Source organism: Cupressus sempervirens, chromosome 10 (assembly GCF_028749045.1).
Source record: "Cupressus sempervirens isolate cs-2001-9-10 chromosome 10, ASM2874904v1, whole genome shotgun sequence".
Classification (NCBI taxonomy): Eukaryota; Viridiplantae; Streptophyta; class Pinopsida; order Cupressales; family Cupressaceae; genus Cupressus; species Cupressus sempervirens.
Genome location: NC_143127.1, coordinates 56225996 through 56298084, shown reverse-complemented (window position 1 = coordinate 56298084; position 72089 = coordinate 56225996). Strand labels below are relative to the sequence as shown.

At 34.6% G+C, this 72089-nt stretch overlaps 1 protein-coding gene across 1 annotated transcript; it reads left to right on the top strand.

The window, feature by feature from the left end:
• Positions 1-15887: 15887 nt before the first annotated feature.
• Positions 15888-65155, top strand: LOC149532538 (oxysterol-binding protein-related protein 1C-like). Its single transcript, XM_089806459.1, has 10 exons — positions 15888-16566; positions 27604-27960; positions 41398-41497; positions 42392-42831; positions 43678-43833; positions 63464-63631; positions 63735-63875; positions 64016-64246; positions 64330-64443; positions 64640-65155. The coding sequence occupies exons 1-10, from the start codon at positions 16081-16083 to the stop codon at positions 64802-64804; spliced, it is 2358 nt and encodes a 785-aa protein (XP_089662585.1). The 5' UTR covers positions 15888-16080; the 3' UTR covers positions 64805-65155.
• Positions 65156-72089: the final 6934 nt, after the last annotated feature.

Here is a 72089-nt window from a genome sequence, read left to right as displayed (position 1 = left end):
CAATCCCTGGGCTACATCCACCAAATAGCAAGTCAGATATTATTATGATCTAGTGATTACAACTTGATTACAATCTGTAATCCCTTATAGCTCAATACTATCGCAATAACTAATTTTTGCATCACCACTATAAAGCAATCCCTTACCCTAAGCTCTTTTATACAAGTATTTTTACCACTTTAGGGTTATAATTAATAATTACATGTCGGCCCAAAATCTTGATAAAATAGGGCCCAAAAAATTATGAAGTATGTATAGTACTTTCCTGATCAGTCATCGCAATCTAACAATCTCCCACTTGGGGATTGATCAGGACCCACACTAAACAATACTCTCCCACTTGGAGGCTCATCCTGTAGCTATGCCACTACTCCATGAGGCTCCCATTGGATCAAACCACCCTGGACTCTATTGTTCTTTTATTCATGTTCAGTCTAGAAGACCAGCTGAAGTTGAAGAGGAGTTGAGCTTCTCCTTTGTTACTACCTTTGTAAACGTATCTACTGGATTGTCATTTGTATGTATCTTGTCCAATTTTAACTATCCATCCTCCAAAACTAACAGAATGAAATGGTATGTAACGCCCCGCCAAGGGATCCAAAAGAATTAACCTAAAGTTTCACTGAGTTTGCTAAACATTTTTTTTTTTTAAAGTAAGAAAGTATGACATACACATCAAACAAATAGTAGCGGAAGCAATAACATGTAATCATCGACAAACATACATTGCAAGTTACATTTCTTAAAGATCCCAAGACGTTGAGTCACGTTTAAATTTAATTAATTCTAAGTCTAACAACTAACACATACATATAAAAGAATAATCAGAAACTCCAATGTCCATAATATACATTTGTTCCGAATGCTCCTTGGCAAATTAATTCAGAATGCTCATTCATCCACTGTACATGTCACAGGGTATGAAAGGCTTAAAAGAATATACATATGTAAAGATCAAGATACAACATCCTCAAATCCATGATACAAGTACAGTAAAAATATATGAAACTATTCACCATACATGATACATCCATACATCCATAATGATAAAACATCTATCATAAAATCTAACCATCCATCATACTAATCCAAGAACATAGTGTAGGTAAATGTCAATCACGAAATCTTCAGCCACGGTGACCACAGAACGGATCTCAATGGTAAGAGTAAAAGCACTACCACCCGACCGCGTGGAACCTAAATGGTCCACTCCCACCGCGCTGAGGAGATAGTCTCAAGTCCCAAATAGGATAGCAAAACCTATAATCATAAATACTCTCTAAGTCCAGGAAATCCTATAAGTATGCTAACTCAAGGGTTCCTAAAAAGACCGACATCTAAATCCCAGAGGTACCACAAGACACGTAGGAAACCTAATATGCAAGCAGGCAAGTGTCATCGCAAAAGTCATGTAGAAGTTACCCGAGCAATCCCTTAGGAATCCCGGGTCCCTACTGATCCTGCGACCACTAGTATCCTCTCTTACTGACGAGGCATACTATGGAATGCAAGGTCGTAACCAAGCGTCCTCTCTACCCCATCCTAGTTTGTACTAGCACTCATGGCATGGGAGAGAACATACAATTATCTTGTTAGGTTCATTTTCTCTCATTTAGTGTAAATGTTTTCACTTATTAAGAACGACTTACAATGGGTTTCTCAAGGCAGCCACTTAGGGCTCCGACCCCCATTGCAAGCCACTTCCCGACTCTACACATAGATACCCTACCCTAGCTCATGAACTCATAAATCAAAGAATCATAATAAAACCATCTCAGTCCTATGCGAGCAACTGAAAATATCATAAAAAGATAATCCACAAAATATATCAGTTCTTCATGAGCAACAGATAACATCAAATAGTAATCAAGTAATCATGACAGTTCTCTATCAGCAACTGAAGGCATCAATGATAAGTCACAAAATCCAATGGTTCTCTAATGAGCAACCAGAAAGTAATACAAGTATAACTGATCGAGACTCAGAAATGGTTATCAAATATAACTGATCGAGACTCAAAAATGGTTAAGTTAGGTATTCTCAAATACATACATCTCAGCTTCACACAAGGAAACTGGAAAGCAATCACAAACAGTAAACACAATCATGTCATAGAGCACTTCATCACATTACCATGGTCAGGTTAAGAAAGATCGAGACCAAATCATCAAGACATCACATTCACAAACCCCGAGCCTCTGGTAACAACCTGAACTGGTCAACGCTAAACCAACCCCAAAACATTCAAAGTACAAAGTCAACATCAAAGTCTCAGAGATTGGATCTGAAAGTATATTATTTAAATTAAGGTAAGGTTTGTGTTTTAGTTCAATGTCGAATTCAAGTAACAAAGTTTTCACAACTACCCTTTTTCGAATAACCCAGTTCTATAATAATTTACATTAAATCAATATCCAAATTTATAATTTAGTCAAATAACATTCCTTATTAATTAACTTAATTAAACTAATTTTAATTAAATTAATCAATATTTATTAGATCTAATTAATTATTTTAATCCAACTAATAATTGTTAATTTGTTAATATTTAAACAAAATTATTAATAAATTACAATTTACAACTATAACAATGCAATTAATATTTATTTATTAAATATTTAAAAAAAAATTAATATATTATAAAAACTAAATATATTATAATTTTTATTATTTAAAATTTTTAATTAAATAAAATTCGTTTTTTTAATAATTAAAAAAATTTTTTAAAAAAAAACGAATTCCCAAACGTTTATAGCCCGTCGGCTTTGGCCGCAGGCCTGCGGTCGCAGGGCCTGCGGCGGTAGGTACTCTGTACCTGCCGTCGCAGTACCTGCGACGTAGGTACTGTCGACCTGCGCCGACAGTGGGGGCGGGTACGGGGTAATTCCCTCCCCCCCACTTTATAATTTAATCTTTTAATTTAATTCTTATATTTAACTCATGATTAGATCATGCGATCTAGAATTCTTAATAAATTTATATCTTTCAACTTTTTAATTTATTTTAGAACTTAATTGATAACATATTTAATTAATTTAAATAACAATAATATTTAGCATTTATTTAAAAATGAACTCCAAATATATTATTATTAAATTAAATAAATATTATCCTGTTCTAAATATATCTTAAACTTTAATTTCCAACTTTAATTCTTTTATTTAATTAATTAATTAATTAATTAAATATAAAGATATCATAATTAATTCCTTATTAAATTAAATCATTAATTAGTCTTTTTAATTAGACTTAATTAATAGAAAATACACCAAGGACTCATAAAGCAACATACGAAAACCCATCATAGAAAAATACATACCAAATCAAACACAAGGGTTATAATCACCAAATTACATCATTTGATGCATTCGGAGGGTACTTAACTCAGATACTTGTCCTAATTATCAATTAGGACAATTGGCTAAAGGGTTTAGGATTTGGACTTTAGAGTTTATCTCCCCTCTCTTACCATTGAGACAGTGCGATAGGGTACGCTCATCCTGACAATTCAGGGAAGTCGATACCCGGTACCTGCAACCTGCATAAAATCCACGCATGTACAAACACAATATTCTAAGCTAAACAGGCAATGGCAGAAGTGGTGCATCGTGTAGATCCCGACTAGCAGGTGACTACGACTCCCTTCCTTAACCATATCAGAAACACCATACATAATTAAAACAACACGCACACCATACACATGCAGTATGGGGTAAGTATCCATAAGAGGCACATGAAATAATAAGCCATCTAACTAATCATCATCGATAACTAAAACCATTGAATAATCATCATATAATAAACTGAGTGTAAACATCCTCTGATAATCTCTAAAATAATAATACTACTCATCAAACATAAATTGGCCTAAAAGAGTTTGGCAATCATATCATAAATGTAGCTCGAAAAAATGTAAACTAGGGGCAGGCACTACATGGTACCACAACTGTATGTGTTTGGTCTTTGAATGCAAAACTGAATTCTTTGCAAGATGAATGACACTCTGATTATCTCTAAACAAATAATTATCCTTCTGAGGGTGTACCAATTCTTTCAAGAAGCCATATCATCTCCTTGGCTGCCTCTGTAGTAGCTACATATCTTTCTCTATAGTGGATAAAGCATTAACCTTCTATAACCTAGAAACCCAGTTCATGGCTACCCCACAAACAGTAAAGACATAACCTGTAGTACTATACCTGGTATCAATATCCCTTGCTAAATCTAAGTCAACATAGCCCTATAAATTGGTAGTAGATCCCCCAAAGTGTAAACACTTATTGGATGTTCCTTTCAAATATTTAAGAATCCATTTGACCGTATTCCAATGCTCAATTCCTAGATGACTCATATACCTGCCAATGACTCCCATTGCATGTGCAATATCTGGCCTTGTACATACCATAGCATACATCAAGCTTCCTACAGTTGAAGCATAGGGTACCTTGAACATCTTATCCTCCTTTGCTTATGTCTTGGGACACATCTCCTTAGTCAACTTCAAATGATCAGGTAAAGGTGTGTTGACAACTTTAGCATTCTCCATAGAGAAATGTTGCAACACCTTCTCAACATAATTAGCCTGAGATGGCATTAATTTTCTATTATTCCTATCTCTACAAATCTTCATACCAAGGATTTGTTTTGCTGCCCCCAAATCCTTCATAGCAAATGCATGTGCAAATTGGCATTTCAGCCCCTTAATATGATCCATGTTAGACCCAGCTACAAGCATATCATCAACATATAAACATAAAATAATGTAATTGTCATCATTCAACCTCTTGAAATAAACACAATAATCTGAATGACACCTATTACATTCGTGCTCATGCATAAAATTGTCAAATTTTAGATACCATTATCGAGGTGCTTGCTTCGAGCCATATAAAATTTTCTTCAATTTGCACACTAAGTTCCCCTTGCCTTTGACCTCAAATCCCTATGGCTGAGACATATATATCTCTTCATCCAAATCACCATGAAGGAATCTTCTTTTAACACCAAGCTGCTCTAAATGCAAATCTTTAGTAGACACAATACTTAAAACAATACTGATAGAAGTCATTTTAACAATAGGAGAAAATATCTCATCAAAACCAATGCCCTTTTTCTGCGCAAGTCCTTTTACAACTATCCTAGCTTTAAATCTTTTCTTACCTCCATCCTCTTCTTTTAAACTATAAACCCACTTATTCTATAAAGCTCTTTTACTTACAGGCAACTTGCATAAATCCCATGTCTTATTCTTTATCAAAGAGTCCATTTCATCTTTCATTGTAGACTCCCACTGAGTCTTGGTATCCACCTACACAGCTTCATCATAACATTTAGGTTCACTAGCATCAGTAAGTAAAATTGAATACAAAGAGGGAGAAAATCTTTTTGGAGGTCTAATTTGCCTTGTTGACCATCTAACATTCACTAGTGTGTGTGGTATTTGTTGTTGCAGTTGTTGCACATTATGAGGAATGGCTGAAAATTTATCTTTTGGAATATCATCCAACACTATGTAATCATCTTCTTTCTTCTCATGTTGCTGTAATAGATCTTTGTACACCACTTTCTCATTGAATATGACATCCCCGCTTCTTACAATTTAATGATTTTCAAAATCTCAAAACCTATAACCAAATTGATTAATATCATATCCAACAATTACACATTTCTTTGACTTAGCTTCTAGCTTGGTTCTATTTTCAGAATCTATGTGAGCAAATGCTTCACAACTGAAAGTTTTGAGAAAAGAATAACTCACCTTCTTACTAGTCCATGCTTCCTCTAGAATACCCACAACCCAAAGGAGTAGAGGGACCTCTATTAATCAAATATACAATAGTACTGACAACCTCTGCCCACTTGTGTAAGGGCAACTCAACATGCAACCTCATGCTCCTTGCACGCTCCATTATAGTCCTGTTCACGCGTTCAACCACTCCATTTTCCTGTGGAGTCCTTGGAACATTTTTCTGTCTACAAATACCATTAGTGGAGCAATAATCTTCAAATTCATGACTGCAATACTCACCACCATTATTAGATCTAAGACATTTTAATTTCTTACCAGTCTCATTTTCAACCAAGCATTTCCATTCCTTAAAAGTTTTAAAATACATCAGATTTTTGTCTAGGGAAATAAACCCATAAAGTTCTAGTTGCATCATCAATGAATGTAACATAATAATAAGAACCACTAAGGGAAGAAATTTGAGTTGGTCCTCATTCATTGGTATGCACAAGCTCTAATTTTTTCTTTTTGTTTTCCTTCTCAGTCTTCACAAAACTCACTCTCTTTTGTTTTCCATAGACACAACTTTTACAGAAATCCATATTAACACATTTTAGACCTAGTAAAACATTCTTTGAATGAAGTACTCATATCTTTCTCACTCATATGCCCAAGTCTGTTGTGCCATAGCGTTGTATTAGAATTTACATCAGCTATTTGTTCTCCCTGCTCAACTGTAGCAATTGTTCCCAAACATTCATTTTTCTCTGAAACAATTAAAGTAGAAGGAACAATATGACATGTACAAAGATATAAGGTGTCTATTTTCACACCTTTTGCTAGTACAAGGGAACCTTTTGAAACCTTCCAATTTTTATCATTAAAAGTAATTATACAACTTTCGTCATTGAGTTGCCCTGCTAAAATTAAATTCCTACTCTGCCTTGGAACATGTCTTACCTCATGTAGTAGCCAATGATTCCCATTCTACAACTTAATCTTAACTTTTCCCTTTCCAACAATATGATAGGGTTCATTATCCCCCAAATAAATAAGTCCAAAATCCCCTTGGACATAATCAATGATATACCCTCTATGAGGTGTAGCATGAAATGAAGCACCAGAATCTAAAACCCATGAATCATCAACACTTTCTAAAGACAAAAGCAAGGCATCCTCTTTGGATTTGTTAATTTACTACATTTGCCTCTTTGTCTCTATCTAGTTTATTTCCTTCATTTTTCTTTCGATTCCAACAATCTTTCTTTTTATGCCCTGGTTTCCTACAGTACCAGCAGTTGTTCGGTCTTCTTAATTGAGACCTCCTTCCCTTTGACTTTCCTCTTCATTTTTCACAATTTCTAAAATTACCTCCTCTCTTAGTCATTCTGCCTCTTCTTTGTGCATTCAAAGCACTTCTTGATGTAGATCCACCTGTGGATTTCTTACGAGTTTTCTCACTCAAAATAACATTGATCACATCATCATATTTTAGGGTACTAGATCCAGGAGAAAAATTACTCACAACCATTACCAAGCCATTCCAGCTTTTAGGCAAAGAACACAAAATCAAGAGAGCCCTAATTTCTTCATCAAAATTGATACCCACAAAAGATAACTGACTAGTAATAGTATTAAATTCATTTAAATGATCTGCAACAGATCCACCTTTTGCCATTTTCATATTAAATAAACGCTTCATGAAAAATACCTTGTTTGAAGCGAAGGGCTTTTCATAGAGTTTCGTTGGGTTTTCCATCAACTCTTTTGTTGTCTTTGCTTTTGTAATATTAAATGTCGCCAATGGTGCCAGGCATAATTGAATGCTTCCAAGTGTCTTTCTGTCCAAAAGATCCCAATCTTCATTTGACATAGATTCCTAATTCTTGGTTTTGCCTTCCAACGACTTCCATAAATCCTTTTGATAAAGATAATCTTCCATTTGCATCTTCCATAACTGAAAGTTTTGCCCATTAAACTTGTCAACACTTGATTTACCCTTGTCTGCCATTGCTCTCACTCAACCATGAGACTTTCCTAAAGAGAATAATTGAAAAAATAACCTCGCTCTGATACCACTTGTTAGGATTAAATTACAGACAGAAATAATAATTACATGCAAATATAACCAATATAAGAAAATAATAGATCACACAAGAAAGAACACAAGACACCAAGATTTAACGTGGTTCACCCAATCCCTGAGCTACATCCACCAAACAACAAGTTTGATATTATTACGACCAGTGATTGCAACCTGATTACAATCCGTAATCCCTTACAGCTCAATATTGCCACAAGAACCAATTTTCACATCACCACTATAAAATAATCTCTAACCCTAAGCTCTTTTATACAAGTATTTTTACCGCTTTAGGGTTATAATTAATAATTACATGTCGGCCCAAAATTCTAATAACAAAGAATTTATCAAGTATGTACAGTACTTTCCTGATCAGTCACCACAATCTAACAATATTTTCAATTTCATATCCATTCACCAGTCAAAGGTAAAACCCAAATTCTTACCCCAACCCCTTCTAAAATCCTATAAATAGAAGGATAATTCAAGAGCAAAAGGACCCAAGTTTTAGGCATCTGCATTATAGGCATATTTAGAGTTGTCATATTGAGCATATTAGCATTGCTATTCTAGCAAGTTTATGTCATTTTGATAGCATCTTAGCTTTGTTTTCATGTTATTTAATATCATTTTAACACATGTTTAGCTCATTGCATGTCCATTTTGATAGTATCATAAGAGTTGTTACTCGCATATAGTTTGCATTTTCATCTTAGATCTTGTATACATACTGGTAGATCTGCATTTTAAGCATGCTCTCATTCTAGAACTTTCATTGAGATGCTAGTCTGAGAGCATTCTTAGCAGTTTTAGTTAGGGAAATATGAGATGTTCATAGAGTTTACATTTTGATAATGATTTCTTTGGTTTAGTCTAGTTCGTTGTCATTTTATTTGCACTCTGCATTTAATAGTAGTGAATATGCATTTGCTTTGCTCTTTACAATACATTGCCATATTCTTATTCTTTGCGTATAACTTAAATTCTGTACTATTTTAATTTTCTTATCGTAGATTAACTTTTTATTTACTACTATAGAAAATTATCCAATGCACACTTATTGTTAGTTTCTTCACCAATCATGACACCCATCTTTGATTTTCTCAACCTACCAAACTCCATTTGCAAGATTGTGTACTCTATGTTATTGGGTGTTGATAGGCTTTAGAAGGAACCCCCAATGCCTGAAAAGAGTTGTCCACTAAAAAAATCACTAAATTAAACCAAAAACATTCAAAATAATAATGAACAAATCTTCCCTTCCCTGTTATAGATCTAAGGAATGATATACCTACAACCAAAACCTTATAGAGAGAACAATTAGAGAATAGCTAAAAGTGGGGAAACGGGGAGAATGAACAATTAATTTGACCTAGATTAAATTTTTTTATTTCAAAAATTAAATAAATGTAATAGTCTAATTTTTTGAAGAGCCTTGCCACAACCTTCATCATTCTCACTTTTGACTGTCACCTTGGGTGGTGACTGTGAAATACCTGTGCACTTCCTCTTATCAATTAATCCCATTTTCCATTAACATACAAGTTTTTGCTACTTGGCCACAAATAACACTCCAATTACTTTTGTATTTACAATTAAAAATGTATTTCAAATGTTGTACACTTCAAAACAACACTTGAAATGGGATGTCAGACATTAAATAATATATTATAGTTGTACAATTTTGTAACCTCAAAATAAGCTTGTCATGTGTTTATACATCAATTCAATATATAGAATTGATTCTATAATATCAAAATTGCAATCCCTATTTTAATTAGCCGATAGGCTACTTATCTAGGGTTCCTTTGCCGAGAAGTGTCCTGCTCAGCTTGACAAATGGTTCAACCCATGAAATTTTTGGCTGAAAAAATAAATGGAGATTTCTATAGCACGACAAGGCTGTTTATCGGCCACGTAGCTGCTTGGAGGGAGCACAACCAGCTGCCTCACCAAGGTGCTGCTAGCAGAGACCACCCAACATGCAGAGGAGGGAGGCCATAGAGCAATGTTAGATACCACCATCAAGAGGAAGGAATTTGAGAGTGTTTTTATGGCAACTGTATTGTTCATGCCTTCTCCCTTCACTGTGCTGCTTGTAGATGACCACCCTGGTTGCAGAGGATAGAGGGCATAGAGTTTCTTAACAACATCACTTCAACTCAACAATGCGGGAGGGGATGGCAAATCCTAATATCGCTTATAAAATAATAATTTGGAGAAGAGAGCGAGACAACTAGAGTGTGCACCATTAATGGACTGTACCCTCGCCTTCAGTGTTCTACATGCGCGTCCAAGTGGCCTAGCTTCGTATTTACATTGCATTTTCCCCCATTTCATCGTCTTATATGAGTTTGAGGAGGCCTAATGACGAGCAGAGAGCACTGCAACAAGCACAAAATGTGAGGGACATTATATCTTGTATCATGTTTCGTTCTATTTTATTTTGCCATAATTTTTTATGCAAATCCTTTCTTTTTGACAGAATAGCTATTAACCCTCCATTGCTTTTAGGAATTTTTTGTTCTGACTATCGCTTTCTATGTTACATTTACACATTCTCATGCTTTAGGATTTATGTTTGAATTGCAATGCTTGTGCTAGAGACAGGGTTTACGGGGTCTCGTTAGTGTTTATTTTTATTTTCTAGTAGCAAATTTGAGATCGTATGCTCTAAGATATTATACTAAATTTGTGTATAATTTTTTATTTCTAATTTTTTTAATTTCTATTCCAATCTAGAAAGGTTTACAATTAGTTACAAATTTTATTTGGTGTTGTTAGTGTTATGACGCTGCTGCTAAGAACAGGGACTCTGAAAGAGCACGACTGGCACATGCATCTGAGGGACAAGTAAAGATTTTTAAAAATCTTTGCTTAGCCTATGCACTTTGGTAGTATCTAAGCAAATTCACTCGCATTTCCGTTCATCACTCTCAACATGCATTTGTCATAATTCATTTTCTCAATGTATTTTATGTCAATTGTATGCTTCTTATGAAGATTCAAATTTCTTGTAGTCTCTTATTTATTTGTCAAAAACACAACATTCTCACAAGTCTTAGGATTCTTGGCTACATGTTACAGTAAATTCCTAAATAAACTTTCTTGGTCGGGTGAAGATATCTTTTACAGGTTAGTAAGTTCTTGTTGGCTTTAATGATCAAGGTCATTGCCTTTGATAGCTAAATTTTACATATTCCTTGCACAAATTGAACTGATATTGTAGAACCAGAATCAGTGTGCAAAGAACATTAACAAATAAAGTAAACATTCACAAACCAAAAACTAAATTCACATATATGCTTAGACTAAGAAAGAAAATAAGAAGTGCAAACCTCACAAGAGAAAACACTCCATGCTTTCTTGATTCTGTAGATGTGTCCTTTTGCTGTGGATGTATGCTCAAGATGCTCAAAAGTTGCTTCAATGGAGATGGGTAATGGCAAATTGGTAGCTTTGTGAGCTCTCAATTTGGCATTATAAGGGTATGGTTGATGGCTTTGGTTCTCAAAATAGCATGGTAACTTTAGCTCAAAGATTGTTGATGAAATGGCTTGGGATGGGATTCAATTTATAGGCCAAGGGGTAGAGGGATGGAGGGCTTAGATGCAAGGATGGATGAAGGCTTAAGGAGGGCTAAGATGCACTCAAAGAGGAGCACATGGATTGTGCTTGTTTAGCACCAATGGGAAGGTGACACTTGTCACAAGGAGGATGAGTGTGAGAGGGTAGGGTAAAGGGTTGGTTAAAGTCATGATGAGTGGGGTTGAGTATGTAAGAGGGATGTAAGAGGAATGAGTGTGGAAGAGGGAAGAGTGTGGAAGATGGGTGTAAGAGTCATGAGTGGGCTTGTAGGAGTCTTTATGTTTTGTAAGAGCACTCATGACTTAGTGGTTGGGTTTTTTTGAGGGGAGACTTTGGTTTGGATTAGGAAAGTCTTAAACTTGTTTAAGGAATGTGACAACATTAGGGGGTGGATTAGGCTTGGGTTTAGGATTAGATTAGGGATGTTAGAGATGTGCAAGTGGATGGCATTAATGAGGGTGGGTGAGTTAGTGGCTAAGCTTGGTTAGTATGGGTGGATGGGGTGGATTAGGCTAAATGGAGGATTAGAGATAGGTTAGGGGTTTTTGAATTTGAGGATTTCATTTATCAAATAGATTTATTTAATAAATGGGGATTTTTGGAATTAGATAGAAGAATAGGATTTAATTGATAAATAATAGATTATTTGATTTATCAATTAGGACTATAGATGATTAATTAAATTAATCAACTAGGGGATGACAAAGGATTAATTAAATAGAAATTTAATTAATAATGCCTTTTTAGATAACTAAATAGGATTACTAAAATAGTGTAATCAAATTTAGGTGTCTACAGATATATTTCCATATTTGTTTGTTCATCACTTTTCTTGTAGAATTTTACACAATGAAATATGAGCAGAGGCTAAGAGCTATATGTCTTGCATAGAAAGCACCCACACATTTTTGAGAGTTGAAAATGAAGTGCTCATAAAGCATATGGAATTAGTAAAGGACCAGTTATCAAGAGGAAGAGGAAATACATTGAATTGGAAATGGGCAGCCAAAAGAGGGCTTCAAGTGTTTGATTGACATAAGCATTGCGACTGCTTGAAGATTTACCACCATCAGGGTAAAATGATTGCCAATAGAAAGTATTTCTGAAAAACATTCATCTTCTTATTTTGGTATTTAATGATTAATCAAAGAGCTTGAAATATATGAACTTTTTGTCTTTACTTCTGTTTGTTTTGTTTCCTTTTCTATTGCTTGATTGTTTCTGCATAAAAGATACATATATTAGGGTTCTGGAAGATAATGCTAGATTTAATTTCTTCCTCACAAAATATTGGTTTTAAATGATAAGTCAAATGGATGGAGATAATTTTTAACGAATTGAGTTTGCGAGGCAGAGGATTATGACTAGGATTTTCAGATAATTATAGACTTATTTACTCACTTATTTATAATCTTAATTTTGATATTCAAAATTGTGTTGGCATATTGATTAGAAAAGGGGATTACTCACCCTTCAAAAAAAGGGGCCCTTTTCTAAATTAGTACTTCAATTTGTAGTGATCAGAGTCTACGTTCTGAGTGTTGGTGGAGTAATGATATCAAAGAGAGATTGGGGGATTTTTTGATAAGAACTTATACTAATCTAGGAGCTTTGGATGCAAAGTTTTGATTTGGATTCGCAAGTGATTTAAATTGCAAAGGGTGAACTAGCTAATTAGTAATTCACTAACTTGCTTGTCTAATGCAAAATTCCCATTCACAGATTTTACAAGTCAAATAAATTACACAATTATGTTGTTTTGTTGGGAGATCAAACATTTTTTGTGTTTTTTTGCTGCAACTCCTCATTGATAGGTGTAAGTGGGATGTATTGGGCTTTCAGTTAAATAAATTATACAATTTTATTGTTTTGTTGGGAGATTAAACATTTTTTGTGTTTTCTTGGTTGCAGTTCCTCATTGATAGGTGTAAGTGCAATGTATTAGGCTTTCAAAAGCCCTAAATCTTGGCTTCAATATGTTTTCTTACATGTTTGTTTGAATTTCTTGGCATAATGTATTTTCACGATTGCATAAATTATTTATTGAAATAAAATTTATATAAATGAACTTATTATTGATTACTTGACTAATTCCTAATAAATTGAGTGTGTATTGCATTTGTGTGTTGTTTGTAACTGTGAAATATAATATAATATAAACAATAATTTCTCTAAAATATATATTATTAAAACTTTTCAAACATTGTATAATTACGTTATTATATTTTATTATTTTAGATTTTGGTTGCATAATATTGTTCATAAAAATAATATATTGTAATTTTTTTATTTTATTAGGAATTTTTTTTGTCGGTAACAATATTTTATATTTATTTATTAAAAACTTTCAAAGATACACATATAGGCTAGAAACAATGGCCTTCCCACAAACTTTTTTACAACTTATATCACCTTCATCTAAATATCTATCCTGTATACATATTCAACTATTGCCCATTTGATCGGGCTTACACATGCTAAACATTACTTTATCGAAATTTATAGGATTTTATATGAAACCCTAAAAAACTCCTGCATCTAGCCCTTCTTCGACTCTATCCAAAATCTGCAAACATTCTTCACTTTTGTCGCTCCTTTGCCCACTTTTGTGTTGGCAGATCTATCCTTTAATTATCCTTTGCTGACACGAATTCAAAGTTTCGTCGGCATGAACCTATCCTCATAGCTTTTTTGCTTTTCTTTTGCAAGCTCCCAACCCTCCATTATTTTCTTTGATTTCCTTCTTCATTCTTGACGAGAAGCTTGCCACCCCAAAATACAACTTCGAAACCCCAAAAATTTGGACCATGTTCCTCTAGTTTTCATTGATGAACAAGAAGCAAAAAGCAAAATGCAAAACTTTGGCCACCCTTTTTTTCCATCCCTTTCTTTGAAAATGTCAATCTCTTCCATCAACCCGAGCCACACTGCTCTTATTTTTTCCTTGTAAGCTTCCTTGTCCACCCTAGTTGGCCACCAAATAAAACCGAACTTTCCTCGTGCTTCCCCCTCATCTTCATTTGCATATCACTCTCTATAATTGAAGCCCTTCCCCGGCCATGCCCATTCCAACAAGAAATCAATCCCAACAATCAAATCTTTTGGGAATAGCGACTTCATCACCCATTCCACTTCTTCTTCCAAGAACACCAGTTCCAGTCCCCATGCTATCACCATTTCTATAATATCCACATTAATTTTCCAATGGTGGGTTGAATTTTGGAACAATTCTCCAACCATTCCCTTCACCACCTCCAAAACACCTTGTGATGGGCATTGAAGCAGTAGTCACAATCTCTGATTCTGGACCAAGTTGAAAAGCGCCTTCTACTATCTAGACGTTTGAAAGGTGAAGGTAGCTTCCATACCTGCTCTCTATATTTTCCTTGCCTATCACTTTCACCAGATTTGGACTTTACTATTCAAGTTTGTTAAAAGTTACCTTTTTGGTTACTTTGTTTTATAACATTTTGTTTAGCTTGCTTTTTGTACTCTATCTCATTCACCAACTAAGTCTAATTATTCTTTCCTTTTCTTTTTAGCCTGTCTTTTCATTATGTAGGCATTTATTTCAGATCGCCCAAATCTTTTCTCCTTACTCTAATTTGACAATCCTTTTGATCGTATTTTTATTAGGAATTCTTGAAGACATTATATCTCACATTTTTTATGAAACTAATATAGATCCACCAAAATGATACAAAATTAAGAATTATAATGTAAAATTTAATGTCAATTTTGAAGTGATAATTTATTTTACTTATACTCTTTTGTCCCCTTTATACAATCCAAGATGCATTAATTGTCAAAAATATTGTGAACAAAGCGAAAGGAGGTTAAAACCTCTTAAGTCATTAGAGCTATGTGTCTTTCTGAGTCTTTGGGAGTTTTTCTTTTGTTTAGCCTTTATCCCATTGTAAAAAGTTTATTCCATGATTACAAGCCAAATTTGGAGAGAAAATTCTTCATACATTTCTTAGATCAATCTCTCTACACTTTCGTGAGAGGAAAGGTATATTGTTTATAACGGTGCATAGACCTCCTTACCTTGGCAAAGAAGTGGATTGTTGATATTATAAACATGAGTAGAATATTTTACAATCGGCTAATCCTTGGTCCTGCTAGGTACAAGTGCTAGTTTTACATTTATTCAATTTTTAAAAAATAAAACCTCTCACATATCCCTTGCACCTCCTCGTGCAAGTACTAGTTATTTTACTTTATAAAATTAGAAACCCATTAGACACCCCTAATTATTATTTTTTATTACTAAACAAGTGGAAACCTATAAACACCCTCCCTTAAACGAATCTCGAGAGAACCAAAATATATTCTATCTTCCACGAAGCCTAACAAAGTTGAATTCATCATCGATGATATATTTATAAATTTGACCCCACGCGGAAACTATGGAATCTTACAAAGCCCAGAATATTCCATTTTTTAATAAACGTGTATTTTTGTACATTCTTCTTATTCCCATCGAATATGCAGACCCTTAATAATTTTATACGGCCATTTCAATTGGAAATACCAATCTTCCTACTGTGCGTCGTGAAATTCTTTTCTTGCCAATAAATCTTTTGAAAATCCTCTGAGAGGGTGCCTGGATTCGATCCAGAGACCAGTTTTCCATTAAGCAAACAGCAGAATGGACAATTAAAATGGTAATGCCTTGCAAATGCATCTGTTATCGTTCTGCTGTAGCGTCCCTTCGATTATTTTCAGACAGCAAACAGAAGCAGAAATAATGCCTGTCTGTCCGCAAACCAACTGTTTGTTACCGCCTCCGGCTGCAGTGCACAGAAAATCTTCGTCATTCGACGGCAATGCGTCGGTGCGTTCCGTTTCTTCCGTTTGCAGTCAAGAGCCGGCAGATATGAAGACGGTGAATACTATTGCCGGAGAAGGCGTTGCAGGGATTTTGTATAAGTGGGTTAATTATGGCAAGGGATGGAGGACGCGGTGGTTTATGCTTCAGGACGGTGTTCTGTCATATTATAAAATACACGGACCGCATAAGATTGCCGTCAATCGACGGACCGAGAAGGGCGTCAGAGTGATAGGCGATGAGTCGTTGAAGTTCATGAAGAAGCCTAAGAACGTGCATGGAGCCCGGATCGAGAATAAAGACCGCAGGCAACCTTTTGGCGAAGTGCATCTCAAGGTATGCTTAAAATTGTGATGATTTTATATGCAATTTTGATGTTGGATTTAGGCCAATTAAGTGATTTCCTGTGAGGTATTTCAATTTGATTTGCTCGATGAGTAATTGGTATTTGTTCTGTCCTTGCCGCTCCCGAGATCCAAACCCTAATCTCTCGGCTCAGAAGATTGAAAATACTAATACTCATGTTTCTAGATCGAAAATGTAAATTGTAATTGTGCTTTGGGTTCACGAAAATCTGCAATTTCTTGCTTGTAGTCAGAATTTTGATTGTGATTGAGGTTAGCGAGAGTGGGAGTCCGCTATTCATATGCTGGATGCATAGTCTACTTCAACTGTGTCTGGGAAGAATGGAAGTACGAGAGATATAATTCTGACCATAGTCGCGCTTTCAACTTTTAAAATTTGCGTAAATTTTTCTAGTTAGATAAATTTAACTTTAGCTGTGCATTGGAAGGCTTGGAATTTGAAATTTGACAAATTTATGATTCTCCCTTAAGAATCTCAATTAACTGAATGCGATTTTCCTTCATTGCTTAATCACTTGAAATCTCTTTGAAGTCACTGCCCTTGCAATGTGAGCTTTGATTTGACTTTAGAGAACCGAGTTATTTAATTGTCATCATATAGTGGACTATTGAAAACCTAAGATTTATTTTTCTGCATTGAGATTTTCAACTATAATTGTGCTTTGGAAGAGTGGAAGCCCACTATTCATATTTCTAGCCTTTTTTTTTCAACTGTTAATGTACTTCAAAGGAGGGAAGTAATATACTTTAGAAGAAATTTGTATTTGAAATTTGACAATGTAATTGTAATTGTGCTCGGGAAGAGTGAAAGTCTGCTATTCATATTCTAGCTTGAGATTATCAACTGTTCATGTACTTAAAAGGAAGAGGGAAGGAATATGCTTTAGAAGAGGAAAAGTGAAATTTGTATTTTAAATTTGACAAAGTAATTGTAGTTGTGCTCTGGAGGAAGAAAATTTTGAAAACCATATTTCAAGAGCCACATTTTGCTATAATTGTGCTTCTGCAATTGACATTTGTAGTTTGAAAATTTAACTTTGATCATGATTTGGAAGAATGAATTATGAGAATGTGGTATTCAACGGTGCTTTGGAAATTGAAAACCCAGTATTCATGTATCTGGTATTAGAATTTCAAATTTTATTGTGCTTTGGAAGATACAAAATCTGAGATCCACATTTCTAGCTCGAGAGCTTGGCTCTAATTGTGCTTGAGAAGATTGAATGTCCAATGTATATTTGAAAGATATAACTGTAGAGGTGCATTGGAAAGTGGAAACCTGATGTTTATTCACCTGGACCCTGGTTTGAGAATTTCAACTGTTATTTTGCTTTGGAAAATAGAAAATCTGATATTTGCATTTCTATCTCAATTTTTTTTACCATAATTGTACTTTGGAAGATTGAAAGCCCAATGTTTAAATTGTAGTTTGAAAACTTGACTTATTCCAGACCAAGAACTCAATGATAATTGTACTTTGGAAGTTTGAATTGTGATTCATATCTTAGAGAGAAAAATGTAATATTTGAAAAGAATGAATACAAAGATTCATATTTCTTTGTTGAGAGATTCAAAATTATAATAATAAGTGGTAACTACAACTTAAATCATTATTGTGTGGTATTGCTCATTAACTTGAATTTTGTCTTACCATGTTTATATTTGAGATTTGAATGCTGATATACCAGCTCAAAGAATTGAAAATCTAATAGTAATTGTGCTATCGGTTGATAGAGGACTGAATGTTCATGTTCATGTTTTAAGATTGAAAATTATGGCTAGAATTGTGCTTATTTTCTTATTCTAGATTGGAAATTTACTGTTATTTGTCTTTGGGAATTGTGAAAATTGACAATTATATTTTCAGACCAAGAATTTTAGCTCTGATCATGATTAGGACATTTGAAATCTGAAATTCATCTCTATCCCAAAAAATTAGACATGAACGCGTGTTGGAATGGTTAAAAATTTAGATTAATATTGCCAAATCAAGAATTTAGCTGTACTTATTCTTTTGAAGAGTGAATCTTAAATAAGACTGAGAATGTGAATTGTAATTGCACTTTGCAAGCTGAAAATCCAAGATTTAGATTGTCAAGATGCATAGCAGAACCATTCTACCACACACAAAAAATAGTACATGATCTTTCATACCATCCTAAGTACTTTTATAGAGTTAGTTTTATGTTTAGTTATTGAAACTTATATGTCACTGCCTATCAAGAATATATTTAAAGAAATATAATTACAACCCACAGGCTCTTAATGGACTTCTTTAGCTCCTTGTTGAATTCATATTCCACATGATAAGAAATTTGGAGACTCTACATAAAATGTAGAATACCACCATCTTATCACGTTTCACGTTCTAACATTCTTATCAATTTTTTTTTCGTCTGAAAATTTCTTGTTCCTCACACGAACATAAAACTAACTTAATATTGGAGGTATCTAGTGTCTAGGAGGATACAAATAAGGTGAGTTGTAAATGAAGACAATGTAGGATCTTTAATGTTTTTTAGTGCTTACGACAGATTTGTTTTGAATTGTTGACTTACATGTTAATTTTTTGAGATCTAGTGATAAACAGTTTCTGTATTTGATTGTGTGTAAACCTTTACATCAAAGTTTTTGAGATTTTTCTTAACACCTGCAAGAATTTAATGCTATTTAAGAAACTTATCATATCCCAGTCTGATGGAAGTTCAATTAAAATTGCTAAGCTTCTGTTGGAGGTTCATCTTTGTGGGAGTAATGATTGGAAAAATTGTATGCAGAAATAGTGCATGATACTCTATGTTTTGTTAACTTCCAACAAATCAAGTCTGTATTGTTATCGTTTTATTTGTTTACATGTTTGGTGAAAAATTACTTGTTTTTGGACCACTGCAGATTTTTCCAGCAAAAATAACATATTTCAAAAGTTGAATAGGGCTTTATTAAATATTCCTAGCATCTACATGATACCCACATCATGTTAACTTTACCACATATAATTTCTATATGGTTATGATTTGCCCACATCATGTTAACTTTACCACAAATAATTTCTATATGGTAATGATTTTCCTGGAATAACATTTCTATCTGGCTCCAAATCTGCAATAACATCTTCCAGGTGCACCCTGACAGTGCTGATCCTCCAACCATTCCATCCCTAGAATATTAACCTAACCACACCAAAAAGCAGGTAAGTGACTACCCACCCTTGAAGCAAACCAAAACAATCATCATACCGGTGCCAAACACCAGTGATAACCAAAGTACAAAATCACAATTTGCAACACAATTTATATTTTTGCATTCTCCATGCTCAATTGGAAATGCATGGTTATCATTCCCAACCCAGTCTAAAGAGCCCAAATAAGAAACACGTACACAAAAACTTCAAATCGGGAATGTGGAAAAACTTTGGATAAGAAGGAAGAAAAGGAGAGTACCATTGGAGATTGTCAACATCCATTAGTGTCAACCCTGCGCCACAACTTCATCAATTCATTCCCACTACAGTTATTTTTGCCTCTGGAAAGAACTCTTCACTTTTGCCAACCTCCTTCCTTTGTTTGAGTGTCTGCTTGAGTTGGGCTTTGTCATATTTCGTCCGCCCAACATTATGTTTCATTCTTTCAATACCTTCATTAAGGAAATGGATCATCACTACCACATTCAAAGCAAAGCAGCATTTCCTGGCCTCTCTAAACCTTCTATGTCTGAGCCTTTCATCAAAACACCACACAAAGGGCATGTACTTCGTGCCCTCAATTACTCTGTTTGTCTTCCAGATTAATTCCTAGTGCTAGAATAGATTTTGCGAAAATCTCCTCAAGACCTCCTAATGCCTCCCGGGGAACAATTGTTTCCATAATCAACTTGGTAATAGCTTTGTCTTTGCCAAGTTGCATTTCACAAGCCATTATCATGGAGTGGGTGTTTGTGTTAGTCCTGTGGCGGTTTTCCACTTGGTAGAACATTTGCCCCAGTAGAATCAAAATGCTCTCCGTGAGCATGCTATCCTCGAAATAAAACATTTTTATCACCCTTAGTTTCCTGCTATACCCATTTAATGAGTTCTGCTGCTTGGTGCAAGTAAGAGTGAATGAGGTTTCCATATCTTACACTTGGAGATAACTTCAATGAGGAAAATGAAATGCCGACAAAAAAATTCTCACCAAATTTGTTCTTACCGGCACACAAAACAAATTAATTTTCATCATAATTAGTCTGATCATCATTGATTACTTCTCAATCAAAACAATCATCACATTGTACTCCCATCATATTCCCGCTTTCATTTACATTCCACATTAAATGGTTGCAATTTCTTGTGCCAAAAAAGGAATTTTAGTTATTACATGGATTTCCCCCATCCAACCTTAGGTCATGGAAATGCCCATGTAGGATTTTGTTCATGTTGAGAGTTAAAGCCCACTTTGATAGTATGTCGGCTTCTTTATTGCCTTGCCTTTTTACATGTGTTGATTTGAAGACCTCCAATGAGGTCAATTCTGCATTGATTCTTCCTTTATCCAGTTTCCTTTATCCTTTATCCAAGTTTATAGCAGTGATAATCTACTGGTCTGAGAGTGCAGACCGCACCTAGTCTTCTTCCTTTCTAGTATCATTTAAGGCATTAAATATATATCTTACACCTCTTGTGATGGTCTGAGATATATTAATATTAACACCAACTTAACACATTATGTTAGTTCTTGTTTATGGTTAATCATCTTCATTAGTCGCTGATTTCCGGGAGAGGAGTTTGAGCCGACCTAGAGAGGGTCATATCCATTTGAGGGACATACCCTTTGGTCATGATATTAAAGGAGGGTGTTATTTTAGTTTGAGGACATAGAATAATCACAAGTCTGCTCCCTCAAGCAATAATACCAGTTCAAATTTATTGCAGAGAAAAATAATATTCAGATCAGAATTAAAGTTGACAACTCCTCCATACTTCAGATTATTAAGAAGATCATATTCAGCAACAAAGGATATTATACAAGTCTGAATTATTTAGTACAGAATTTGCAGAAACTTTATACGGTATCAGAGCTTTGTTAGTCGAACCTAGGCTCTGCAAATTGAGTAATCAAACCTTAAACATATCTAGCATCATTCTCTTATCTTCAATGGCATACACAATCAGACTCAAGGACAGGTTTGATGGGAAAGAACATTTTGATGTCTGGAAATTCAGAATCAGGATGATTCTTGAGGAAAATGATGTAAAACAATTTGTTGAATCAACATCCAGACAACCTACAGTTGAACCTCATAAATCCTTCTGGATCAAAGGAAATAGGAAAGCCATTCAAATCATATTAAATGGAGTGAAAAATGATATCGTACCCATGCTTACAAAACATCAAACAACATTTACTATGATGAATGCACTACCAAATGCATATGAGGTCAACAATGCAACTAGAGTTCTCGCACTGAAAAGGCAACTAAATCACATACAAATAAAGAAAGGAGAATCAATGAATTCTTACTTCCTAAGGGGTTACCAGCATAAGAGATGAACTTTCAAGTAGAGGAACCATCAGTAGTGACATGGAACTAACACTGATGGCTATAAATGGATTACCAGATTCATGGGAAATGTTTGCACAAGGGATAAGTGTTAGAGATAAACTTCCTAACTTCAATAGACTTAAGGGAGAAAGGGAGATTGTCTTCAAGAAGAATCCAGAAAACTAAAGAAAGGAGGGAAACTGAAAACAAAAGATGAAGAACTTCATGTTCTTAATACAAACTCCTATAAGGGCAAGAAGAAGCATTTCAAGAAGAAAAAGGGAAATCAAAAGAATGTCAAACCCAAAAAAGATCTATCCAAAATAAAATGTTTCCGATGTGAAAAGTTTGGACACTACAGATCTAATTGTCCAGAGAATTCTAAACAACAAGCGAACTGTACAAATGTTACTAGGGAAGAAGATAACTATGATCCCAGGAATCGTGTATTTATTCATCACTATCAAATGAAAGTTGAAGTAAAGCATGGGTAATTGATAGTGGATCTTCTAGACATATAACAAGATACAAAGAAGCACTAGACTCTATATCAAAAAAGGTTAATGGCGAAGTTACCATTGGTGATAATTCAGCACATTTCGTTGAAGGAATCAGAAACTGCATCTTCAAATTAAAATCAGGAAATTCTCTTTTCCTCAAAGGAGTATTCTATGTATTAGGAATAAAAAGAAATCAAATCTCGGTTACAACACTTGAAGATGATGGGCATAATGTTGCATTCATGGACGGTAAAGTAATAACCTGGGCAAAGAACTCCTCAATTAAGAAAGCGAAGTTGATTGGTCAAAGAAAAGGATATTTGTTTGAATTAAATTCAGAATCTAGTCGACCTATTCAATCCTTAATTCATGAAGCTATAGACAAATGAAATATGGCATAGAAGATTAGGACATCTAAATTTCAAAACCTTATCAACTATGGAGAAGATGGTTAATGGTTTACCTAAACTAAATAAAGACCACTCAAACATATGCAACGGGTGTTTTTTGGGTAAGAACACCAAAAGTCCATTTCATGATAGTACCAGAAAAACAAATAATGTTTTGGAATTAATTCATTCAAATTTATGTGAACCTATGTTTATTCCTTCTCTTGGAGGATTTTGGTACTTTATTTTGTTCATAGATGACTTCTCTAGGAAAACATGGATTTACTTCTTAAAGTCCAAAGAATCAAAAGAAATCTTAAAGTGATTTAAAGAATTCAAAACATTAATTGAAAACTTATTAGGACATAAAATTAACACTCTTAAAATTGATAATGGAGGGGAATACACCTCAGATTTGTTCAAAAGATTTTGTAAAGAAACACGAATTAAGAGGGAGTACATTGTCCCTTATAATCCAGAACAAAACGGGGTAGCAAAAAGAAAGAATAGAACAATTATAGAAGCTGCTAGAGCTATGATATTTGATCAAAGTCTAGAATATTATCTTTGGGCAGAAGCCTTTTGTACTGCTGTCTATATTTAAAACAAAAGCCTTCGTACCTTAGAGATAAAACTCCTGAAGAAGTCTTTACTAAGGTTAAATCCAATAAGTCATCTTAGGATTTTTGGGTGCCCCGTATATATCCATGTTCCAAAAGAAAGAGAACTAAGTTAGAACCCTCCGGGAGGAAAGGTATTTTTGTAAGGTATAGTGAAACATCTAAAGCAAATAGGATTTTCATACCTGGACAGAAAAGTATTGAACTTAGTAGGGATGTAATTTTTGAAGATCTAGCATTCAAAAGAGCCCTAAGTTCTGAAGAACTCTCTCCTTTACCTAGTTTATTGAGTTTGAGTCTCAGAGGGAGAACATGGAAGAAATTGAAGATGAAATTCAAAACCTAAATCTTGGAGAAACTCAAAATTCAAAGAAAAGACCACTTTGGGCCATCAAAACGGTCGAGGATGCACAAGACTTTGCTGCACCTTCTGGAACAGTAAGAGAAATTAAAAGACTCAAAAGATTTTTTAGTTATCTAGCAAACATGTAGTTTCCCAACACCTAGTTTTTGTTGTTGCTCGTATTGTTTATGCTTCAATAACATTGTTAATTCCATCCAATAAACATTTCCCACCACAAGCAACAAGATCACCATTTGAATCTTGAAAGATAAATCCAGCTCCTGAAGGTCTAGGGTTACCTTTTGAAGCACCATCAAAATTACATTTCCGCCACCGTTCAATTGGTTTTTCCGAAACAACATCAATAGGCACACCACTAGAAGGATTAACCTAGCCCTGCCCAATCACGAGCTAAAAGGGTTTGGGGTGACTAGGTAAGATTCAAATCGGAGTTGATGCGTAGCACAAGGATCATTAGCCTAAAACTATGCATCACTACTTACCTTCACACCAAGTCAGCTGCACATGCACCCTTCAAAGGGTTTGTGGTGACCTTGTGAGATTTGAACCGGAGTTGACGCATAGCACTGGGATCATTAGCCTAACAGTATGCCTCATGATTCGCCTTCACACCAACTTGGTTACACACACACCCTTCAAAAGGGTTTGTGGTGACCAGGGGAGATTCAAACTAGAGTTGATGCATAACATTGGGATCATTAGCCTAACACTATGCCTCACAACTTGCTTTCACACCAACTTGGCAACACACGCACCCTAATTGACCCCATGCTTTTGTTTGTAGGGAAAATGCCTATTATTCATTGCCACATGGTATCATCACTCCCGAGTGATTCAAAATGAGACTTCTTTGTAAAGCTGCTTAGCTCAATTTATACTCGTAGTTTGATTTTCACTTTTCTGATCTCAATTCAAACATTCTCTGCACATTCGGTTGTGGTTGTCTGGTCAGATGTTGGGATTTTATTCTGCTTCTTTAGGAGTTCAATGTCCGTTTTTGCTCCATTCTATGACAGTCAGAATAGATTATGTCATTGTCTTAAATAAAATATGTTTATGCCGAATCCTGATATTGTAATTGGTTCTTTAGGAGTTCAGTTAATGTGTTGGTCTATGATGTGACAGGCAGAATGCTTTATTAGATTTGCTCCTTTAGGAGTTCAATTTATGTTTTGGTTCTACACTATAACCAGCTGGAATGCATTATGTCACTGTCTTCAATAAATCACCTTTATGCAAAATACTGGTACTGAATTTTTTTGCATTAGAGGCATATTGTCAGGTGAGTGTCAAAACAATAGTGTAACTCGGGTATTAAATAAAATTATTTTAAAAAATAATCCAAATCTTAGTCTTTTTTTACATACATATGCCTTTTCGTTATTCACAACTTGAAATGAATAATGATGCAACTTCAAAGGCATAGAAAAAGACATTTCTTGCTCCAATATTGCAATTGCTTATCCCATATTCATACATGTGCTTAGAATAATGTCACACCTGTTAATATACTTACTATATGTTCACAGTTGGCACAAAACTTATTCTGCAAGTTCTCCCCTTTCTCATTGAAGATACTATAAGTATTTAGTGTTATTTTGTTCACTTTGTTCCTTGTTACTTTGACATGCACTGATTCTTAATGTTGTTAAATAGCATTTAATGAAGGATAAATTTGAGCTTATTGTGATGGATAATATCTCCTTATTTTTGTAGGATAATGAACATTGAAATTAGCACATATGACATTCCTGCAAGATCTAATTCCAATACTCATCTTGAGGATTTCTTCACATTAGATCTCCATTTAAGACAACTCCCTGATTAGCTCTAGAAACACTCACAATTAGAAATGAATGTATTGTTATACTATTACATTTATTCATATTGTCTTTGGGTTTATGTCCTCTAGCGTTACATTAATTCATTGTTTTACTTCTTTAGCTCAATTTCTTTTACACCTCCCAAGGTATTTGTTTACTTATAGTTATTACTTTTATGTTGTAACTAGATGTCCCTATTGTTTCGTTAACCTACTTAAGGTATTCACTGATATTGATACAGTTTATTTCCTTCGTTCTTATAATTAATTGTGTTTTAGTTATTTACCACTTCTTTTAAACAAGGTATTTTTAAAACATCGGCATCCCAACAAAAATTCAACCATCTTGATGCAGTGCAAGAGGGTTGGATACAGCTTTTCCTCAACCATACAACTGATTCTTCCATAATGCTCTCACTAAGCACCCCCATTTGGCACTTCAAGGCCATAAACTCCTCATGAGACAACAACACCATACTTCCCAACATAAACAGGCTCTCCACAAGGTTTATCTGACAAATCCAACCCCCTATACACTACCTATCCTGTAGTTCTACCCACAAACAAGATCCCTTCACAAACTTAGCCAACCCCTCAAGGCTACATAGGCTCATGACATGAAAGATGTGCATCCATCATTTACTAACTGTTCAGAGGCTCTTTTGTGTTCTAGGGTAACCCAAAATGCATGCCTAGATACTCCGCAACTACCCACAAGGAGTCTAGATCAGACTTCCTTCTCAAACTGCATTTGTGCTACTTCCCCTACCCAGGGCCAAATTGTGCCTAGTTTCTTCCAACCAACTCCAACTTGGAAACAAGTTTGCTCTTCATATACCTTTTGCCTCATTCACTACATACTTCAATTCCAATGGCACTTACTTTGTAACATACCCCTCAAAAGGTGTCTGGTAATCAGGGCTTATGTTATGCTATTTGATATTTGACCTTCATATGGTGGATTCCATGCCTTTTCTTAGAGGACTTGTGAACAAGACTATATTCATAAAATGAAATGCAGTTCTTAAGACTTAACTGGTATAATTTTTTCTTCCTTTTTATTGCACACCCTGACATGTTGTTTTTCAGTGTTTTTAGTCCAGCTGCAACCAGGGTCCAGAATAACACAAGAGAAATGAAATTCTTACTAATTGTTGACACCTGCCAAGGATATCTTGAGATCCATATAAATAAGAAAGATGTTAGATCTCATCAATTTATAATGCTCAGATTTTTCAATTGTTATCATTCCAGTTACAGGAACACCAAGAATTGTGTCTCTACTCTTGCAGTTTTAGCGTATTTGCTTTTTCCACAACTATTTTATTTGGCATTGGCTAGATATTTCATCTTGTGACCTCCATTTTAGTGCTATATTTAAGATTTGTCAATTGTGCGATGGTATATGCAGCACATGCCATAGGTCTGGATAAAGTCCCTAAATATGCTTTATATCCTGACCTGGTTTTAGTACTAGAAAATAAGTTTTCTGCAATGGAATTTGAAATCAAGATCCCTACCCAACTGTTTAAGGACTGAGCCTGATAAGAAATTCGTCTGTAGAACCTCTTCATGATTACATTGTCTTGCCTCTTCGTTCATGTAAACTGTGATATTTTGACATTTGATAAAATTGACTCTCCAATTCAAGAATAATAATGGCAGTGGAACCATTGCTTAAATTCATTGATTTGCGTGCACAAATTTCTTGTATTCGTTTTTTCATTCATTGAAGAAATATAATTTATGTTCATATCAAAATGTTTCAATTTTAATGATGTAATACCTTTTTTTAGGTTTCCTCCATTCGAGAAAGTAAGTCAGATGATAAAAGATTCTCAATATTCACTGGTACAAAAACACTTCATCTGCGAGCCGAATCCAGAGAAGACCGATCTGCTTGGATTGAAGCATTGCAGGCAGGAAAAGATCTGTTTCCTCGCATCTCAACAAGTGATCTTATGGTACCTGCAGAAAACATCACTATCTCAACAGATAAGCTTAAGAGGCGCTTGTTAGAGGAAGGCTTGAGTGAAGATGCAATCAAGGAAACTGAGCAAATTATGCTGACAGAGTTTTCTGACCTCCAGAACAAATTGAAGCTTCTTCAGCAAAAGCAGTTTCACTTGCTTGAAGCTTTGAGACAGCTAGAGGTATATTTGATTGCAATTATTAGTCAATTTTGGGATGATCTAATATGATGTACAACACCATACCTCTGGCCCCTTTTTTGCCTCACCAGATCCTTGACTGCAAATTGACTCTGAGCTTGAGAAAGGAGATAGGACCTGATATCCATTCAGTTTTTTCAGTTGCTTCATTTTCCAAGTATTAGCTGCCTCGTGAATGATCTCTCTTTGTAAAAGTCATCCCAGAAACTCCTTTGTTCTGACAGTGGCATTTTCAAACTGAATATGATGTTTTGTTTTATTGGAGGTCTGTTAGGCAACAAATTTCAAGAATATTGTTTCTGGTAAAAACATAAAACATATCCCTTGAATCTGAGTGTAGAAATTTTGTTTGTTTGGATATCTTTTGTAGAATTTGAGTGTACAATGTGAGTTGGCCAAGTGCTGGAGAACATGTACTCTTGAAGAGAGATCACAAGTTCAAATCCTGCAAAAGGTGCTAGGGTATGTACCCCTTGTTTGTACCACAGTTAGGTGTCTCCCTTAAGGAGTACGAGGTAGTCGCATATCACTGTCACCACATGTAGACCCAAAAACAAATGGCTGGCGTTTTGGACTATAAAAGGGCCTTTCCTTTCCTTTACTTCCCTTTAAGCTTAAACTACATGTTAGACTTCTATTTAATGGAGGGAAAATACTTAAAGCTCAACTCTAAAAACTACTGAAAGTTGCTTCCATTGCCTTCTCCGGTTGATTTTGCCTTGTTATGCTATGCTTCAATAATGCTCATCCATTTTTATTTTTACTTTTAGGTTTGACTCTGGCATGGATTTCACTTGTGGTTGTAAGGACGTGAGATGTGCTTGCAGGGAACTAAAATAGTATGTTATTCTTCTAAGAATCACAGGCTTAGTGAGATGGCTTGTCTCTCTTGAAATCAAAAAAGATTCAAGTATTGTAGCTTGGGACAAGGATAAGACGGCATCTTTGGTTTTAAATAGGAAGGAAGAGCATCCTCACCTTGCTTGAGCCAACAGTATCTCATCATACTCCTGAATTCAATTTTGAGCATTTGCAAACAGTGCTGGTGTAACCTTCATTAACTTCTGGGTTCATTTTCTGCTGCTATCTGAAGACAAGGTGGAGTACATCACATATGCAGAAAGAGCTGCTGATCTGATTGATTCACCACAATCTGCATTCTAACTCTGACCTTGCTGGCAGTTCTGTAACTTACACTGTGCTGCACAAAACCAACACCAACATCTCAGTAGGCTGACATTTCTTATGCAATGCTAAACTGATGCTACACTGAGGTGGCTGCCTTTCAGTTGGCATCTTGGACCTAGATCTTTCTCGCATGTTAGGTGCAGTGTCAAACCTTTCTACTTGGTATCACTCAAGACTATTCTTCAATCATTTGAGCCAAGTCAACAGACAGCATGCGCTATTAACACATGGAAAATGAACTGAGAAATTGGTGCAAAAGCAAACTGATGCTTGTAACCAAGCCCGAATTGCTCCAAATGCTTTTATTTCTAATTGTATTTCTTGTATATATAATGCAACGAGATACATTTTCAATGGCAGCAAGGGGTTCATAATAATGGAGTGAGCGTGTTAAAAATATCTTTGACGTTGATGCGATGGCCATTTATCTGTCATGAATATATAGTAATTAAATGTGTGTACATATAGTATTTATATTACACCTTTACAGTATAAATCTGTTTTAGAATTTCACAGATCAGATGATGCAGAAGATATAATTCAAATATTTAAATGCCTAAGTTAATAATAGTTATGCTGAGAGGTGTTATACAATGGTAGCAAGGGGGTGGATTGCAATGGTGTGAATGTGCTAAAAAACCCTTGAACATAAATTTGATTGCGATTTACATGTCTAATGAATTATTTATTAATTAGTAATTAAATATCTATCTATCTGATTAGATATCTAGTTTTTGAATATTTACATTATTTATTTTACGCTATGTTCTATATTAAAATTCTACAGACCACATAATGCAAAAGATAATAATTTAATATTTAAATGCCCGATGTAAATTAGATTAAATATATAGATAATGAAGGTTTAAATAGAACATAATCTAAACAATATACTTTAATTACTAAGTTGCTGGTTCGGATGCGGGTTCGACATTCAGGTTCGAAATTTGATCAATTTTTTTTGGGGCTGGGTTCGGGTTCGTTTTGGGTTCGTTCATACAAGAATTTATTTTTGTCTTTAATATATATATATATATATATGTAAAATTATGCTGCAGCAAATAAGTTAATACACCACTATATGAAGTGCGAGCATGTTTTAGTGTTGGGTTGGTTGGATAATAAATCAGATTATATTTAAACCAAAAAATGCCTTTTCAAAACAATAAAAACATTAAAAAGTCAAACTTTTTTGGTTGCACGCCCAAATACGCACCAAATTCCTCCTAGGGTCTTTCGTCAGCTACAAAATTTACTCGACATTCACCCAACTTCGTCCAGGGTCCGAAAAAGAGAATCCCCAGGGAATTCATCAGACAAATGATGAATTTGACAAGAACCGGAACCGACTTCGAATTAGCTATGAATTGAATGTCGAATTTACATGTTGAGAGGCGAATATGGTAACTTAGTTTAATTACTTAAATATGCTATATTGAAATATCGATTGATTAAGTCAAATAATCTATATTTAATTAATTATAATAATCTTACTAATGTCTGTTATATCTATATTGATATCTCTTGACCTCTTTTAGAGAGATGCGTTTTTTAAGATATTCAAACTAGTCTATGCTATATATATATATACTTACAGTTGTACTTGGTTCCCATTGTTGGTTGTTAGATATACATAAAATTTGTAATGAGGCAAATCAGAAAGGAAGAAATTTCCCAAATTTTTGTTCACAAGAAACTCTTTCTCAGCCTTTTTAACCAGTATGCATGTATGTACCAAACTTGTTTAGGTCCTTTGGATGGAAGAGCATCACTTTGCTTGCTCATTGTGTAAAAACTATACTGTTTGCTTTATTTTTCATTTTATTTTCCATAACTTAGTAATTTAATAGTTAGACTTTTAGATTGACATAAGAGCCACCATTTTGGGCACCACAATACAGATCAGGCATTGTTGAATGAATTAATATGGAAGTCAAAGAGCTCGAGGACTCTTAACAATTGAGCTCCCATACTATGATGTGCACTAAACTGTTGAGTGCAGGGTTCCATATGATGAGTGTGTGTATACATTTAGCTATATGTGTGTGTAGCTACTCTCTCTCTTTCTGTGTGTGTATGTACACACACACACACACACACAATATTGTAATTCAGCTTAATATAGCCACCAATTGACTTTTTTACCTCACCAATATGTGAAGGAGAGCCATAATTTTTAGCAGTCCATACACTGGCATCAAATTACAAATGCTTTCCCACACTTACTTGAAGCATGGTTCTCCAGCCCCTGGTAGCATAGACTTGAAAAGCTTCTGATTATCCTGGAGTAATCACAGCCTGCTACATTCATGCTGTTTACCAAGTTTTTTTAAAAATGGTTCCAATATTCTTTTGGGGCTCAGTTTTGCGCTCATAGGCCAAAATGTAGGGAGCATGGCTAGACGAAACAATTTTTCTAGGCATTACAGTATTAAAAATTTCTCCAGGTTATAGTTTGAATATATTTATTTACAAGTCTTAAGCCATAATGGGGGTTTTCTTTTAAATGTAGTTAAAAAACTTTTGCTGCCCCTTAATTCGGGGGGCATATTCTGTGCCATATTGCTCTACTATTTAGTAGCAGCCATTTATTTTACATAAACACTCTTAGATGTATAAAAATAATTTACTTAATCTGACACAATTGTTTTTACGATTAATGTTTCTAGAAGGTATTGTGTCTAATTATCACTATATGCTATATTTGACATGAAATAGAAATTGGGCTTTTATTGTTCTATGAGGATGCGTTCCAAGTGACACCCCCAACATTCTGAACATCTTGGGGACTCGGAGGGGACAGCCCCCTTATTCAAGATTTGAGAGCTTGCCAAAAGCCGCTGAAAAACATTGAGGAGAATTGTCATTGCAAATGCAACAACATTGTAGATAATTTTTAAAATTTCAGATGATTTAGTTCTTAATGTTATTTTAATAGCCATCCTCAAAGTTTGTCAAAATTTTCGCTGTCCTCTAAATCTTGTCCTTGTGTTTCACCATCCTCGGAAACTTGGAGAAACACAATTTTTTTCTATTTTTAATTATTTGCAACCAGGTTTTTTAAGTACCGGAGTTTCCCCCACGTGTTTCCTGTATTAAACCGAGAAATAGAATTCCATCAACACTTTTGTGTTGTTATTTTACTGACATTTAAATGGAATGCTATCATTTTCTAGACTAAAATGTAGGATGGTTTACTTATGGACTTCCTCACAGGCTATTAATGGAAACTCTTTGGAATCAGAAATAGTAGATGGCAATGCATTGACATTATTGAGATTTACCTCTAGGTCTCATCAATGCAGGCCACTTTCAACCTTGGTTCCACGGTATCACATTCCCCCCGACAAAGGCCACGTTTATGAAATGGGTATGTCTTAGAGAGGGGAAAACTCTAGGGGAACATCCCCTTGCGGACACTCCACCACCACGAGGCACTCTTTGATGTATTCAAGATGCTTCCTTCTGAGAGGGGAAGTCTTTGAGACATTTTGTGCATGAAACATTACAAGGGGATGCTGGGATGTCCGTGAGACATCAAGGCATCTCTCAACCTCGGACAAATTTTTCAAGTACTATATGTAATTAGCAAGGTTGCACAAAGATACATCTGCTGTGCTTGAGAAATGGTTAGGGAAGTCTATGCATGCAGGATATGCTCCACCATCTCTGAGCATCTCTCGATGCCCCTTGCTAAATGAAAAAACCCTAAGAAACATACAAAAAGCAAAAAACATTGACAGAAGAAACATTAGGCACAAGAAGGAAAGAAAATGCTGTCGAAGGGAAAAAGAATGTATAGGTTGGAAAGGACATGATGCGGGAAGGTAGAGTATGCTGTGACTAGGAAGTTCAATCTTGCAAGTAGGAAGAATAGCACAGTGAAATTCTCGCCAATAGCACTTGGATGTCCCTTCTAGGAGTTTTTGGGGTTTAAGTTTGCTGGCATAAAAAATATTAGAACATTGTCAACCAGTTTTAAGCCAGTTGCAAAGTTTAGAAGTGATAATTGATTGAGCTCTACTCATTCCCTTGTGAAGGTATCGATTTCTGAGGCATTGGCTTTGGAGTGATAGAGAGGTTTTTGGTTGCACAAGGATTGGAAAACAAGCTGGTGCGTATTGGGCAATTCTCAACCCGCTGGTGCTTGTGATCATCTTTGAAGTGGAGGAGAGTCCAATTAATTGTTCAATTAAGGTTAGTTATGCTGATTTGTTTCCCCCTAAGATACCATATCAGTAATTTATTTAGATGCAGATCCCTTCTGTGGAGGTAGAACTAAGAAGTTTGAAGCAATCTGATCCTCTTTCATTCTAATTAGCTGTAAATTTAAGCAAGTTAATGGATCGCCTAGAATTTTGCAGGCATATTACTTCTATTAAAGAATAACTTGCCTATCTGGGTTGCAGTTCTCGTTTTACATGCCTGCTCTAACATTATGTTAAGGCAGAGCCTTATATTGCAGGCCTATTTAAGATGTCTTATTTTTAAGTGACTGATAACGTGAAGGCATGTATAAATGCACCCAGCTAATGATAGTGCAGGTTCTCTCATTAAACGAATGCTCAAAAGCTCTCATTTGGACTCGCATTACAAGTTCCAACTGTTTTGGAAAAATGGCATAATTTTATGTCAAATATAATATTTTTTTCTCCATGTAGAATGTTGGGTGGAGAAAAGCAAGGCTTGTACTTACTGTGGAAGTATTGTGATTGTGGCACAGGGCTGAAGGGTACAAGTGGTACAACCATGATTAAATGTAAGCTTTTTCCAGTGGCATGGCAAGGTAATTATATGAGGGTGAAGGCTCATGTCCTTCACATACATGGAAAGGAGTTGATCCTTGTCCAAATGAGCGAGAATGATATGGTGCTGTGAGTGATCAAGAAAGGGCTGATTGGAACGTTGCTAATTTGAGCTCTCATTCTTCAATGATAGGGGCAAGTATTGCAACTCAAAGTAAAAACAGAGAGTTAGAGGTGGATGTATCTTATAGAGATACAGCAGAACATGACTGCAAGGGACAACACATTGGGAGTTCAAACCCTATTGGAAGATTGTTTGATGTACATGGTTGAAAAATGGTTGATGTAGTGATTGCACAATGCTTTAGTGCAAATTGAACATCTTTTCAATGTTTCTTGCTTTCCTTCCTTTAGAGAGATGGTCCAAGCTATCAGTAATGCACTGGCAGGTATAAACCACCTGTTTGGAGGATCAGACTGCATTAATGTAAAGAGTGTGGGCTACAAAAGGGTGCAATATTATGATGGATGGGTGGACAAATGCTAGAGTTGCAATACTTGCCCCTATCATTGAAGAATGAGAGCTAAAATTAGCAACATTCCCATCAGCCCTTTCTTGATCACTCACAGTACCATATGATTCTCCCTCATTTGGACAAGGATCAACTCCTTTCCATGTATGTGAAGGACATGAGCCTTCACCCTCATATAATTACCTTGCCATGTCACTGGAAAAAAGCTTACATTTAATCATGGTTGTACCGCTTGTACCTTTCAGCCCTGTGCCACAATCACAAGACTTCCACAGTAGGTACAGGCCTTGCTTTTCTCCACCATGTGGCAACATGTGGCAGTAGGCACCATTTTTTGAAGGCAATAGATAGCTCAACATTGCAGAGTTTCTCCACAACCAGCTATGTGACAAAATTGAGGTGGGGACATCACATGCCCAAATTGTTTACTGATGTTGTACCTATTTGTAAAGCCAGAGGCATGTTGGTGTAAGAAAGGTACACACATATTTTGGACACAATGTTGTGTGCATTCATTGAATAATGCACTCAAAGATATTTACAAGTTCCAATGGATTTTGGATCCCATAAAAAAGAGCATAAAAATACAAATGTTCATATGCAACTATCAGCACAGACAAACCATTTATCATAAATTTGCCAAGGCAGAATTTTTCAAACCTGCTGTTACACGGTTTGCTTCTTACTTAACTCTTCTTGATCGTCTTTGTAGATTTAGAATTTTAGATAGGGCATTTTGGGGAAGTTAATTTAGCAATAGATTCCATTTGTGAAAGAGTTAAAGATAACATATGTGAAAGATCTTTCTATATATCATTTGATAGAGGAAAAGTTTCATGGAAGATGAGACAAACTTAATGGATTTCTTCATTGTGCTGCCTATGACTTCATATTAAATGGTATGACATACAAGTGATCGATAATTTGGCTCCAAATTAGAATAGAGAGGAAATGAAGGGATTTGAGCTTTAATAAAATTAATTATGGTTGAGGTGAGGATGCTTCAATTTTGAGGAGTCAATGAAATAAGTTCTTGCATGGGCAAGGTGATTTTTCTTTTGCGGGAGTTTTAGATGATATGAAAGCAAAGGAAGATCCCAAAGATTGGTAATGGAACCATGGAGGTGAAAACTCTAAATTGTAATCATTTGCAATAAGATTGCTCTCACAAGTAGCCAACTCTTCATCTTGTGAGAAATTGGAGTGGTTATGGTTTCATTCATTCACTAAAGACTCAAAGAGGTACCAATTATGTCAAAGTGTTGTGATGTGGAGCCTAATCAGACTCGGAGGTTTATTCAGCGCGATTTTCCTCTAGATTATTTCTACGGGGGTTTGGGGACAGCACCCCCAAGACGGGGTCAAGGGGCAGCGCCCCTGCGGGGTCCGAGGTGCACTCCCTGTTGCAGTATAGGGTGGGGTCTGGTTGCGAGGGTTTTTGGGGGCAGTGCCCTCGAAGCAAAAAATGACCTTATATTGTAAAAGGTGTCGGCTATTATTTTTCTATTATTCTAGCCCTAATTTTGTAAGCAACAAAAAGCTTGTATAAAAAGGCTTAGGGTTAGGGATTTTCAAAATGTGTGATGCAAAAATTGGTTCTTGCGGCGGTATTGAGCTGTAAGGGATTACAGATTGTAATCAGGTTGTAATCACTGGATAATAATAATATTGGACTTGCTGTTGGTGGATGTAGCCCAGGGATTGGGTGAACCACGTTAAATCTTGGTGTCTTGTGTTCTCTTTTATGCGATCTACTATTTTCTAGTATTGGTTATATTTGCATGTAACTGTTATTTCTGTCTGAGGTAAATTCTAACATAAAGAAAGCAGAGAACCTGGTGTATGTTCATAGGTTACTTCATCTTCTCTCTGTGGATCCTAAATATATTGATGGGCTCAAATTTCACTTGATGGAGAAATCGCAAGCATTGTGGATGAAGTGGTTGAAGCAGATGGCTTTATTGATTCATCCCTTGTTATTCTACCAACATAGGAACCTGAGCTTGAGAGTGATGACTATTTGGAGAGTATCATAGCTGAGGACCTTGATATGAATGATCATGGTGTAGAAGTGCAGATGATAGATCTAAGATTTCTGATTTTTGTTTTCTATTTGCATATCAACTCACTGCCTATCAAGCTGATTTTAATATTTAATTAATTTGAAACTTTAACACAACGACATTTGTTATTTATGTTTTTAAACATAAGTGTTAGATAATAAGATTTATTGCTGTTCTTGTTTTGAAAATTTGATGACATGATATTTTCATATTTTCTATGAAGAATTAAATTATATTAAAAAATTGGTTTCTCCAATTACCTCTGTCTCCTATTTGGAGAAAATAGCTGTATTGGTACTAGTCTCTGGCTGCAGTATCAGTACTCATTTTGTGCCACCCTTGTTAATTAGTAATTTTTTTCAAAATTTACCTATCTTCATCTATATTGTAGATTGCTGAATCTGCAATTAGATCCTTTGCTCAATTCTCCAAAGTTAGTTTTTCAAGCCGGTCACCCCCCATCACCATGCCCAGACTTTGGGCCCTCATATCCTCATCCCCCCATCAGGAAACTTTGTGGAACATTATTTTTTAGAATTATTCTCTAGCTTGCAATTCATGCTACTATCACAAATAGTTCTTTCCTCGTGCATGTCAAGGCATAAGTCCAACCTTTGATGGTACATTGCATGCGTTTTGGCATTATTAGGGCGCTCAAAGTGCTTCAAACTTGCTCGATAGATGAAGTAACTTGAAGATAGTACAGCAGTGCTATGTTGCATTATTGAAGGATGTGAGGATGTTTTGGTTTAAGTGTTGGAGAGAAGTGAAATGGAGGGCTAGGATGGAAAGTTGGAGAATGGCTAGGGTACTCACCTTCCATGAGAGGTTGACAAATGTCAGCCTAGAAGAGCTTGAGAGGAGAAGGTTGTTGGGAAGAGGAATGATGTGGAGTGTAAGGAAGATTTGCCATAAAGGTACTTCTTGTCCTCACACTCCAAAGTACATGTGGAGAGGAAATTCCTTGGAAGTGACAAGAGGGAAGTGCACTCATTTGGGTACTTCCAAAAGTGGATTTCCATAAGGGCCAAGTAGGTTTTGGCAAGGATACCATTTAAGGAATGAGTTGACCTTCTTTCTAAGCCTCATGATTAGGGGTGTGCACATGATTAGAGAAGGGAATTAGATTAGGGAAAAGTGGGAGGATGTGACATTTGGACAGAGGAGTGGAGGAATTAAAAATCCCTCTTAATTCAATTAAATAATAGGAAAGACTATAGTTAGTGTAGATAAATTAATTAAATTAATTGACCTAAGAATACAGAAGAAAGGACATTAATTAAACAAGAGCTCTAGTAGAGCTAGAGTCCTTGCCTATTGTTCAGGATAAACAGAAACACACTTAGATGTTGCATTTACCATGAATTGTATACTCGTAGAAATTTATAACCAATTAAACAAATAAACAAAAATATTCTCAGATACATAAATATGATTTTAAAATAATATTTAAATGTGCATTTTCATTTTAAAATTTTATAAATAATTAAAAATAGTTTGCAAAATTAAAAAACATAAAATATAAGATACCATTTATAATATTTAAAAGTAAGAAAAATACAAATAAATGGTTCAAATAAAAGTAATTCTCTAATGTTTTTTTGCTAATTTTGTGTGAAAAAAATCATTTTACTCCAACAATATTGATACTAACCAATAACTATAAGTAATAAGAAATTAGAAATTACTGCACTAAATATATTTTAAAAATAAAATACTTCAAACTTTAGAATGTTAAAAAAATTAACTGTAAAATTAGTAATTAAGATTTAATAAACATAATAGTTTCATAGACACTAATGATCAAAATAGATTGAAAATAATACATTAAATTTGCAATGTAGAACTAAAAAAAATAAGCAAGGATAAAAATAAAAATTGTTGAAGCAAAATATTTGCTGAGCCAAAATAATTACAACATCGATATGAAAGGCAAATGATATGTTACCTATTTGAAAAAACAAAGTAATTGCTGAAACAAAATGAAAGGATACGTTTTACATGTCCTTAGATTTGACTGCTCTAAATTCTAGTCCTTTCAGCTCGGTCCTAAGAAATATAAAAGCGGTTCTAGAAGCTTCTCTGAAGAATTGCATTAACCCACCACAAAAGTACACGAATGCATTCATCTCGGTGGAGCAAAATTTCCTGCAATGTTTTCCAAAAGGCAACTGTAGAGATTTCTAGTGCCGTGCTTCAATATCATACAAAAAATTCCAGGAACAGTGGAGTGTACTTGAACTTCAGTCAATGAGGCAGTAAGAGTATTTGCATCAAAATCTGGCAATTAAGACGAAAATGACAGAGATTTGCTGCCGAGGTCAAGTAGTCTTGCAGCGCCACTGGAAAGCCCTTTATTGTCTTAAAGTGAGCACATACTCCATCAACAGTACTCAGCAATGAAGAGAAATGAATCTACAAACTCCTCCACAGCAGAGGGAGGCGTCCTTGAGTTTGAACATGATATTTTCTGCATTGAATGAGGCAATAGCAGCTAATTCTAATGCAAGAGATATAGCATTCACAGCCTTACTTTTATTCTGCTTTTTGTGCCTATTGAGAAGAAATGTAAGAGCATCAAGATTACCGCCTGGTCCATTTGCATGGCCTATCAGTGGAAATATCCTCCAGGGAGAGTTTCCCTATCACTCTCTTCAACACATGGCCAAAAAGCATTGGACCAATTCTTTATCTCAAGCTCAGATATTTTTGTACCATGGTGGTGTCCTCTGCAGAGATGGCAACAGAGTTTTTGAAAACTCATGATTTGGCCTTTGCCAGTAGACCCAAATAGGCCGCTGGAAAATACATGGCCTATAATTACCGGGATGTTGCATTTGCTCCCTTGGGATCCTACTGGAAACAGATGAGAAAGATCTGTGTAAATGAATTGCTGAATGCCGAAAGGTTGCAGTCATTCACATCAATTTGAGAAGAAGAGATTTGTGAAGTGATGTGGAGAATCTGGGAGAGGAGTGAGAGGGGCAGAGTAGGTGTAATTGTGAGCAAGTTCATGACTTCCTTGACTTCTACTATCATTTTGGCGAATTCTTGTAGGAAAAATTTATTGTGAGGATGATGTGGTTGGTTGTGGTGGAGAACTCAGAGATATGACGAAGCAGGTCGCTGTTGCCATCTTTGAATTGAGCATTGGAGACTTTCATCCTTACTTGAACTGGCTTGACTTGCAGGGCATCAAATGGCAGATGAAGAAGGTTCACTTGTTTTTAAACAGAATTATCCAGAAAATCATAGACCAACATGTCAAGCTACCTTGCGATGTTCTGGATGAGGGTTTTGCAAAAGGTTATGGTGTTTGTCGCAAAGTTTCTGAGTGTTAATTTACCTTGTAAATGTATGTTCTACTTTGGCTGCAACCAGAAACATTGAGCTCCTCGCACTGGTTGGAAAAACATTTGAGACCATGACAGGGTTAAAGATTGGATCTGGAAGAACTTTCCAGAAATTTTTTATCTTTTATATTTTTTGAGTTAGAAAAATAATAATATCCCTGGGAAAATTAAGATCAGCCAATAGAAAATGAGAAATTAATGATAAGAAATTAATTTAAAAATAAATCTATTTTGAAAATTTAGAGAATCACTAATTTTCATGATAAAAAATAATTGAATGAAGCAACTGGGAACATTAGTTCCCTTCCTATATATGTATAGGCAGGGCCTAATAATTAACTGGTATAGATATCTTGAATAAATCTATCTAAAAAATGCCGATAGATATCCGTTATAAAATGATTAAAATTTAATTTACTACATCTAAACAATGTTTATATTTTCCTGGATCTCCATTTATTTCTTGCTCACTTAAGTTTTTATTTTAATTTCTAAAAAAATGCTTATTTATAATTGATAATTTTAGCAAATATTTAATGTAATGTTTTTAAAATTATTTTAAAAATATACTCAATTTCTAACAAATACTAAGATTTTGACATGTAGATGGTTGTCAAATTTAATCTTAAAGGTAAATGTTAACATTAACACACTGGCATCATCCCTCTCCACCCTTTGTGCCATTGTAGAATGCCTATCAGCATTAATAATTTAATTAATAGTGCAGTGCAAGTGGAAGAATAAAACGTGACTTAATTTGATCAAAATCAAATGGCAATGATCAAATCTAGGTGTCTACACGAGCCATCTTTGATAAACATCAGACATACATTCAGAATCTTTTAAGTAGTTTCCATAGATGTAATACATTTCTCTTGTGACAATGTTTGTATATATGATGCGTATAATCATAATATTATATTGATTAAATATGTTTCAATATTATTTATGATTCCTATTTTGGTTCTTCAACAAATATAGAATACATATCCACAAGGTAAATGTAAACATTAACACATTCGCATCATCCCACTCCACCCTTTGTGCCATTGTAGAATGCCTATCAGCATTAATAATTTAATCAATAGTGCAGTGCAAGTGGAAGAATAAAATGCAACTTAATTTGATCAAAATCAAATGGTAATGATCAAATCTAGGTGTCTACACGAGCCATCTTTGATAAACATCAGACATACATTCAGAATCTTTTAAGTAGTTTCCATAGATGTAATACATTTCTCTTGTGACAATGTTTGTATATATAATGCATATAATCATAATATTATATTGATTTAATCTGTTTCAATATTAATTCATGATCCCTAGTTTGGTTCTTCAACAAATATAGAATACATATCCAGCCCTTATTTGAATTATTTGGGATAGTTATGTGTTTGCATATAACAATTAAATATCAGAAATAGTGTGGAGTTGTGTCTTGGTTTCTACAAATTGTGATTGTAGTTAATGATACCATAGATTCAAGTGATTTGACTTTTTCTCATGTTACTGAATAACATCATCTTGCCATTTGAAGACAGAAAAAGTTGATCTGGAAACTACGGTTGTTGATGAAAGTCAAAGTTATTCAAAGTCACAAAGAGCTTCTCTCAGGTCCAGGCACGAAAAATACAGCGGTAGGTTCTGCATGCATAACCTGACATTCCAATGTTTTGCTTTGTTAGATCTTTGTACTTTAAAGCGTGGGTGTCGGGTGATTGATTTTTGAGTTTCTTGTGGTGGCCTGCATAAATATCAAAATACTCATGTTGGCTTGTTTGTGTCAAATGATTTTTGTTAAATGATTCCCTGATTTCATATTTGGGAAAATCTCTTTTGTGGAAGCAATCATTTGTCTTTTATCTGCATAGTATGTTTTTATTATTCCCTAAATAAATGGGCATTGGGTTGTCTCATTGTTGACAATGGGGGACTTAAGGGCTTGTTTCTTAGGAGTTGCTGAATCTGGGATTCTCTGCAGTCTAAATCTTCCATGATAACTCCTTGATAAGCCCACATTTGTCTCCTCTACCTTTTCAAGGCGACAGTAGACACTGGGGATAGAAAAAGATTAGTTGAGTTAAGAAGTGACTGTAAACACTATAATGATATGGAGAACTTGCTTTGTATATGGCCCCTTTTAAGCATGCATTGTTTCTTCTATACATTTGCTAACATATTCATCTTCTCTCAGGGTTATTTTCAATAAAGTCATCTCTTTCATTTTGTTGTAAAGAGCATGCAAATGTCATCATGATATTTACACAAACAATTTTCAATTTGTATATACAGCCCTTTATTAGTTTTCCATTGCTACTACTTACTGATTGTCATTTCACTGATCCTATTATGCTAATCCATTATTAAGCATAGATAATAGAATGTTGTATATGATATTTTTTTTATTATGCTCAGATATTCTTGGTAAAGTTGCACCCTTTTATTCAGAAGTTATATTTTATTTTATTATTTACAGATCTACTGAATTGCTCGTCTGAGTCTAATTTACGTGTGTCAAATTATTTTTTCAGAAGACAGTGTTACTGAATCTGATGATGATAACGATAGACAAGATGGAGCAGATGAAGAATCAGATGAGGATGATAGTGCTTATTTTGATACGAGAGATATTCTATCATCCACTTCTTCAAGGAGATCTGATTACAGGCGGGCATCTGTTGATTCAGAGGAAGGTTTGACCCTTCCAAATAATGTAGATGGGTTTAATGCAGACATAGAAACTGTTGGATTTGACTACCCAAATGTGATAAGAAGAACAAAATTGCCAGATCCAAAGGAAAAGGAGAAAGGAGTGAGTCTGTGGTCAATGATTAAAGATAACATTGGAAAAGACCTCACCAAAGTGTGTCTTCCTGTCTACTTTAATGAGCCTCTTTCATCCCTGCAAAAGTGCTTTGAGGATCTGGAGTATTCTTACCTGCTTGATCGGGCATATGAATGGGGAAAATGCGTAAGCATTCTAATATTTATGCTTTTAAACTCAGCAATCTTTGATTTTTCTTACAAATTTCCCAGTCTAGTTGAACTTGGATGGATGTAGTTTTCATATTATACTAAGGTAATGATGGACTGAGTTCTTTTAACTCTAATATCAGTGCCTGTTATAGATGAAGAGGACCAAATTTTTGATATTATTCAGATCATCAAAACAAGATTAATGGAAAATTCCTCTGCATACTTTAATGTCTAAAATTTGTGCTAGTGGCTATGTGCAACATGCTAAATTCTGATTTAAGCCTTAGTATCAAATTTCTCTTTGCTAATTTAGTGATACTTATGATTTAATATTACTGTTAAACCAATTCTTGGATATTGAATACTCAATAATTGTTGAAATGTATTATTCGATATTGTTTTGTTCTGCCACTGTTTCTTTGTTTTGAGCAATATATCTTTTCTGATTGTGGTTGTATCAATGTAGTAGTTCAAGACTACCTTATGTATTGGATACAATATGGAAAAGATGAACTCTATTAACATTCTTTCATCACAAACCATTTTGAAGTGTAAAGGATCTCCATTATTGGGGCAGATGAATTTGCTTTGTTTTAAAAAATTATGCTTGCCAATAATTTACTTATGAACCTGTATATCTCTTTGACTTTGATAAATCTGTATTTTTAAAATGCTGAAATGATTAGCAAGAACCAAAAAGATGTGGCTTTGCTCACTGTTATGGTTGCGTGAGACAGATTTACTGGATGTGATGGAATCGTAAGAATGTCATTGGAAAGTGCACTATGTATTAGGTGAAGACAAAGTCGTGCTTACATGGTGCGCGTCTCATTTTGTGCAGGGAAACAGCCTTATGCGGATACTATATGTTGCAGCATTTGCAGTATCTGGATATGCTTGCACCGAAGGTCGAATCTGTAAGCCTTTCAATCCTCTTTTGGGGGAGACTTATGAAGCTGATTACCAAGACAAAGGCCTCCGTTTCATTTCTGAAAAGGTTAGTTTGGCTCTACTAAATGCATGTGACTTCTGATTTGAACACAGTGTAAAGTAAATCTAAAACACAATCAGTAAATAAGCCATCTTTATAATCATTGCAGTGGCACTTAGATTGAGCAGTTTTTGCCTCTTGATTTGGCCTTATGTATCCTGCTTTTGGTCAATTATAATTTGTTTTACATTTATAAGTTGTTTGTAATGCAGTTTTACTTAATGTTCTCCTGATCACATTAGGTTGCTATTGTCCAGAATATAGGGAGTTCTTGTAATTCCCTGGCTTACAGAATAATCTATTCTGCACTGTAAGAGCTATGGCTTGTTTGCTTATTTCATGTGGTATCAGAGCCAATTTATTGGAGATCCTGACACTGAGTGTGGTGTATTGACCTAATATATGACTATTTATCTGATTACATTTTGATGCAATGAATGCAATCCATGGTCAACTTCTGAAGCATTGAAACAGTGAATTCTGATTAGTATGACATTTTATGAGGCATTTTTATAGAGGGAGAGTGCAGTTCGTACAGCTTGAAGGGTGATGTCATTTGGAGATACAAATCAGCCAAAGTATCAGTCCTTTGAAATTATTTGAAGCAAAATAGAGTGTAAAAATGCATGGTCATTGCCGTTGACTGTAACAGCAAATTCATCATGTAGGAGATGCTGCTCACAAAGGGAACAGTGCAGCAGCTATCCAATGCATCTGCTAAGAAATAGAAATAGCACAGGCATTTTTCTTTTTAGTATAAGATCTATATAAAGTTTGATTCATATATATTTCGGATAGCATTATCTTGTTTTCATAAATTCCAAACTTTATATGTGCTAAATGTTAAACATTACAACTGTGCCAAGAGAAATTGTGTTACTTTGTCACATTCTGAGTAGCATTACGACATTACAATGCTTTTTTAGCTCCTACATTCTTGTACCTTGTTTTAATATTCAATTTAAAATCTTTCAAACTGCCATCATCACCACATTTACTTGATTTGTGTCTAATATATCCCTGTAAAGTAATGTCTCCAGCTGTAATGAGCTTCCCAATTTAATTTTTTCCATAAACCTAGAGTTTACTATTGTCTTGTAATGGAAGGAATTCAGTTGTTGATTTCATGCAACTCCAGTGTTGAACTCATCAGAATACTGAAGTGGGTGGGGGAATCAGTATTCACTAGTAACTTATTTTTCAACTTCAAATCAGGTCTTGAAAAGAGAAATTTAGAAAGAAAGAAACACATGACAATGTTGCATGCAAGTACACTAGGTTTAAATGAAAAACCTAACAATGAAAAAACCATAGTGAGCAACAGTCTTGGAGCTACCATCCAAATATACTATCTTCTCCAAATAAAGGTCAAGGGCTGCACAAGGAGTCCAAAAAAGTGTTGTCTTCAAGGATCTTGTTGGGTGGATATTTTGCAAGACAGTTTGTTCAAATCCAGTTGCAAAATGGGTAAACCAACCACGACGTATTAGACAAAGTCTCTCGTACCTTAAAGAGAAGGCTGCCCCTTCTCAACGTTCCTTGGATCAACTCAAGGTAAGCAAGACGTTGAGAGATTTGTAAAGGGTGTTACCTATATTCTTTCCTCTTAACTTTTAGGAAAGAATCCCCTTACTTGTGGAGCAAGTAATGGGCAAGATGAAATCTCTAACTACACTTCTATTTAATAGCTGGAAATGGTGATATCAATAAACCAACACCAACTCAAAGACTGATTGAAAGCGTACCGGTTTGGCTCTAAGTCCTGTTTTAATATATTTTCTAAAGAAAGCCTCTAGCATTGGGGCACAAAGACTTCCAAAAGTAGGGAATTTAAACTATTTTGTGAATTGAGATGGCAATACAAGCTATAGTCAAAACTTCTAGTCTATGTATCACCACAAGCTCCTAGTCAAAGCTTTGGCTTTGATTGTTTTTGAATTCGCTATGCTCTATTATTAAAAACACAATAACAACATAAATCAAAGATAATAGACACAAATTATAGTCAAAGTTTCTAATTTGTACTATCACAATTGCTCTCAATCAAAGTTTTGACTCCAATTGTTTCTTTGTTTTTACTTTTCTTCAAAATAGTACTACACAATCAAAGTTATGCTTGCACAATTTTATCAGAGCTTTCTTCAGCTTCGGTTGGACTTCTAGATTTAGTATAATAAAGAAACAACTGAGTGTAGGGTCCATCATTCCAGTGGGAGCTTCTATGGTAACCGTTTGGCTACGAGGTTAGTCTTCAAGTGGGAGGTGGTTTAGTGTAGAGTTTGATTAGTCCCCAAGTGGGCGATTGTTGATATGTGGTGATTGATTGAGAAAGTATTGTACACTTGCCATGTAGCCTCGCCAGGGTACGAAGGTTCGGGGGCAGAGCTCGTTGTCTTGCATTTTGTCACCATAAAATGCAGGTAACAGTGCGAAACTTTTTCAACTTAGTTTCACATTTCTCTGAGGCTTCATTATTTAATTGGCAAACATTGATCAATCAATTCACATAATGAACCCATTTACTAAAGGCTTTTGTCAAGTCCTTTCAATTTTTTTCATTTTATTAAGCCTATTCTTGATTTTTGAAGCCTTCAACGTCTTCTTTTGCATTTTTGTGTGTGTGTGGTTGCTTTTAGTTATTTTGTTTCATCCAATCTTTTGCATTCGGTTTTTCCTTCAATTTGGTATATCTTAGGGCTTAATCAGACTTGGTAGTCAAAAGATATGACCATTTAAGTGCCCAAAAAGTGGACTCTCCAGGCGCAATTGCATATTTGAAATATGAATGTTATATTTTGTTGATGTTTGGTAGCTTCTGTCGGATAAACCTATATATATATATATATATATATATATATATATATATATATATATATATATATATATATATATATATATATATATATAAAACAGTGATTAAAATTTTAATTATACTAATTATCAAATTAACGAATAAACATGTCCAATGAAGGCACATATCTCTTCTTATCCTTTTCTCATTATAAATAAGTGTTCGCTGCCATTTGGGTCAAACATATCAAAAAGTATGGCAATGCTTAGTACGTTTGCAGTAGATCCTCAGAAATAAACATATTTCATAGTTGAGATTCACTTTTTGAAAAATATAACATAAATTGACTTTATGTTATGTTTTTTAGTTACTTTATCCCTTAAGTGACTATAGTGCACTTTATGTTATATTTTCATGTTGAGTTGCTTTTTAATTTTTCACTTTAGTGACTTTATCACTATATAGTTATAACTTATTTTTGAGTCTTACTTTATGTTTTTATTTTCAAACATCTAAGTTAAATATTACTTTTTGAATAAAATTTGCACATGATATATAAACTATATAGTGTAAATATTATTTCTGACCTCTTTGAGTGATAATAACTCAAAAATCGTTACATACAAAAAGGACTAAGTGTTTGAGCATGAAGATTTACATTTGCAACTTTGAAATGGTCAAAGGATATTGAGTTGTTGTATGCAAATACACTTGAAGAGTTCGATTTTGGAGAAGACTCTTTCATTTCAACTTCTCTTTCCTCCAACATTTGTCTCTTTGAGCTTGAAGTAAGTAGAAGATTTCAACTATGCTTTCATTTCTTGCTTGCTATGCTATTATGTTGCATTATTTGGCTCATTGTTGTCCATTTGTTCAAAGGCATGCCATATCTTTTTCATTTTTTTTTAAAATAAGATGAAATCTTCTCATTTCAAATGCTTGAAAAATCGCCAAACTCCAAAAATGAAATTGCATGTAGAAGAAGATCTTGAAGTTTGTCATGTTGGAGTCAATAACAAGAGGTATTTTTTTTGTTTTTTGCTTAGTTTTCTTGTTTGATTGTTTTGGTTTCCTTTTTATGGAAAAAGTTGCGAATTCCTAACTAAGAATGCAAGTGCATTTACATCCTTTCACCTTCCATGTTTTCATCTTCCATGTTTTCATGTCAATGCATATTCCATCCATTTCCTACACATGCAATTATATCCTCCAAATCCAATTACATGTGTACCTCAAATAATTACTACATGTAATTACCACATGTAATTATCTATAGAGAATCCAATTCTGGTAAAATGCCACTCATTTAAATTAAGTTAGAGGGTTCGCCGAACTTCATACACGCTGAACTTCATGTTTGAAGTTCAAACTTAAGCGAACTCTTATAAAAATAAAAAATTTGTTCAAATTGGGCCTATAATTTGTATGAAACAATGTCTGGGTGGTTTTCCATCTAAATCATGTAAAAAAACAATCAGTGTTCATTCAATTAAGCATCTAAGCACATTTGGGAGCCAAAAACAATGGTAGCAGTTTAAGATTCCATAGTTTTTGGGAGCCAAAACAAATGATAGCAGGAGAGAAGCCTAACGGAAATGATCTTCATCACACCCTAAATCCATTCGTTCGTGCCCTAAATTGTATTCAATCATTTTGTGCGATGAAAATGAATTCCTTGTGGTGTATGCTCGTGGTGTAAACAAAGCCCTTTTAAAAATAATCGGAATGAATACCTAAACTTTTGAATATATGCTTCTTATAATAGTTTTTAGAGATATTATCACGTGTTCAAGTTAAATAATATTTGTTCTATTTTCCATATATTATAATTTAATGTGTAAATTATTTATAATAATTTGATATTAATTTATTTTAATAGATAATAAATTTGATTATTTTATTTGGTAATATTATTTGATTATAAATTTATTTTGTAGTATTAAATTATATAGACAATTTAATGGATTTATTATATATTTAAAAAAATTAATTTATAAAAGGCGAATTTTTTATCGAATGTTTTTCCATTGTCGATCTTTTTTTGAATTTTATCATTGACGAATTCAAACTTGAACCTTGTGACTGCTTTTAAATACCAAAGTCATCATTTGCACACATCCCTATGCACCTAGCTTGCATTCCTGGCCATACAAATGAAAACCCATCATTGCCCACATGCAACCCATCCCTCTAAGTCCCATTTTGGTCCTTTTTGTCCAAATACATATGCTTCCTGGATCATTTCCAGGCATCACATGTGTTCCATGAGTATCTAGTCAATACTCCGAACACATTGGTCTTCATAGATTTATCTTTGCCAATCAAAGACTAACGTCTTCATGGAGCTAATCACTTTAGATGATATATTTACTCTTTGGAATTTCCATGTTGCAATAGAAGACATGTCCGTGCCAACGAAGTCCAAAGGAAAGATGAAATACCAACTTGATAAGGAGCTGGCTCATGCGATCACATCACTTGTCTCATCTCCTCTGGATCAAGTATCAGATACAGAGATTGGGCATGTAGACATGATTGATTTCTTACAAAGGATCAAAGCCCTTGCTAACAAAGAGATGAGATGTGTCTGGCAAGGTCATCATTGGTTTGGATCCGAATATGATCGAGTAAATCTTTAAAGTTCCTTAGAATCCAGAATGTGAAGATTTGACTAAAGAGATGTCTTTGCAATTATGGAATCAGACCAAATTGGATTATCAAAGGCACATGAATACATATCGGTTGGATAATAAGATAACTAATTTCTCTAGATGGCCCAAAACTATACCTATATTTGATTTCAATCCATAATTTGAAGATTTGATAACTCTTCTCAACAAAGTTTGTGGCCTCAAGGAATCTTGTGATTTCAAACCATTGATGTATAAGTTTATTCTTCAATATTTGATAACAAGGAACCCATAAACTGGGGAACTTATAAGCACCACACTATGTGCACAGTTGCTTAATGTGGGAACATCAACACCTTTCTACATGAATTCATACTTGGTATACATTGTTGCGGCCATGTGAACGTTCTCAGGACTTTCCACCAAGGGGATCAAACTCTAGTTCCTATATGGAATTATTATGATCAAATTACATTAGCACATAGCAAATATCATTATAGAAGAGTCCAAGATGCATTTTTTGGACATTTTAGGTGTCAATTTGACAAAGAGCTGGTAATCAAAAGAGTATCAGATGAAGCCTGGGAGAGGATAAATCAGTTTGGATGCATCTTCTTGCATTTTCTAACTTTCACCTATTTGAGAGTTGGTTATTTTCAAGGGGAAACATATACGTTACCAAGATATCCTATGGATAAGATAATTCTAATGGAGTTGGCCAAACATCTCATGGAGGTGCAATCGCACCAACAGAGTTAACACAAGCCAGTATTCGTTATCACCATTGCTAAACCCCTTGCAATTGGTTTGTATATGCTCAAAAGCAAAGACAATGGAAGCAAAACTTCAACTTATCACCTTGAAAAAATTCAAAGCTAGGTTTGACTTTGATTACTGAGGAATGCGTACAAGAATCAAAATAGCATTCATCCATGTTCATCGCATGGAGGATGTATGGATTGATTTGCACATAGAGTTGGACATCATGAAGATGGACTATTGTAGGCTGACATTGAAGCAAATCATCGACCTCAACATGGTTGAGATTCCACCAAGTTTTTAGGTTGAAGATGATGTCATCATCTTAGATCTAGAATATCACAGGGCTGGCTTTGACAAGCATTGTCCATTTCCTATTAAGTGGAAACAAAAAGAAGATAATTTCATCTTTGATAGATTCCAATCTATCTTAGTAAATACCAATAAGTGGTTGAAAATCCAAGTCTTCAAAAGAGTACATTGAAAACTTGGGTTAGATTGCAATCATTTTGGACCAATTGGAAGAACATCTCGGGTGGAAATAACAAGAAAAGACGAACCATCCTCTTCAGCTCCAGCTAAAACTCTCAAATTCAAGCTCAAAGGTCTAGAATCTTCTCAAGTATCCATATAGGCTCAAGAATCAAAGGATGAAATTAATGAAGAAGATGAAGGGGAAGAGGGAGAGATAATGATCATATCTCCCCCACGACCAGCAAGAAGTTAGGATCCACTCATTCAGGGAAGACCCTTCATGGATACCATAGATAATGATATGGACTCATTCTCCACCGTTTTTGCACCTACCATTTCCATCTTAGAAGTGAACGTCAACACTTACGATCTGCTCGACAACTCCTATCCTCACAGCGGAACAGTGTGAGAACTTGGGAAATGTATTTGAAGATTTTCCAACTCTCACAGAAGATCAAGTTTCGCAACTTTATACTTTGGTTGAAGGGTTTGAGATGTTCATGATAGAGTCATCTCAGAAGATGCCCATGGTTTTGACCACACAAACTGAAGCATGCATAGTCACAACATAAATACAAGTATGATCAATTTTTGTTGTAGCCACTGGCTGTGTTCCAGCAAATGAAGGTTTTGGCTTGCTTGCTTGGTTGGGAAAAATCACTATGAAGAGAAGGAAGGTTGTAATACCTCCAAACAATTTTATTGTCAAAATGATAGTCTAAATCTTCTAAATCCAAGGTTGTTTCAAGGATTATGGTTGATTTTGAAAAGACCAAGTATGTCGAGGTTGCTGAGCCTTTGGTAGACAAACCAGCTGAGGAGCCCAACCACTCAGATTACAAAGTTCACCAAAATTGAAATTGGTAAACAATCACGGCTGAGGTGTTTGCAACATGCCCATGATGTACTCGTCAATGTCTCTAAGAGCAATCATGAGCTTTGGGATAAGAAGAATCAGCTAAAGGAGGAGGTTGCTCATCTTAATGAGGTCATCTGCCAATAGTCTTCGCAGCATGCAGTCATCACACCTCAAACAACTCAGGAGAATCGAAGGGCCGAAGCAACAAAAGCTTGGTTTGCAGAAGTGATCTCAAAAGGAGTTTGATCCATCAAGGATGCGGTCACAATTCTTGAATGTATTAGAAGTGTCGAGGAGATACTATATGATATGTTTGCCTCTCTAAATCAAGAAACCAATACCTTGAAAGAAATTTTGGGTGTGTGGAATCAAATGACAGGGGTTGACCTTGATACCTTGATTGCATATGATGTCATCCCATCTTCTGATATGTTCTACAGATATCAGGGCGTCATGGGTCATAAGGAGGAGGTACCTGGAAAAATTCTGACAAAGTTATAGGGAGCCTTAGAAGGTTGTCAATAAGTGGAAATAGAGATTATGTGCGATTTGGAGCAAATGGGATGCAATGTCCTTATTGAATATGACAACATGTTCACATAAGAAGAAATGACCTCAGAATATACTGATCTTGATTATGAGGAATTTAGATCACACATGATAAACAGATTCGCTACGTAGAAGTCTGTTGCAAAGCACTTGTGGGATTCTCTTGCAGAAAACTACAAAATTGTAAAATCAGCACATGCGGATGCAGTCAGAATTGAAGCTATCTCGAAGACAATGGAAATCCCAAATCTTTCTACAGTTCTTGATTGTATCGTCAAAATATAAGGCTTTCAAGAACAATCTTTAGGATTGATTCAACTTTTTCTTTCTTCTTCCAATTTTTAGTTTTTCATGTTCGTAGTTGGAGAAGATAAATTGCATGTGATTGCAATTGCATGTCTTAATGACATGTAATCCAATAATTCTTCTCACCTAGTTTTGTCAGGTCAAAGTTGGTTGAGTTGTTCCCACTTTTTCCTCCTTTTTCTCACTTCTTTTCTTATAAAAGAAGTGCCTCTCTCATTGTAAAATCCATCTTTTATTGTATGCAAGAAAGCTTTGAAGAATTGTGCAAGCATAACTTTGACTTTGTAGTGTTGTTTTGAAGAAAAGTGAATACAAAAAAACAATTGGAGCTGAAACTTTGATTGAGTACAATTGTGATAGTGCAAATTGGAAGCTTTGATTGTAGTTTGCAGATGTTATCTTTGATTCATGTTATTGTTTTATGTTTTAAAGAGTTGAGCATAAATGAGTTAAGAAGCAATTGGAGCTGGAGCTTTGAGTGGGAGTGATTGTGGTTATACATAGACTAGAAGTTTTGATTGTATAGCTTGTATTACCTTTTCAATTCATCAAAAATAGTTAGAATTCCCTACTTTTGAAAGTCTTTGCACCCCAATGTTAGCAGTTATAGAATAGGTTAAAACAAGACCTAGAGCCAAACCGGTATGCTTTCAATCAACCTTTGAGTTGGTGTTGGTTTATCGATATCAGCGTTTCCAGCTGTTAGATAGAAGTGTAGTTTATAGATTTAATCTTGTCCATTTCTCGCTCCGTGGGTAAGTGGATACTTTTTTGAAAGCTAAGAGGGAAAAATATTGATTACACCCCTTTCAAAATCTCTCATTTTCTTGCTTACCTTGAGTTGATCCAAGGAATGGTGAGAAGGGGGGAGGCTTCCCTTTAAGGTAGGAGAGACTTTGTCTCATACGTTGTGGCTGGTCTACTTATTTTGCAATTGAATTTTAAAAAAACTCTCGGTTGCAAAATATCCACCCAACAGAGCCCCTGGGGAATTTTTTCTTTTCTTTTTGGCTATGGCCGACATGTTGTAACCGATTTATTCTAGCCTTAATTTTGTTAGCTGCAAAAATATTGTATAAAATGGCTTAGGTAGATTTTATGATGTATGATGATTTAGTAGGTTGAAATCATTGGATAATAAGAATATTGGACTTGCTGTTTTGTGGATGTAGCCTAGGGATTGGGTGAACCATGTTAAATCTTTGTGCCTTGTGTTCTCTTCTGTGCGCTTTATTCTTTTCTGATTTTGGTTATATTTACATGTAATTGTTATTTCTGTCTTGCTAATCGTAACATGCATGTATATCAATATACATTGACCATATTTATATAGATACATGCATAATTATATATTAAACAATAAATCATTATAATGATCATTTGAGAAGTAAATTATCATTCAACCTAATTATCATCACAGTTATTTTCCAAGTGTAAATCTGTAGTTAGCGATCTGCATTTAATCAATACTGAATATGGTTATCTTTGCTATTTATATGAGTATTGATTTAATCAATACTGACATAAATCACTGCCATCGATAATATGGAAATTGAATCGACTATATATATCAGACTCGAATCTGATAATATTTGCTATAACATTGATAACAATCGGTTAGTATTAATTTGATTAAGGATATCGATTGTGAAATGGTATGAAGACATGGTGGTGACGAGACATGCTTTCACATATGTGGAGACATGTCTCTTCAATCAAATATATATATATATATTCCAAAACAGATCGATGAAATGACACGTACCGGAATTCATAAGGTCAAGTCAGAGTTCAATCTGTCTTTCTCATACTCAGAAATTTGTGATACAAATTTAGAAATAAATAAGTATTATCAATATCAGAATTATTAACATTTCTTGTGACAACATTGCCAAATTATTTTGATAGCAACCTGAAAAGAAATATAAGTTAGTAAGAGCATTATCCTAGAAGATAATAAAGTTAAAAATGACTATATTTCTAATCAACAATAAATCTAATCTACTTTAACATAGTAAAGTTTCAACCAATTTAGATTGCTTAGGAAATGCTATTATAGATTCTATAAATCTAGATGTAACAAAGAGAAGATAAAATTATTTTAAAAAAATAGGAATTTTTTTTTGATAATTTACCTGTTAATCTGATTTTACTTCAAAACGTCTTCAAATCCGCATCAAATTCATAAAAAATTGATCTAAATCCTTGGAAATCACCTTTCAAAACCTTGGAAGGTTTTTTCAGCCTAGATAGCAAAACTCAAGTCCCAAAATGCAGAGTGGACATTTGTATTGGTGTCTGAAATAAGCATGCAACAACAGGTGATATTTAAAGCATTGATCACTGATTTATCGGCGAAAAGTTGCCCTTTTATCAGCGATAAGTTTTGGTGATAAAGTGCGACATTCATTTCTCTTTTTATTTGTCTCTATTGTGATCTCACAAACCCTCATATCATGCTTCATGATGCCTGAAAGGTGTATTTCAAGTGGTATATGCCTCCACCAATTATTTTTTCACAGTTTATGCAGATTACAGAATTAGGTTCCGGTCCTCCAAAGGCATACTTCCAAGCTATATCTCTAGCTTCTTTAGACACTTGCCTACATATGTAGATGGGCATGCATCTACTGAGGCACTCATAGGCCCTGAAGCTAACCCAATTGTGGAGGAATCTCTATTTGCCAGTTCGGTCAAATTTCAATCTACACATACAAATTGAAACCACAAAATATTATATTATATTTGAATAAAAAAATTAGCAAACAAACTAAATCTGTTAAATAATTTTAGACATAGTTGAAACATGAAAAGAGAAGAAAAAAGTGTTCAGGTTTTAAATACTTAGGATAAGATAAGATTCTTGAGAACTTCAAGAAAATCTGAAAAAAGTAAAAAATTGGTATAAAATCTAGTTCAATATACTCTAAAACAATTTAGAGTGTTTAGGAAATACTATTATAGAGTTTCAATAAATCTAAATGTAACAAAGAGAAGATAAAATGATTTAAAAAGAATAGGAAAACAAATTTGAAAATTTACCCGTCAATATGATTTTGCTTCAAAACCTCTACAAATCTCTTTCAAATCCACCAAAACTTGATCTAAATCCTTGGAAACACCTTTCAAAACCTTGAAGTATTTTTTGGCCTAGATAGCAAAACACAAGTCACAAAATGCAGAATGGACATTTGTTTTGATCTCTGAAATAAGTACACAACCACAGGTGATGTTATGATCCTGTGGGCGGCCTTCACTAGCACCTCGGGGTTTTGGTGCAATGGTTTGTACCATGTGGTATCATAGCCTCCACCCAAGTTCGAGTCTCAGAGCGGGTGGCAACACCGGCATTGTAGTGTTCGTCCGGGGCTCATACGGCCAAGGGAGGGCCCACCATATGGGCACACATCCAACCCAGAGTTTGGACTGCGGAGTGTGGTGGGATGTTATGATCTTGGGGGGCGGCCTTCACTAGCACCTCGGGGTACCTTGGGGTTTTGGTGCAATGGTTCGTACTTGGTGATATTTAAAGTGCTTATCATTGATTTATCGGCGATAAGTTGCCCACTTATCAGCAACATGTTTTGGAGATAAAGTGTGCCAATTTATCACCAGCCAGAACTTATTGACTAAGTTGTCTTATTGCTTATAAGTCAGCAATATTTGCATTTATAAGAAATTGTACAATTTAATATTTAAATTGCTTCTACATTGCCCAACAAAATTCTGGAAATTGTGTCAAAATGTTGGCATAGTCAAACCTTCAATCTTTCTCTTCAAATGCCATTAACATTAATGGCATTTGGACATAAGACTTTGGAAATGTTGAATGAAGTGGGCCTTCTCTTGGTCATAGTGAGAAGACAATGTTTGAAATCCCAAATTAGAAGTGTTCATAAAAGCAAAGCATGCACCACAGGATGATGTCTTAAACAAATGCAACATTGTTGGTGTCCTTTTACTTGATGACCAAGTGAAATTGTTATGAATATGAGACCCACTTAATATGCCTACCTTCAATTTTGTTATAGGATTGAATAAATTGTGAAGGTAAGTGAGCAATGTGGACAACTGTTTCATTTTCCTTAGTACTCGATGGCTTGGACCAATGAATATAACTCCTTATCATATGTGGAGCAATTAGTTCCTTTAGCAGTAGAGAAGGTTTCTAAATTTTACAGAACAAATTGGTCATTTTTCCTTAAAACAACTCAAAGTGTACATTGTGAAGTATCTATCTCAATATTAGAAGGTTGTGAGGGATCTGATGGTTTAAGAACAAGTGCAAAACACACTTCTCTCAATATGTCAAAAGCTTGAAAATGTTTTTTATTTGTTTAAAGCAGTATTCCATGGGAATGCATCCCCTATGGTTTTGGGGTCGTACCTATCCTAGGGACGGAATAGGGACAGATTTTTGTCATCCCCTTTTTGACAAATTTGGAGACGTCCTTAAAACGGCCAATTTATTTTTGGCAAGAAACTTGGGGACAATCAGCAGTACTAGGGACGATTTTGCTTTCCCCTATCCGTCCTCAAAACTCCTAGCTGTCCCCTTTTTTCCAGCCAATCTGGTAAAGGCAAAACACTGTCTGCGTGGGCCCCTAGTCATCTTAAGGACATAATAAAATTATGCAAGTCATATTTGGTCCATTAAAACACTAAAACACTAACTCTTCTACTCATTTTTAGATTTGACATATTCACTAAGAGGAAGAAAAAAAACATAGAGCAGCAACAACAAAGAGGAAAGATCGCATTTAGTATTTACTATTTTAGTTGGACCTCTCTTTATTTCATTTTGATTTCATGCACGATACTTGGAGCCTTTAGGCATTTTGATTTTTGCTATATATGTATGTGATATTGTTATAATTGAAGTACTTAGTATTTTCCATTTGATAATATTTCATGTATTAATCTTCTAAAATGTCTATGGTATGATATGCATATTTGAATTTTGTCTCTATATATAAAAAAATATCTTATGTTTTTTATTGCAGTCCCCTGAGGTACCGTGCACTAAATTTTTCCTTCAACCCGTACCCATACCGAAAACACATCCCCATCTCGGAAACTCCGTGGAGCATAGGTTTAAAGACATCATTCGTCTTTGTCATTTGATTCAAATATGTGGCAATGTCTAAGTAATGAAGGATGGACTTGCCATAGAAGTTTGCAAGATAGAGAATATTCAATTTTTAGTTAGAGTTTGTTGAGGAACCTGGAGGATGTAAATGTACTAACACTGTTTGTAATTTCTATGTTCCAAATTACATTCTCAAGGCATATGTATATGATATTTAAGAGTCATGTCTCTTCAACTCTCATTAGTTATCAATAACATATGTTTACTTTGATTAAGAATGTGATAATAACTCTTCTATATATATATATATATATTCAATAAGTTTTATCTGAAAGAAGCTACAAAACATTAACACTCCCTCTTAGCTACGCAGGATAAACACACATCTTACCTCAAAGTAATATATCTTTCATAAGAAGATATTCAACGTTTTAATATCACATTTTATACCATGGGTATTAGTCTTCCAGAATATCAACATATGATATTCGCTAAGTACTCAAGAAAGTTTGATATCACATCTGATATCGTGATTATTTGTCTCCCAGAATATCGACATTCGATATTCACTAAGTACTCAAAATAAAAGTTTGATATCACATCTGATATGAAGAGTATTGGCCTCCCAGAATATCAATGATATTCGTCATATACTTTAAATAAGGTTTGATATTGCATCTGATATCAAGAGTATTAGCCTCCTAGAATATTAGTGATATTCACCAACTACTCAAAATAAGGTTTGATATCACATATGATATCAAGAGTATTGGCCTCCTAGAATATCAATGATATTCACCAAGTACTCTTTGAGTAATGGCCTCCTAGAATGGTGAGATGCAAGACATTCACCAGATACTCAATTTGTTTTATCTCATAATACAAGTTATTGTAAGAATGTCACCTTTCAATAACTTCTGCAAATACAAGTGACATCATTTGGAAGTCGTCACTTCCTCATGTTGTACATAGGGGTTAGGCCCATCAAAATCACATAGTCACAAGGTATATTCATGAATCACAATCCTCTTGACTGATACAATTTCTTGATCACTAGAGAATCCATCTTAACATGGTTTACTCCCTTTGAATCAATATGATTAAGATCTTCGAAGGTTCACATCCTCTGTTTGCTCCTTCTCTTTCAGGGTCGCCTCTAATGAAATATCAGGTTCCCTCTGAATCTCAATCTCCCTCTTCTTGCAATAACATTCTCAGAAGAAAAGATAAGGCAAATAGATCTCATAATACATATAGAGATACTAACATAAAACTCAAGGATAATAAATAGTTTTGCATAATTATATAAGATCATTCTAATAAAATATAGATAAAATATGATTTAAATATATACTTTGAACATATCATATATTTAATCTTCAATATATATATATATACATAGACATATATAATGATCATATATTTAATGTCATATTAGATTAATGAAGTTTGTATATATATATATGCACATCTTCATTGTCTTAATAATGTGAAGGAAGAAATATATTATCTCTATAATACACATGAGGTCAAATGGATATTCATCAGTGTGGGGGCCACCCTTGGTCACATCAAGGATCTACCCATTCGAAGGAGTCTTCAATACCCAACTATGAATTCACATACCTTTTTTGCAATTGGAATAGCATTGATATCTTTGTTGACCTACGCATGTCAATTGGACGCTTATGCCCATCCTTCTTGGATTCTCTGATTGATGGTTATTGGAGGCATCCTCGTGCCTTTATCTATCTCCTCCATTCCATACATTGGGTGGGTCCATATTGGTCATGGTGCTTGAGTTAAAATATTTAATATTATCTTCATACACATTCATCTGAATATGGAAATTCTATCTTCCCTTCTCATAAAAAATGTTCATAGAATTATATTCGACTGATTAATTCGCTTATTGAATGTGGTAAAGATTATAGTGCCTCTTAAGAAGGAATATAATATGTAGCTTCTCAATAGTATCATGCTTATTAACAAGTCATTCCTTACTCTTTTCATTATTTTGTGCTTACACATAAGACATAAGACAGGCTACACTTCCTCATTATTGTCCAGTATGGATACACAATAGTGTAGGACTGATATTATTGGTACACCACATCATGTTCCTTTGTCTTATATTCCCTTTTACTAGGATCATTGTGCAAGATGTTGTGGTTTTAGTTGTAGCATTCAAGGGAGATCATCATATTATCATTGTATTGTGTGTCTCCTGTAACATGTAGCTTCTTCAAATGCCAATGCCCCAAACCTCTTATTTGCTTCCAGTATTTTTTCCCTGCTATGTGATCACCAGTCACATCAACCTTCCCAATATATATATATTTTTTTTCTTAATGATTGATAACACTAGGTTGAAATGTTTTTTTGACTTCTTTTCTGGTGTGGTTTCTAGTTGAATGCTCTACCTTGAAGATTCTCTTTGATCATCTAGATGAGTATGTGACCTTCCTATATATCTTTCTTTGCGTCATGATAGACTAGTAATACAATTGCGGTATGAAACCTATTAATTTGTGAAACTTAACATGTTCTTTGATGGCACATAAGTCTGTGATTTATGCTACAATAGAGGTTCAACTTGAATATTACATTTGCGTAAGTAATTGTTTCAGTGACTAAACCCATCATATGTTGCACCCAAGTAATTAATCGGTCAGAATGAATTTTTTTTCATTCCAAGAACTCTTCTCGTTGTGTTACCAAACATATTATGTTAGTATCTCTATCTTTAATTAATCCCTAAGATCAGGCTGCTCTGATACCATGTTGAGTTTCTTGGAGGATGTAAATGTACTAATACTGTTTGTAATTTCTGTGTTCCAAATTACATTCTCAAGGCATATGTATATGATATTTGAGAGGCATGTCTCCATAAAGACATGCCTCTTCAACTCTCATTAGTTATCAATAACATATGTTTACTTTGATTAAGAATGTGATAATAACTCTAGTATATATATATATATATATATATATATATATTGAATAAGTTTTATTCGAAAGAAGCTACAAAATATTAGCAGAGTTGAAGACATTGGCTAGGTGTGAGGAAGTTCCACTTTTGTTGGGTCTACTAGATGAATACTTGTAAAGTTTTGGCATATGAATTATTCTATTGAAATGCGGAAACATAATTCAAATGCTGAAGATATTAAGTAGATGATAGAAAATTTGTTTGGACATGTTAGAGTAATTATTTGTTTGCACTTATTAATTAAATCACTTTGATTTAATTAAATAAGTTGCCTATTACTCTAGTTTGCTTAAGCTATCTTGTAGGTGCATATAATTAATATTTTATTAATTATATTGTGCAACCTAGCTTTTTTAGGCTTTTAGGTTACCTTTTTTGGGTTTCGATCTCCTTTTATAAGGATTGATCTCTTTGTATTTTTTATCAAGAATCCGTTGAATAATATTTTTCTTTCTGTTGCACTAGCTTTATGTCTTTTTTGATCATTGTTGATATCGTTTGTAAGCATCTTTATGCAAATGCACTGAGATAAAGTGCCACTCTTGCGTTTCGGGATTCTTTTCATCATTGTGATTCGCTGTACTCGCACTATTTTATAAAGTGTCATGGGGGGGGATAGTTGTTTGCTGCTTATAGGCCCTCTTCCTCTTTTGCCTCATGCAGTGTCGACGACACGTGCCTTTATTCGTGTCTGTACCTCACTCTCGATGTGTTTGGTTCCTATGTTGAAGGAGATTTTTTGGCCCATCTTTTCAGTTGCCTGTCAACTCACCTGCATTAGTGGGGGGTTTATATTGTTGTTCTATGCTTCCTTGGTTGATGGTTTGTTAGTGTGAGCTATGTATTTAGTACTTGATCCTACATACTAGGCGATTGTAGTGGCTAGCTACCTATGCATTTCGGTGAGATAGATCATCTACCATATAGATACGCTCGGTTCGTGCCTTCTATTTCCATGGAGGTTCTACAGATCAGCACCTTTTGACAAAGTTTTGCGGCTTTTCATGCTTCAGTGGTTCTCTTCATGATCTCTCTTTGTTCCTATCTTCTGGAATGTTCTTTGCTATCTCTTTTTGGAGTAGGGTTTTTTCCATTTGGTTTTCTCTATTTCTCCGTTTCATAGAGATTTTTTTGTGATTGGGTACCTGATCAGGCCTTGTTGCCGGGACCCATTTTTCTGCTTTCATAGCTGTGCTAGGTTAGCTTACCTCGTGAGCTTCGCTTAAGGGGGGCTGTTAGAGTAATTATTTGTTTGCACTTATTAATTAAATTACTTTGATTTAATTAAATAAGTTGCCTATTACTCTAGTTTGCTTAAGCTATCTTGTAGGTGCATATAATTAATATTTTATTAATTATATTGTGCAACCTAGCTTTTTTAAGCTTTTAGGTTACCTTTTTCGGGTTTCGATCTCTTTTTATAAGGATTGATCTCTTTGTATTTTTTATCAAGAATCCGTTGAATAATATTTTTCTTCGTCTGAGTTTTTCAGATCAAACCCTTGCCTCTTCTTGTCTTTTTCTTCTCTGTGACAAGTTTTCTTGGGCTTCGTGGATTTGATTGGCGTATTTGCTCAAATCCTACAGGACAATCTTCATATGCCTCATTCATTAATTGCATGAAATGGGCAGGAGCATTGGTGATACCAATCAGCGTTTCCCGAGGAGATTTGAACTAGTGACCAAGTTTTGATACCACTTGTTACAAGCTAGGTTGTTGTTGCACCAAAAGATCAACCTGTCAATGCTTGATACAACCACTAGACTTATAGAACATAGGAGATGGTTAAGCCATGTCACGAATCCTAAAGGGGAGCATTGGCGGTTAGTCCAACAATGCGAACCCATGGTATTAAACTGTTAAGTCAATACTGGCCTATTTTATACATCTGGGTTTTGTTGGCTTTAGTATAGGAATATTTTGACCTATTTTATACATGAGTTTTACGGGCCATCATATAAAAATGGTTTTAAATTCTTTTTAGAGAAGATTGTACTTTAGGGGTTGGGGGGAAAACTTATTCCTATGTTGCTTTAATATTGAAAAACTTTGAGACACAACTTGAGATGATAAGTAAGATATTTTCCACAGCAAGTCAAATTGTGATATTGCTATTAGGATTTAATTGTGTAGTTTTTGCAGTGTTATCCAGGGACACGTCCCTGTATTATTTTCAGCCGTCCTTGTCCTAGAAACGTCTCAGAGACTTGGGGACACCTAGGGGACTTTGACTTTGACTTCGAGAACAAATTAGACGTTGTTTCTCAAAGTAACACAAATTTGGCATATGAATTCTGCTGATTCTTATATTATAAGGTTCTATTATGTACAAGTACATGCTTTATCCATGTTTTCATATAAATATATTAAATTTCTCTATATATTTTAATTTTCCCTATTGTTATATAATTGTTCCCATTTGCTGTCCCCCTCCGTCCCCAAAATTGGCAAATTTTTTGCTGTCCTGGAAACCCATCCCGCTGTCCCTTGCCGTCCCCGTCCGAGAAACTTGGGGGAACATAGAGTCTCTGAGTCAAATTCATTGACACATGTTTCATGAGTACTGGTTTACACAATCCCATCTCTCGGGATTCAACTTGAATGTTGAACTATGTAGTGACTGGAACTTTATGGAAAGGGATGTGGTATCATATCACGAGAGTTGCTAATAAAAGCAAGAGTCAGATAGCCACAATTCAGAGTCTAGGACAAAGTGTATCATGCTAACAAGAGCAAATACTGGATACTATACTGGGCAAGTTCTTTTAGTTGGGAAGCAAATTTATTGTAGATAAATTATCCAGTCAATGTATATGTTATCTTATTTTATGTGTAGCCTACCATATAGAAATGCCTGCATGTCCATTCTAGGAGATATGGTACTTTCCTTGTGGTGATATTTGTTTGGAAATTAATATTATCCTAGTACTAATAAATTCAATATTGGCATTCCACACACATGTTTATGATTCAATTTGCTTTTAGTTTGAATATTAGAAATGTCAATTTCTGCATTTCTTGTTTTCTATGTAAATAATGTTGGTCTACTTGCTATTACTGTACCTGATCTTGCAAATGGCTCCAATTAATTCATTGTGCCTTTGTTCTTGTACTTTGGGAGCAATAGTTTTGTATCGTGTAAGGGCAAGTTTTAATGTTCTAAAAATAACATTTAATTAAATACAGGTGAGTCATCATCCCATGACTGTTGCATGCCACTGCGAAGGCAGGGGGTGGAAGTTTTGGGGAGATAGTACCTTAAAAAGCAAATTTGGGGGTCGCTCAATTCAGCTTGTTCCTGAAGGAGTTCTCACACTGGAGTTTGATGACGGTGAAGTATTTGAATGGTCTAAGGTAAATTAGAGTTGTTCCAGAGCATTTTGAATTATTCATGAATTTTGTATCCATTGCTAATACATAATTCAATAAGTGAGTTTTATTATTTATTGACTTGCAGGTCACTACATCCATATACAATCTAATTTTGGGGAAACTATACTGTGAGCATTATGGGACAATGCGTATACAAGGCAATCGCGAGCATTCTTGCAAGTTGAAATTCAAAGAACAATCTATGCTGGATCGTAACCCTCATCAGGTGACTTGATTATTCTATAAAAATGCTCTATGGTAATGTACATTGTAACAGATTTCAACTCTTATATATTGGGTTGTTTCAATAGTTTTGGCATACTTCTGGACAAACTGCTCATTGAAAGGCTTGGTTCTGTATTTCAGGTTCAAGGGGTGGTTCAGGATAGGAGTGGTAATACAGTATCTACATTGTTGGGGAAATGGGATGAAAACATGTACTATGTTAATGGTGACATTAATGTGAAGTCCAAGCAATATGATCCATCATCTGAGGCTATTTTATTGTGGGAATCTAGCAGACCCTCAGATTTTTCAACTAGATATAACTTCACAAATTTTGCTATAACACTTAATGAGCTAATACCGGGATTGAAGGTAAAATTTGAAAACTGATGGTCAATATTTTTGTCCTGGGCAATTTGTCGTTGATTTGTAATGAAATATTCAATGTAAATTAGGAAAAGCTTCCACCAACGGATTCTAGGCTCAGACCAGATCAACGCCATCTGGAAAATGGAGAATATGATTTGGCAAATGCAGAAAAGTTGAGGTTGGAGCAGAGGCAGCGGCAGGTATATTCTAATTGAATTGATGATGAGTACTCCCAAGGACATTTTATTTGATTCTTCTATAGCGTATATAATAACTCAACCATAGCACTATTGCTAGATGATATACAAGGAGTTTGTTTACTGAATGTAGGTGAATCAATACCAAGTTAGACAAGTTTCAAACAGAGTTTACATTGATTAGTTTTGTGCTTTGCAGGCTAGGAAGCTCCAAGAAAGAGGCTGGCAGCCTCGGTGGTTTCGCAAAGAGAATGGGAAGAACACATACCAGTACATAGGAGGATATTGGGAAACTAGAGAGCAAAGGAAATGGGATTCTTGCCTTGATATATTTGGTCAAACTACTGAGAGCTCTTGTGATTGAAAGGGGGTCTTGTTGTCATGATTAGCTCAATTCGTGTAAAATCTGTGGCATTCATGATCCCAATTCCAGGATACAAACAGCGCTGTTTGTCAGAAGTTATAGTCTGAAACAAGAAGCTTGAATAATCCATTCTCACATTTGGCCCTATATAGTTCTTTTTCCGATCCTGTTAACCTAAGCATTGTAAATTTCTAGTGGATGTTATTCTGAGCAACCAATTACGAGTTCTACAAATTGTGGATGAGAATTTTCAACCTTGCATGAGTTTGTTTATGTTACTGTATCTTACAAGTGGCTCAGCCACAAAGCCATTCTTTCATCCACTAATAAATTCCCGAAGGAATTTCCACAGTTTTGCAGTGATTGGAAAATTGTTCATTACCTCAAATCGGATCTTTTAATCATTGACCAATAACTCCCTTGCAACTCTAATATAGGCCGAAATAGGGAAATCTAGTTATTAGGTGTACAAAAAATTGTGCATCTTTCTTCCAAGGTTTAGTAAGTTCCTGAAGTAATATCAGGACAATTTTGCATTGATTGGATAATTATTCATTAAATCATCTCATACACGATCTTTTAATTATTGTCCATCAATACGCATGAAACTCTAATAAGGGTCAATTAACAAATCTAATAAGAAAATGCACTAAGGGTTGTGAGGTTTAACTCAAGAAGTCAACCTTCAAGATACTATTATGATTCAAAATGGTATATTTGTAATCTCAACTCAGCTCAAATAAAATGCTAAAGCTTCCAGAAATGTAACATTGGCTTGATTTCTCTGGAGCTCTATGGATGGTCGATTTAATATTAAAGACAATGCATACATGAACTCTGATCCTAACTTCATGTTTGCCACTCCAATTGTATGATTCTGGACGTACAAATATGCACCACATTGATTGATCTACTGATACGGCAGTCTTGGTTACAGCATGGTCTAGAGTGGCATCACGTTGCAGCAAGATTTGTCTTCAAGCTGAACTTATGTGGAGCAGGGTGCCAGCTATGGTGTAGATTGCACGAGTGTTTTCATGATGGATTATTGGTGCCATGTGGTTTGATGTTGGCACTAGGTGATGAAGTGTTGGTTTTGATCGGCCCATCTATGTGATGAAAATGAACGTAGATCATCATGGCTCTCCTCCAATATGGTATATAAACCATAATGCACAGGCTTGATCTTGTGTTTTGGACCCTTGAAACATTTGATTTGAAGATGCCCGAAGCACTTACTAACCACCTTGAACTGATGAGTGGGGTGTGATGTATTTATTGTGCATTGTACTTGTATTATAATGCAAGAAAACCTGTTGAGTAGATGTGTTGTTGACATCTGATTACCTTGAGCATTTCTTTCATGGTTGAGCATGCATGAGTACCTGGGGCATGATAGGTGATGTCGAGTCTGATAGCTCGTGAGAAAATAAGACATATAAAGTAAGCGCTCTTTCAGGATCAATGGGTTCGGGGTCAATGAAATGAATAGAAACTACTGTAGGCACACTAAATGATGTACACATTATCATAACTAGTTTGCACCTAAAGAGGTGCAATGTTACTGCGGATAGTTAGGTGGAATTTGTTTCTCCCAATTCATTTTGGATGTGATAAGAAATGTATAATTTGTTTAAAATTAAATAATATGCATTATCCTCTAACTGTCGTTAGGGTTAGGGACAACTTTTTTAAAATTAAAAAATATATACTATATTTTTCTTAATAGAAACTATATTATGTTTTCCAATACAAGATTTAATAATTTAGAATTTAAAAAACATCAATTTCCCTCAACCTATTTTGCCAAATAATGTATTTCATGAAATAAAATATAATCGTATGAGAAAATATGTCAAAAACCAATCTCAAACTACCTTTTTTACTTAACCGAATTTAATTTCTTTGAATGGGATGGCCGGTGCAAGCATGGAGGTGTTTTCCAAAAAGATCCCGACTAATTGAATCGACTTGAGAATTATTCTCCAGGCACAATCTGTCGCCGTGACCATAAAACTGCTGGGCTTACCTCAAACAATTGGGGATTCATACTTGTTCTTGAAGGCCGTTGATATTGTTATTGGACATAACATCGCTTACTATGATTCTGAAATCCTAAATCATCAACACGGTTACAATGAATGGGCCTTTGGTTTTTCTGATCATTTATCAGCTTTGGACAAGGCAAGAAATGCCTGTCATATGTGATTTCATGAATTGTGATGAAAGCGGGGTATGCACAAAATAGTCTCGTTGAGAGGGATTTGGACACATTTAAGCATTGGTAGGTATGAAGCCAAATACCACAAGATTTACCGGCATCCTCCTAGCCTATACCAAAAAGGTATATTTGGAGCAGGGTATGGCTATTGATTAAAGTATCATAAAGAGTAGAAATATGTTAATGTTGTAATTGAAAACCCCTTGATAGACCTGTATGACAAATGTGGAATTATACAATAGAGTGCACAAATTATTTGCCAAAATGCCTGATTGAAATGCACTACAGTAATTTCTGGATACACATACTAGGGAGTTTTTAAAGAGGCCTTCCAAAGTTTCAAGCAAATGCAATTTGCTGTCGTGAAGCCCAAATCCACAACCTTTGGAAGCATCCTCTTAACCACTGTCAACATGCTAGATTTTGAACAAGGGATGGAAATTCATCATTAGATTAGTTGAAAGCGGACACATGTTAGATGTGGTAGAAGTCAATGCCTTGATAGATATGTATGCAAAATATGGAAGCATATTGAATACGCTCAAACTGTTTGGCAAAATATTTCAATGAAATGTCGTTTCATAGACTGCAATCATGTTTGAGAAGAGATTCCATTAGCTTTTCTGCCTACGCAATTAGAAATAGACCGAACCTAAAGGGTTCCTTGTTCTACATACACAGAATTGATTCCAAAACCCTTCTCTCATATTATTATTTTCTATGTTGCTTAAAGAAACTTCAGATGTCAAAGCTCCCCATCTTGGGCCATTGTCAGCACAATGGAGTCTCTGCTAAAGCAGATAGCTCCCAAGGGAAAAAGCCTAAGATAGGTGTTCCACCTCCTTTAAGCCCTGGTTTCACTCTGTTCATAAATGGTGGCATCTTAAAAGAGCCCAGGATTGGCTAGGGGAGGAGGAATCCTTCTGCTCAACAAGAAAACTTATTATCAATACAATGACCAGGGCTAATTACAGAACAATCAACATTGCTCACATTGTCAAAAGCATCTAAAGCCTTCTGAATCAAATTTCTTGATTTAATCATTAGCATATCCAAAAGAGTCAGATCAAAAAGGCTCACGGGATGGGAAACCATTAGGCATTGTTTAAGGCTAATTTCGTTCACATTTGTTGAAGCTCTATTGCGTGATGGGTTGTTTTTGTTCTTTTAATTGTCTCTCTTGTATCTCAGGAATAGAAATGGCGTAGTTCTTCGGTCAATTCCCATTTTGGTATAACTGCTGCTCATATGGTTTTGAGGGATCCGTGCACTAAAAGCAAGCGTCAAACAGCCTTGTTTAACCTTCATGACAAAGATATTTGCAAGAACTATCAGTTTCTCCAATGTCTTCATCTGTTGAACATTCATAGTCAGTTCTAAAAGTCTTCAGAGTTTGAATTGTTGTCTTCTTTGTTTAGTCTGATCTTTGTATTCTTTGTACATAACTAGCACTTACGTCTTTTAAGGGTGCAAGGGTTACGCCGATAGTTTTATATATATCAAATAATGTCACAAAAAGTTTTCTAATAATTTTTTCCATACATAGTAGAACATTAGAAAGATAATTTTAAATTTATTATTATTTTTTCTTCCTTTCTAACCATGGAATACACCTTATTAAACCTTTCTTTCGTCAACGTTTGTCCTTTCTTTTCAATAATTTATCTTCTATGCAACTTTGGTTGGTATCTTTGCACCTTTTTTCATCTATAATGAACTTGATAGGATCTTGGTCATTATGGCCTATACTTTGATTATCCTCCCCCAGAAGCATGGGTGCTACATGAGCATTGACATTGTTATTAATGAAGTACAAACTATTGTAGTGGTTTCCATCACGATATGAGACATGAAGTGTGGGTGTTTGTGTTTTTGAACTATCAATATTGTAGATTTGGGATTCTTGGCCATTCAAATAGTACACATGTATGTTAGTTTGAGTCACCATGGAGGCTGCATAAATCTCACAATGGCCTATCCAAGTTCCATATTCTACCTTTTTTTCATAGAATACTCCAAAATTCATGTCATCTTTTTGAGAAAAGAAAGGCTAAAAGTATGAAAAAACAATTTTCATTTGGTAGCATTTGCACCACTCTTATTTGCAATCCATTATGTTGAACTTTTATTTCTTCTTGGCTCTTCTCCTCACTTTTTGCTTCATCCAAAATGACGCTTAATTGAGATTGTTTGCCTTCTTTGATGGGCATGTCTGACTGAGAAAGAGATAGTTCTGGTTAAATATTTTTTTAACATATAATTCAAATAGATAATGAAATGTATAATTCAACCTTACACATAAGTCTTAAGCATCTTATTTTAAAACTGAATAATGCTATGTTCGACTATTTTGTAATGGTCTCAACCTTACCTAAATTATCGAATGTATTCATGTGTGATCCTAGGACACATGAAGACAACCAATTGTAGAATCCATTTAAATGTAACCTTAAATAATAAAAATTAAATAAATTCAATTTTATGAACATGTACAAGAGAAAATACCTCTCCAGGTGTAGGAGACAACTAGTTACAATCAGAAGTGATGGGACAGCCCAAGGCAAAGCTAATACATCTTTCGTAAGACGTGAGAATCTAGTACTAATATGCCTTCTATATATAGTAACCACTTAGATGTCCTTGACATATTGTGAGGAGAATGCAATTGCATGTCTACAATATATTGACATGATTCTACTTGAGGCAGTGACAAATACAATTTTTGAGTTATCGTGTTCACATGCATGTTTGGTAAACTAAGACATTGTCGGATTCATTTTCTTGTCACGATATTTTACCATATACAATGCCTATACTTGCATTTTAGAATTCTCCTTCAATTTGTGATATATGACTGAAAATGAAAGAAATTTTAATCATTCTTTGACTACCTCTAAATCCCATGCTTTGTTCTTCACCAATACCTAAAACTATCTGCTGCTTCTTCCACTCTACCTCTTATTTTCTCACTTTTCCCTCTCTCACCCATCTTTTTAGACTCCATAAAATTTCAATAAACTTAGTAAAATTTAAATAGACTTAGTAAAAACTAAATAATAGGTACCTACTTGGACTATCCATTCATCCCAATACAACAAATTGAACATTTCTACATTATTATCAACAAAGGTAACCAAACAATTAAATTCAAAAAACTAACTTCTCTTCATGCAACTTGCAAAGATCATATCCTGACAAAATTAAATCTAATTGGATTTAATTGCTAATATGACTCTAACAAATCAAACCTAAATATCAATTGACTAAAAACCTAAATGATGTTCCAATTAATTAAGATAGATAGCCTTTTACAATATTAATAAAACAAAATGTAATTAAAATTTTGATTAAAATAAAGTAAAATTTAATTAAAAAATTGATTGAAATAAAAGTTTGAATTTTTAATTTTTTTAAAAAAAAATCTCATTTCTCAGTGTAAGTGGCCACTATTATTTAAGTAAAATGAATACATTGTATTTACAGTTGCAAAGTACATCATATGGATATTGATACTTGGAACTATTAATAACACAATGAGTGGAAAGTAAGATAGTTAATGATATGTAATGATATTTTTTTTATATTGAGTTCATGACATATATTAAAAAGACAGATATTTGTAGATCACTCCTCACATTTTAGGCAAGATATGTTCTACTGATGGATATATGCATTATAAAAAGCTGATACATTTCTCCATCTTTTCATATTACCATATTTTCCACTCATGAGTCCAAAATTAGTAAGAAATACAATTGCCAATCAATTAAATTCATTTTAAACTATAGTCATAGCATAACTTTAATTCCGTAGAACATGCTTAAAAAAAAAAAAGCAAAGGTGGGCTCAAACTATAAGAACAGTCATTCGAATTCACTCAACCCATAAAATTTCATCCTCCACAAATTCAAACCAATGAAACCTATATATACCACACTTGTTTGAATAAGAAAATAAAATAAAATTTGATTTTGCATCTCTTATCTATGCTGCACCCCATTCTTTTACCACATTTTATGCCTCAAACTCTATAGTAGTTGGATTGGAGAAAAAGGCTTCTTCCATTTTGAGCTGTAACATGATACTCCATCTCCACTGCATTTCGAGCACTAAGTAAATCAAAGATACACGGCGTAATTGTGGTTACCGATAAATTTTAACAAATTGAAATGTTCAGTAGATAGAAGAATAGCAATGGAGAAATGTACAACAATAGGATCCATCATCCCCTGAATGTCACAAGTTTGAATCTGGATTCGAAGTCTTGATCGAGCTATATTTGGTTGTGTTCCTATCACTTGGACGCATGTGGAGTTAAAACTAAATTTTAGTGCAGATGAAGTATTTAATGGAGTGCAAATGAAGAATCCAGCGGGGTTCATAGAGATATTATAGCGGAATGAGCTTACAGGCTCTAGTGAAAAGATTTCCGAATGCTTTGTTTCTCTACATGCTCAATCTAACCCGTGTTGCTATTACTCCAACAAGGATTCTCCTGAAGATAATATTTATTATATTATCCAATTTTTTTTTTACATTAACATTAAAATGATTAAGTGAAAACATACATAGGATAAAAGAGAAGAAACTCAAGAAACTCAGATAATTAAAAATTAGAAATAAATTATAGTTTAAAATGAAAAAATAAAACCATACATATATGATTTGAGATTTAACATTTTATTATTGAAGAGATTTAAATTTAATATTATCTAAGTGTTTACGTGTGAGTGACTAGTATATAAGCATTTTTAATACTAAATAAAAACATATAGAAATAGAGTAAAAATATAAGGATTGCTATAGATAAAATTTATGCTTAAAATTGATATTATTAAATGTTTGTATACCAACTACTTTGTACTTTATTTGAATGGACAATAATGTAACACTACATTATTTTTTAATTATGTAACAAATTTAAAAAATAAATTAACTAACATAAATATTTTACAAACTTTTAGCAAAGTGCTACATAATTTTAATAATATTAAAAATTAAAGTACTAAAAGTTTAAAATGAATATTATTTTTTATATTGAATCTTCATTAAACTAAGATAAAT

Coding starts and splice junctions, on each gene's coding strand:
- LOC149532538 (XM_089806459.1), top strand. CDS start 16,081: ATGCATCTGTTATCGTTCTGCTGTAGCGTCCCTTCGATTATTTTCAGA. Junction 42,832..43,677: donor CATATGAATGGGGAAAATGC/GTAAGCATTCTA, acceptor CATTTTGTGCAG/GGAAACAGCCTTATGCGGAT. Junction 64,444..64,639: donor TGGAGCAGAGGCAGCGGCAG/GTATATTCTAAT, acceptor TGTGCTTTGCAG/GCTAGGAAGCTCCAAGAAAG.